Below are 72,089 nucleotides of genomic sequence, written 5' to 3'. Positions count from 1 at the left end.
GTGTCTGGCTATTGTCTTACTATGAACCTGCAATAGAGTACTTAGCTACTTCAAGGGCCCTCCCTCGATTGATAGATGTTGTTAAAGGTTCAACATAGGAGAAGGTGAGCTACTTCTGTTTCTTCATCCATAATAACAATTTCTACTCCCTACTTTATTTCTTAAATTTGATGTTTTGCTTTCTGCATTGGTTTTCCTTGGCTCATCTCTGTTCATGGCCTGCGGTGTTTCTATAACTATAGGTCGTACGGGTCGTCATCTTGACTCTACGGAATTTGCTCTCCAAAGGATCATTTAGTATTCTCATGGTGGACTTGGGAGTGCTGCAGATTGTTCAGAGCTTGAAAGCGCAGGCTTGGAGTGATGAGGTGATGAACCATGTTCTATGGTTTATAATCTGATAGTATATCTTAATTTATCTCTACATCATTTGCAAACAGAAAACAGTTCCATCAAAAAATGAATTGAGACAAATGAATGCCTCGCATTTGTTACATAGAGAAACAGTCTCTAAATATCATATTTCTGTTTCATTTATCTGCAAATTTATTGCTGTCTTCAATCATCATTACATGAAGAGAGTCGCTATGTTATAGCTACTTGCTCCATTCATCTCAGTGATTTGCTATATTTTGGCAGTTTAACATGTTACTGTGTCATTGAAGAATGAAATATTCTTCGACTTCAGACTCATAAAGTTAATTACCATATCTGTAGGATCTTTTGGACGCTCTGAATCAACTAGAACAAGGATTGAAGGATAACATCAAAAAGCTGAGTTCGTTTGATAAGTACAAGCAAGAAGTCCTTCTAGGCCATCTTGATTGGTCTCCGATGCACAAAGATCCTATATTCTGGTGCGAAAACATAAATAGTTTTGAGGAGAATGATTTCCAGGTAATACCTTGTGAATTGCAAAAATTCCCAAGCTTACATGTCTTTAGGCTTTAAAGCACATGTTCCATATCAGCGTGAAATACAACACTATCTTGGTGCAACATTAACAAATGCTTTTCATCTGAAGAACCAGACGTTTCTCCTGGGTTCTGTTGGTGTTCGATCATTTACTTGCCTTTACCAAGTTTTTGTGCCTACTCAAATCAAAAAGCTAGTTTTTGATTGTCATGTCTAAGTACTAACTTCCATCTGTAGAGGTAATCTGGTGGCCATAGAAGCGTTCAGTATCGTAACATAATACTGTTTTTAACTTTAGAGAGCGAATCTTTGAATATGTAGAACAAAGTTGTTTCTAATACTATATAAGGGGTCGTCTGGTTCAGTTCTGGGATATCCCATGGGATTATCTATCCCACCTCCCATATAGGATAAGCTAATACCACCATTTTGGTATAAAATGTATTACCTAATACCCACAACCAAACACGGGATAATTGTAATCTCAAATTTTATACTGAGATTAGTATCCCTGTCGTGGTAACCAAACATGGGATAAGAGTGTAACGCGTGATGTGTAGGTTAGATGCACGTCACAAGTTCGAACTCCATCATAAACAAGAGCCTGGTATTTAAGTGAAGGGTAGAGGGGCAAGTCCATTATCTACCAACTTTCGAATCGCACACCCGATTGGGTCTCGGGGATTTCTCGGCTATCACAAAAGGCGTCCTCCGGATGAGATTCTCATTCCAAATAATGTTTACGAGTTATTTTATTTCTCCCTCCAATAAAAGAAAGTTTGTATCGACTTGTTTATCGAACAAGGGAGTTGTTTTGTGATATATACTATCTGGAAATTGTTCATCAAACTACTTATTAATGTGAATTTTTTGCAGCTTGAGTCTGTATTACTTATCAAGGCTTATAATGTAGTGATATTATTAGGAGTCTTTTGCACAATATGTGGGGTCAAATGTCACTGTTACTGTTCTGTTTTTCCTTTCTTGATCCTCTATGTAATAAAAGGTCATGTATTCACGCACGATCGGGGAAGAATTAGGTGTAATGTAGGCAATCTACTTTAATGTAAATATTTAATGGCTACTTTCATGACTCTGGCTCGAACCTATGATCTTCTATGTAATAGAAGTAACAAAAAGTTGCTGTACTTCCATTAATATTTTTCATCTCATGGTGGAGGAAATGGAATAGAGAGAAGGAAAGAAATATATGGAAAGAAACTATTTGATTTATTCCATATTGTTTTATATTGTTGGCGTATAAAGTTAAACTATTTTTAAAAATATCTTTTTGAGCAAATGGGGTGACAATCCAACTGCATGAACACTTAAGTGAAGAATGTCATTTACTTTCTTTAACATATCTCTAGAACTACAAAAGATTGGTTTTAAAAGAGGAATTTTCATAAAGCACTATAGTTTAGAGACTAGTAATTATAGTTTGCCTAATTATCATTCGTAGTTATTGCTCAATTGTTATTAACTTGCATCACTTGTATTCAGACGCACAACGAATAAAGCTTGTGTCAACTGTATTCATTAGCACAACAATACATGTATCAATTGTATTCATTTGCGCAATTATATTGTATTCATTTGCGCAATGAATATAACATGTATCACTTGTAACCAAGGCCAAATACAAGGATGTATACAAATGATACAACTTATATCGTGTATAGTATTTACGAAGGATACAATATGTATCAACTATATTCTTTCGTGCAATGAATACAATTAAGGCGAAATACAGAAAAATAAGACTCTTGTTTCAGTTCAAAACAATAAATCTTGTGTTTCATGAGTTTGCTATAAAATTAAAATATAGCTACAAATAGTAAATTTGCTGAAATTAGCTAAGAATGATAAATATAGTATAAATGTTTGATGTGTCAGTAATTTTCCTTTTTAAAAATCATCCCACGAAAAATTGAACTTTCTAATTTCTGTGTCTTAAATCAAGTAGACAAACATTTTTTCCTACTTATTTTGATTTAACATTAAAAGAATTTATTTTCCTTGGAATATTCAAATATGATATGAGTGTTAAAGTTGGAATCTCATTGCCAGTCAAAAATATTGATTATGAAATTTGAATGACAAAGTTTACTTACAGAGAAAGGGGTGCAAATAATAAAAATAGAACACCAAAAATCAATATAAAAGTTACTATAGAGAGAAAAAAAAGAACAAGGATTAATACGTTCAAAAACTATAAATATAAATAAAAAGGATTTTCTTTCATAATAAGCAGAAGCAAACATTCCTAGAAACGAAAACTACTTTAAAATTCTTAGAAACTAAAATAACTACCAATCTAAGGCCTCATTTGTTTTTTTTTTTTAAAGATTAAGACATCTGAATACACATCTGAATATCAAGATGTGTATTAAGATTAACACATCTGAATCTAAATACACATCTGAATATATTAAGATGTGTATTAAGATCTGAATAGAAGTAATTAAGACTGTTTGATTTTTAACATCTGAATGTATAAAATTTATCTTTATTTGAAAATTAATAAACATAAAATTCAAATGAAATACTAACTAATCTAATATTCTATCAGTAAAATATAGTAGTTTTTTAAAATATGATAGTTGTTGGTGGTGATGGCTAACGTGTGAATTCGACTAGAGGCGGTGGTTGGTGGTAGTTTTGGTTGATGATGGTGGTTCATGCTAGTAGCTAGTAGTGATTGGTAATGATGTCAATTATGATTAAGGATGGTGGTGGTGGGTGGTGATAGCTAATAATTGTGGGTGGTGGTAATAGTTGTGACTGAGGAAGGTGGTGGGTGGGTGGTGGTAGGTTATAAGATGGGCAGTACCAGCTGTAGTTGTTGATGGTAAAGGGATGGTCAGTTGTGGTAGTTGAGGTAGATGAGTGTTGATTGTGGATGAGAGAGTGGCGAGAATAGTGGGTGGTGATGGTTGATAATAGTGGCGGCTATGATTGAAGATGATGGTGGCGTGGTGGTGGCATGGTGGTAGTTGATAATGGTAGGCGATGACAGCAGTTAATAATGAATATGTGATAACATTTTAATGAAATTAAGTCTCTGTTATAGATGTTCATCATACAAACCTATTTAGACCCATTAAGTGGTTGTGAAGTAAAAAACAAACACACTAATGATTACGATCTGAATAATTAAAATTCAGGCTTTAAAAACAAATGCATTTAATGTCTGAAATCTGAATGATTGAGATTCAGACCTCCATTAAGTGCAAACAAATAAGGCTAAGTTTGTATCTTGTGACGACGGTGAATCAGAATTTTGCGTAGTTTCTACTTTCTTGATTGCAATATATAGGTTGAGAAGTAGAAAAGTGCAAATGAGTAAAAGTGTGAAAACTTTTCTTAGCCATGTTTAATAATAACAAAGAAATTTAGGGTTTGTATTCTAAGATGAATTATGAAAGTAGCTATAGTGAGGGTTTATATAGGGTTGTAAAGGAAGAGATTCATATGTATTAGGAGAATTATTAACTAATTGGATAATTGATTCTGATTTATGTCAATCATTTCATAAGTGAAGTTTGTGTACTAAGTACTAACAGAGTTCTGGAAATACATGTAACTTTAAGATTTCTTTATATCTTCATCCAACTCTTTATAATGTGAAAAGAAAATAAATAAATTTAATAAAATGAGGATTTGTTTGGAATCAACTTTTATTATCTACATGTTTCTACTAATAATCGATTCTCCATTTATACGAATGTAAATATATAGTTTATTTTGATTCGATAGCTTATTTGGTTCGGATTTTTTTTGCTTAATTTAATCCTTTGCTAAGTTAAATAAATCATATACTTCAAGTCTTCAACTAATACACACATGCTTTTAACAAAAGATTTTAATCAGAAAACTGATAGTGTAATTATCACTTTGTTTAGAAAATTAGGAACAAATATATTATTTGATGTCATTATCCTAAAGTTTAGATTTCATAAAGTTTAAATCATGGACATCCATAAGGATATGGAACTTGGAACCTTTTAATTTTATCACAAATCTAAATTTTCTGATTTATGTGAATCGTAAGTGAAAGTTTAGTAATAACAGAATTCTTAAACCAAATAAAATTTTGTCAATCATAAATTACGTTTTGGATTTCCACATCACCGTGTCAAAATATTTATGTAACATTCCGAAATTAAGAGTTTTATATAAATTGAAACAGAGAAAAGTACCCAATTTTGCTCTTTACCAAGCTAAAAACCATTAAAAGAAAATGGATAATTCATGTTAAAAGGAAAATTAAAATAGTTAAGTTGAGTCACAAATATTTCTCTTAGAACTTCTGCAGAAACAACAATTGAATTCCATAATACGGAGACATTCTTTTAAATGTATTGTTTCTCCTTTCATTTTTTGCGAAATACCTTACCACCCCTAAACTAGACACGGATTATTAGTTACATCCTTAAACTATTTGTGGTCTTATTTACCCCCCCCCCCAACTTGTCATTTTAAGAGCCAGTACCCCTGTACGCTGATGTGGTAAAAACTGTGGGTGCACTCGCCTGCCACGTGAAGTTTTCTGCATATATGGCATTTTTTTTTTTGAAAAATAAAATATATTTTTACCTTTTTAAGTATGTTACTTTTTTAGATAATTTTTTTTTTCGAATATAATTTATAATAAAATTTGGATAGAACTACATTATTTATGCTAAATTTTTTTATTTGGCTAAAAATAATAATGTTTTTATTTGGCTCTAAGTTATTTCTTGCAATTACACGCTCTTTTTATTTGTCAAATTCAAAAAAGGATTAACTGCAACTTTATTATTTTTAGCCAGATAAAAAAATTTAGCCTAATAATGTAGTTCTATCCAAGTTTTATTATAAATTGTATTCGAATTTTTTTTTATTAAAAAGTAACATACTTAAAATGGTAAAAATATATTTTATTTTTCAAGAAAATACCACATATGCAGAAAAATCCACGTGGCAGGCGAGTGCACACACACTTTTTGCCACATTAATGTTCAGGGGGATAATGGCTCTCAAAATGCCAAGTTGAGGGAGGTAATTAAGACCCCGAATAGATTAAGACTGTAACTAATAATCTCTGTCAAGTTTAAGGGGGTGATAAGGTATTTTGCCTTCATTTTTTGTTTCTCTTCTCAAAGTTAAAGTAGGCTCATGAGACAAGTCAGGAATCCAAAATGACTTTATTGATTGATCACCGAACAAGAAAGACGTTTTATGCAGCATTTCAGATCGAAAAACTCAATAAATAACTCCCTTCTCAACGAGGAAAGATATAAATCGATCGTCCAATAAAAAGACAACTACAAAGAAGGTCTTTACTAATATATATATATATATATATATATATATATATATAGGTTTATCTTTCGCAATTAAGGAGAAAAAGTAAGTACAAAGAACGAAAGTTAATTATATCTTTTAATTAACATATTTAATATCCTTTGATGTGATCAAGATTATGTAACTTTATGATTATCAATCTACCCCTTTCGGATAGGGGTAAGGTTTGCGTACATTCTAGCCTACTCAAACCCTACTAGTGAGATTCTACTGGGTTATTATTATTGAAAGTGTTGGTTTATGTTTAGTCAATAATGGCATGCCAATTGGAAGAGTTGGTGGAAAAAGTTGGTGTGGATGCTAGGAGGAAGCTTCCTCCTTTGATGTCGCCCATGACATCAAGAGGAGTTAGTTTGATGTCACCAATGACATTAAGAGGAGGTCTTTACTTCTATAAATAGATGCACTCCTTCATTTGTAGAAACCATCCTAAATATTAATACAATACATTGTAGTGAGTAGAGAGTTAAAAGAGAAATTCTCTTAAGTATAATTGGGAACTCTCTCCTTCCTTTGTTAATAATAAAAATGCAACTGTTCTCTGGTGGACATAGAATTATTTTGATCTGAACCACGTTAAATCATGTGTTCTTTCTTTTATGTTTCAGCTAACAATTGGTATCAGAACGACATGATTCTTTAACGATCCAAGGAGGAAGAACAAGCAAAGATGAGTACCATGAAGTTTGAAATTGATAGATTCAGTGGACGCAACAACTTCAATATCTGGAAGATCCAGATGATGGCGTTACTGTGGAGGGAAGGTTCAATCCATGCTATTGACGGAAAGTATCCTAAGGATATATCAACTCCCGACAAGGAGAAGATTGAAGGGGATGCATTGATTGCAATCCAACTATCCCTTGCACCTAACGTACTTTGTGAAGTGAGTATGGGTACCGAAGAGACGACCAAACAGTTATGCGAAAAGCTAGAAGGGCTACACCAAGACCGATCAGTGACAACAAGGATGTTATTACAACGGCATCTTCACACATTTAAGATGGGGTCAGGTACTTCGTTACAAGATCATTTAGATGCGTTTAATAAACTTGTTATGGACTTACAGATTGCAGGAATTAAAAAGGAGGAGGAGACGCTTGCATGTGCTTTGCTATTTTCATTGACTTATGATATCGTGATATTGAGAATTCAATGATGTATAGCAAGGAACCTATTTAGCTTGAGCAAGTGCGGCATGCACTTAACTCTAGTGATGTGCAAAGGCATATGGAAGGAGGTAGAGATGACCATGCAAGTGGGCTCTTTGTGAGAGGCTGGACTAGCCAACAGGGAAAGATCAAATCAAAGCACAGATCAAAGTCTCGTGTGAACAAGAAGAATACAGAGTGTTGGGGTTGTGGAAAGAAGGGGCATTTTGAACGAGATTACCCAATGTCAAAGTCCAAGGAAAAGGCGAGTGCATCTACCGTTGAACAGGTACATGATTTTGATAATGATTATGTACTAACAACATCGCATAATAATAATAGTAGTTATGGAAACAAATGGGTGTTAGACTCTGCTTGTACTCTTCATATGACATTCCGAAAAGACTGGTTTAGTAGCTATGAGAAAAGTGGAGGAACCGTAGTAATGGGCAATAATGCAACTTGTGCAATAGTTGGCATTGGCTCAGTTCGGGTTCGCTGCCATGATGGAGTCGTGAGGACTATTACACAAGTCCGTCATGTTCCTGATCTGAAGAAGAATTTGATCTCCCTGAGTACTCTGGATGAACAAGGCTACAGGTACATGAGCGAAGCAGGAACTATAAAGGTGACTAAAGGTTCTTTAGTCATGCTGAAAGGCAAGCTGGAGAACGGCCTTTACACATTGGCCGGAAGCACCATTGTTGGCTCTGCAAATGCATCTACAGTGCAGTTATCTAATGATGACAAGGCAAGACTATGGCACATGAGACTGGGTCATATGAGCGCACGTGGACTGGAGATGTTGAGCAATCGTAAACTTTTGGAAGGTGAGAAGATCAGCACGCTTGACTTCTGTGAGCACTGCGTTCTAGGGAAGCAGAAGAAGGTCAGCTTCAGCACTGGCAAACACAAGACAAGAGGAGTGCTAGACTACATCCATTCAGATTTATGGGGTCCTTCTAAACTTCCATCGAAGGGCGGAAAGAGGTATCTTCTCATTTTTATTGATGATTTCTCACGAAAGGTTTGGGTGTATTTTTTGAAGGCAAAAAGTGATGCTTTTGAAGCATTTAAAGAGTGGAAGATTTTGGTTGAAAATCAAATGGAGCGGAAAATCAAGTATCTTCGCACAGACAATGGCTTGGAGTTTTGCAATGAAGAGTTTAATGAATTCTGCAAGGTTCATGGGATCTCAAGACATAGGACTGTCAGGCATACCCCACAGCAGAATGGAGTTGCCGAGAGAATGAACAGAACTCTTCTTGAAAAGGCTCGTTGTATGCTCCTACAAGCCAAAATGTCCAAAGTATTTTGGGCTGAAGCAGTTCACACTGCTGCTCATATTGTCAATCGATCTCCAGCATCGGCAATTGACTTTAAGACTCCGAATGAGGTATGGTCAGGTGAACCCTCTAACTATTCATACTTACGAGTATTTGGGTGTCCAGCTTATTATCACGTTAATGAAGGAAAGCTTGAACCAAGGGCTAAGAAGGCCATATTCGTAGGGTATGTGGATGGAGTAAAAGGGTACAAACTTTGGTGTTTGTCTTTACTCAAATTTATAGTTAGTAGAGATGTCACCTTCGATGAATCCTCTATACTTGATCCCCGTAAAGTTTCCGTGGAGTTTTCAGGAAACAAGAACAACGAGCAGGTGGAGCTTCCGGTGGAGCTTGCCAAGGAAAAGGATCAAGAGACTCAGGTTAAAGATGAGTCAGAAGATGTAGGCGTTGAAGAACTTGCTGTCAATGAACCATACACAATTGCGAAGGGGAGGGAGAAGAGGCAGACACGAGAACCGGAACGCCTTATAAATCAAGCAAACTTGATTGCATATGCGTTCGTAGCTGCACAAGAAGAGATTAAAGATCTGGAGCCCTCCTCGTATATTGAAGCAACTTCTTGCAAGGATGCCGCACAATGGCGGTTAGCCATGACTGAAGAGATGGAGTCTCTTCACAAGAATCAGACATGGGTCTTAGTGAAAAGACAAAAGGGGAAGAGGACAGTTGGATGCAAGTGGGTCTACCGAAAGAAAGAGGGAATTCCTGAAGTGGAAGATGCTAGGTTCAAGGCGAGATTGGTTGCAAAAGGATTCAGTCAGAAGGAGGGAATTGACTACAATGAGATTTTCTCTCCAGTCGTGAAGCATAGCTCAATTCGCGTGCTACTAGCATTGGTTGCCCAATTTGACTTGGAGCTTCAACAGCTTGATGTCAAAACTGCTTTCTTACACGGTGATCTAGAAGAGACAATCTATATGGATCAGCCTGAAGGTTTCCTAGCTGAGGGAAAAGAAGATCACGTATGCCAACTAAAGAAGTCTTTGTATGGTTTGAAGCAATCCCCTAGACAGTGGTACAAGAGGTTTGATGCATTCATGACTACACATGAATTCTCAAGGAGTGCATTTGATAGTTGTGTGTATCACAAGAAGATGTCTGGTAACTCAATGATTTATTTACTGTTGTATGTTGATGATATGCTTATTGCTGCTAACAACATTACAGAGATAAATGCTTTGAAGAAACTGTTGAGTAAGGAATTTGACATGAAGGATTTAGGAGCTGCAAAGAAAATCCTTGGTATGGAGATTTCAAGAGAAGACGGTGTTGTACATCTTTCTCAGAAGAGGTATATTGAAAGGGTTCTCAAGAGATTCAATATGCATACGTGCAAGCCTGTAAGTACACCATTAGCTCCTCATTTTAAACTTTCAGAGTTACAAATGCCTCAGTCCGAGGATGAGGTGGAGCATATGTCAAAGATTCCTTATGCTAGTGCAGTTGGTAGCATTATGTATGCTATGGTATGCACACGTCCAGATATTGCTCAATCTGTAAGTGTGGTAAGTAGATACATGTTCATCCCAGGAAAGAGGCATTGGGAAACTGTCAAGTGGATATTGAGATATCTCAAAAGAGCTTCTGGTATTGGTATAACCTTTCAAAAAAGTGGTGGAGGTATTTCAATTCTCGGTTATGTAGATTCTAACTATGTAGGAGATATTTACAGAAGAAGGTCCACAACTAGATACATCTTTACCCTCGTTGGAAGTGCCGTTAGTTGGAAGTCGACTCTGCAATCGATTGTCGCTTTGTCTACAACAGAAGCAAAATACATGGCAGCAGCGGAGGCGGTGAAGGAAGCTATCTGTTTGAAAGGTTTAGTAGCGGAATTGAGTTTGGTTCAGCTGGAATCAACTCTTAGATGTGATAGTCTGAGTGCTATTCATCTAATGAAAAATCAGAGATTTCATGAGCGCACTAAACACATTGATGTCAGATTTCATTTTATTCAAGATGTTGTTGAAGAGGGAACTATCAAGGTCGTGAAGGTTATCACAGACGATAATGCTGCAGACATGTTGACCAAGATAGTCCCGCTCGCTAAGTTTGCACACTGCAAGGACTTGGCGAGGCTATGCATCAACTGATGCAACTCCAAAGAGAACAGTTGTTAAGTGGAGGTGGTATGTTCAACAATGGTTTGATTCTTCTTGTTTCTTATAACGGGGTTGCCCAGTAAGCTTAGAAGTTTTGACCAGAGTTATTCACACGCACGCTCGAAATGCAAACCAAGGTGGAGATTGAAAGTGTTGGTTTATGTTTAGTCAACAATGGCATGCCAATTGAAAGAGTTGGTGGAAAAAGTTGGTGTGGATGCTAGGAGGAAGCTTCCTCCTTTAATGTCGCCCATGACATCAAGAGGAGTTAGTTTGATGTCACCAATGACATCAAGAGGAGGTCTTTACCTCTATAAATAGATGCACTCCTTCATTTGTAGAAACCATCCAAAAAATAATATAATACATTGTAGTGAGTAGAGAGTTAAGAGAGAAATTCTCTTAAGTGTAATTGGAAATTCTCCCCTTTCTTTGTTAATAATAAAAAGGCAATTGTTCTCTGGTGGACGTAGGATTATTTTGGTCCGAACCACGTTAAATTTTGTGTTCTTTCTTTTACGTTTCCGCTAACAATTATTATTGTTGTTGTTGTTGTTGTTGTTGTATGATTATCAATCAATCATTTGTGCCTCAGTCTTGAACAAGATAAATAATATTTTATTTTAATACTAATAATGCCTTTAATAGCAAATTAAGGGTTATCGGATTGACAAACAATAGAAAAGAAATATTATTATAAAATTGTATATAGCAGTATATCTCCTTTAGTTATAGAAAATTAGCAGAGGAAACATATTACAGAATACATATATCGCTCTTAGCTCTATAATTCAATTTGAAAAGCACAAAAGTATCTTTTTTCATGTATTAGATACAATAACAGTTCCCTAGTTTCTATAGGTCAAACATGTAAGAAAAATGAGTAGATAATATTGACTAAGAATAAGAAGGAAAGAAGAACAACTTATTAAAAATATTGTGTCGTGGCAAGTCACTGCCTTGAAAATGATTTCGGCCCGACTGGATGAAAATTGTTAAGACCGGTCACTCTCCAAGGTTCCACAGCACCTCCAAACACGTGTACTCGTGGCTGGAAGTTTAGAATTTGCATAAAACAGTTGCCCAAAAAAAAAAAAAGATGAAGGTATTTTCTGCAGTTGTTACAGAAATTAAAATGTTGTAGGAAGAAAATAATGATTAGTAAGATGAATTCTTGGTTAAGAATTAAGTGAATATGATGGCTAATGGCCATCCTATTTATAGGCAATTAGGGAGGTTACATGTATGACAAGTGTGGGGAGTCTTTTAACACTTGTCCAAATATATTAGTCCATTTGGTTTCAATATTAACAAGTGTACCTAGTCTTCCATGCATGAAAATACATGGTAGATTTGCATAACCACTTGTCAAAGCCATTCAACACTTGGCTTTAAATCAATGCCACATATCTAAGAGTATTTAGCCACAAGGCTTTATGCAATAAGCCACTTGAAAATAGATCGGACACTTAAAAAATAAAAAGACTCATGGCTATTGGTTGTAAATGAATTTTCAAAAAGAAATGTTTGACTTTGCATTATAAATAATACTCCCTCCGTTCCAATTTATGTGAATCTGTTTGACTGGGCACAAAGTTTAAGAAAAAATGAAGACTTTTGGAATTTATGGTCCTAAACAAGTCAAAAAAGGGCCTAGAGTATTTGTGTGGTTATAAAAGCTTCTCATTAAGGGTATAATTGTAAGTTTAAGCAAAAAAAATTCCAAAGTTAGAAAGTGGTCATTCTTTTTGGAACAGACCAAAAAGGAAATAGGTCACATAAACTGGAACGGAGGGAGTACCAACAATCCCCCACTAATGCAAAGTCAAAATAGAAGAATTTTGGGCAAAAGAAGAAACATGTACTTAAGTGTCAATATCTTTCGATTTGAATTGACACATAGTGAAATTAGGCAATAACTAACATCCACAAAGTGAAGTACTCTTGAACTGAATGGATATTAGTTGAGATCCCCGCAACACATACCATATCCTTAATGTTATGCAAACTCCGGGATACTAACAAAGTGCTTTTATGGTCATGCACATACATTGGGTCTCATGAGTGCTATAGAAAGACATCCCAAGTCTTTCATAAAAGGCGACCACACCTTTACACTCACGTAGGTGATTCCATCAAGTCTATCTACACATATACTATCTTAAGGCTATGGAATCATTAAGAGCAAAATAAGCTCAATCTTATAAAACACTACCACACGCTATATGAATAGGAAATGTAGTGCATATTGAGGTCTCATATGGCTTCGTTTGACCACAAATGGGTATCCACCATACTTCTTTAATCCATGGGCTTTAGCCCCATCCCCCTCGACGTTTCAAGGATAACTCTCCTTGCCAAACCCTTGGTTAAAGGATCCGCCAAATTTCTTTCGAATCTTACATATTCCAAGGAAATAACACCATGTTTCAACAACTGTTTTACCGCACTATGCCTAATACGGATATGTCTTCTTTCTCCATTGTACACATTATTTTGGGTAATTTCAATTTCCGCCTGTGAGTCACAATGTAGAGAACTAGTGAAGCTTGTCTTCCTCACAAAGGCATGTCTGCCAATAAGTTTCTTAACCACTCGGCTTCTTTCCTTGCCAACTCAAGAGCAATGAATTCAAACTCCATAGTAGATCGTAATATACAAGTCTGTTTTGAAGACTTCCATGAAATAACACCTGCACCCAAAGTAAAAACATAGCCACTAGTGTAGCTAACTTTATCGTTGTTAGTAACCTAATTTGCATCACAAAATCCTTCTAAAACAGTAGGAAATTTATTAAAATGCAAACACAAATCCATAGTACCTCTCAAATACTTTAGCAAATGATGAAGAGCATTCCAGTGTTCACTACTAGGGTTGTGAGTATATCAACTCAATCTACTAACAACATAAGCAATATCAGGTCATGTATATTTCATGAGAAATATTACACTACCAATTATCTTAGTATACTCAGTTTGAGAAATACTAGATTCCTTGTTCTTTTTCAAGTGTATGCTAGGATCATAAGGAGTTCTCACAGGTGCTACATCAAAATAATTAAACCTTTTCAATATTTTCACAATATAATGAGACTGAGACAATGAAAAACCATTAGTAGTTCTTTTGATTTTAACCTCTAAAATCATATCTGCTTATCCAAGATCTTTCATTTCAAATTTAGAAGAGAAAAAAAATTCTTAGTCTCATTGACGACATTCACATTAGTGCCAAAGATTAACATGCCATCAACATACAAACATATAATAACACAATATGATCCTATCATCTTGGAATAAACACAAGTATCAGATACATTAACAACAAAACCATTAACCACTAATGTGCTATTAAACTTTTCGTACCATTGCTTAGGTGCCTGCTTTAGACCATACAAAGATTTTCTCAATTTGCATACTTTATTCTCCTGTCCTTGGATCACAAATCCCTTAGGTTAAGACATATAGATCTCTTCCTTTAAATTACCATTTAGGAAAGTCGTTTTAACATCCATTTGATGTACCACTAAATTATGAATAGCGGCTAAAGTAACAAGAGTTCTAATAGTCGCTATCTTAGTCGCGGGAGAATAAGTGTCAAAGTAATCAATGTCTTTCTTTTGGTTAAAACTCCTAACAACAAGTCTAGCCTTATATTTCTCAATTGTATCATCAGATCACAATTTCTTCTTAAATATTCACTTGCTACTTATGAGTTTACAACCTTTAGGTAAATCAGACAAGTTCCAAGTGTGATTAGAAACTATAGATTCTAATTCACTTTTGATGATCTCTTTCCAAAAATTAGCATCTATTGACCTCATTGCTTTATTGTATGTCTTAGGGTCTTCTTCTATTAAATAGATTAACTCTAATTCATTACACAAAACATCAAGATGTATATTTTTAGTCAAGAAAGTAGTAATAATGTCAGCACCAAAGCTAGCTTCAATTCTATGCCTCTTACTTCTTCTAAATTTATTTTTATGCTCATTAGAAATAACACTAGAAGAAGGCACAATATGAGAATTAACAGACATAGATGTAGAAGCATTATTAGGTACATCACTAGGCACATTATTTTTTAATGGAAAAACATGCTAAAAAAAATTTGCATCTCTAGATTCACAAATAGGACTATCATTCAAAGACATAAATCATTATGCAACACTACTTTGAGCATAACCAATAAAAATAGCATCAAAAGTCTTGGATCCAACAATTACTTGTTTAAAATAAAGTAGACCAACCTTAGTCAAACACGCTCACACTTTCAGAATTTTCAAGTTAGGGGCAAACCCTTTCCATAACTCATACGGGATTTTATCTAACTTCTTATGAGAGACTTTATTAAGAACATAACATGCAGATAAGACAGCTTCCCCCATATATTATCAGATAAATCCGAACTCAAAAGCATAGAATTCATCATTTCCTTAAGGGTTCTATTTTTTCCTTCGGATACACCATTTTGTTGGGGAGTATAGGGAGCACTAACCTCGTTTATAATACCATTTTCACAAAAGGTTTCTAGAGTATTAGTACTATATTTACCACCTCTGTCACACCTAAGCCTCTTGATTTTTCTGTCTAATTGATTCTCTACTTCTACCTTGTATTTCAAAAATATGCTTTCAACCTCATCTTTTGACTTAAGAAGATATACCTTAGCGTATCCAGAAAAGTCACCTACAAAGGTGATGTAATATTTCTTTCTACCCTTACTAACAATGTTCTTGAAATTTGCTAAGTCTGAATGTACTAGTTCAAGCAAATCTGTTTTTCTACTAATTACATTCTTAAAAGGTTTTTTGGTATGTTTTGCTTCTACACAAACAGGACACTTAAAAAAATTATCAACATTAACTGCAGAAATTAATTCTATTTTTCTAAATCTTTTAATAGAAGCAATATTAATATGACCTAGTCTACCATACCACAAATCAGTAGACTCAGCAATATAAGCAGAATTAAAAGTACTAGCATTCTTAGTACTATCTTGAGCGATGTTCAGTATAAATAAACCCTCACTAAGGTAACCCTTCCCAACAAAGTCTCCCCCACGAGAAATAACAACTTTATCAGATTCAAAAATAAGTTTAATACCTGCTTTGTTGAGAAGCGGACTAAAAACTAAATTTCTACGAAGGGAAGGTACATACAGAACATTGTTCAAGGCTAAGGTTTTTCCAGAAGTTAATTTAAGGAGAATTTTTCCTTTACCCATAACTCCACCTGTAGTGGAGTTACCCATGTAGACACACTCGCCATTAGCAGATTCCTGAAAGTCGTGAAATAACTCCTTGTTGGCACAAATGAAGCGCTTGTGTCCAATATCCAGTCAGTCTTGTTAGCCACCATGTTCGCCTCACCAACTACAGCAGCAATGACATCACCACCCTCAGTAATGTTAGCTTGGACTGGAGCTTTTCCTCCATTCTTTGAGCTTTGTCCTTCTCTCTGGTTGCACGGAAAAGCCTTGTGACCAATTTTGCCTCAGACATAGCAAGGTCCTTTAGACTTTTGAATATGGCCCTCCGGTTTATTGAAGTAATTTTGTGTCTTCACTTGTCCTTTCTCCTGGCCTTTCTTCTGTTTTCCTTTAAACCTATCTTTCACAAAAGTACTAAAATATTCCACAAGGTTAGCCTTAAAAGAATTAAGAGAGAGAGAGATTTCATCTTTATTTTTAAGACGTTCAAACTCCTCATCTTTGAGACGGTTTGCTTTCTCAGTCCTCATGTGATTGATCAGTTCTTGAAGAGTTAAGTTTTTCTTCTTGTGTTTCAGTTGATTCATGTTACTCCAGGAAGGTGGAAACCTTTCAAGCAGAACATTAGCCTGAAGAATCTCACACATCTCCATGCCCTCGTTCAAAACATCAGTAGTCAAGTTCTCATACTCGTGAACATGTTCCATGATTGGATTATCATCAATCATTTGAAACATGATCCACTTTCCAATGACATACTTCCTTTTTTCCGGCGTCATCAGCACCATATTTCTTCTCCAAACTATCCCATATGACTTTAGCAGATTTATAATTTATAAACAAATCAAAGAGAGGGTTAGTCATATGGTTAAGCAGATGCCATCTCACTGTTTTATTATCCTTTTCAAATTTCTTCTTAGTAGCATCATCAACAACAACAATATTAGCAGCATTAGAACTATCAGCAACAATATCAGCAGGAGGATCATTAAACAAAACATAATCAACTTCTAATTGTTCAAAAAAATTAAAAGTTTCTGGGACCAACTCTTATAATTGTTTTCATCTAAAGGCTCAAGTTTTGAGAGATCGGAAAGTGTTTTGTTCAAAGTGGTGGACATTAGTCAATATTTATATGTGAAATCGCTTTCAAATTGTAAGAAAAATGACTAGATATTGACTAAGAACAAGAAGGAAAGAAGAACAACTTATTAAAAATATTGTGTCATGGCAAGCTATTGACTTGAAAGAAATTTCGGCCCGACTAGGTACAAATCGTTAAGGCCGGTCGCTTCCCAAAATACCACAGCACCTCCAAACACGTGCACTCGTGGCTGGAAGTTTAGAATTTGCACAAAATAGTTGTCCAGAAAGAAGAGAAGATGAAGGTATTTTCTGTAGCTGTTACAGAAATTAAAATATTGGAGGAAGAAAATAATGATTAGCAAGATGAATTCTTGGTTAAGAATTAAGTGAATATGACGGCTAATGACCATCCTATTTATAGGCAATTAGGGAGGTTGCATGTATGACAAGTGTGGAGAGTCTTTTAACACTTGTCAAAATATATTAGTCCACTTGGCTTCAATATTAACAAGTGTACATAGTCTTCCATGCATGAAGACACATGGTAGATTTGCATAGCCACTTGTCAAAGCCATTCAACACTTGGCTTTAAATCAATGTCACATGTAAAAACTCTTGTCATGTACCAATTATCTAAGAGTATTTGGCCACAAGGCTTTATGCAAAAAGCCACTTGAAAATAGATAGGATACTTGAAAAATAAAGACTCATGGCTATTGCTTGTAAATGAATTTTCAAAAAGAAATGTTTGACTTTGCATTAAAAATAATACCAACAAATAAAACTAGAAAAGTTACAATTCCCTCCAAAATCTGTATAACAACAACTATGCCTCAATTTAGACAAGTTGAGATAGACTATATAAATCCTCAGCGATCATGTTCCCCAAGATATAATGTGATTTAATTTCAGCTCCAAAAGCCGAGATGCATGCCACACGTTTCAGTACTTGCCCCTTTTACTTTCTGAGTACTGCACATAGCGTAGTCACGATTTTCATTATTTGAAGTTGAACTTGTGACTTGTCCAATAGGGGTGTACAGAGGAAACCGACAAATCGCATCAAACCGATAATCCGAGTTAAATCGAGAAACAAATCCGACTATAGTTTGGTTTGATTTGGTTTGTCGTTACAAAAAAAATCTGACCATAATTGGTTTGATTTGGTTTTAACTAAAAAAAATCAAACCAAAACCAAACCAACCCAACATTATATGTATACAAGTTTTAAAAATATTGTATATATAAAAATAATTATTATAATATTATTTATAAACATTTTTTAAACTTTTTCATAGTTTCCTCTTTTAATATATTATTTCAAGCTTGGATTTAGAACTTTTGAATGGTCAAATATGTTTTGTAACCCATAAAAGTTAGTAATTCAAATAATCCCCAAAGCAAAATCAAATCAATACTAATACTAACAAAAAATGTTTAATTTAATACTAGGAATGACAATAGTATTGGATATTTATTTTTTAGTTTTGCATTGGTTTAGATGGTAAAAATGCGTAAGTTACTTTTAATATTATTTAGTCATGTAATTAATACTTAGTACTTATTAGTCATACTTATTTTAACATGACTTAGTACTTTTAGATTATGTTTATTTTTATTATGACGTACTAATTAGCAATATCTATTTTATGTGATATGTTGAGTATTTTAGTACAATCATGACACATCTTACATTATTTTTTATTATTTTATCGGGTAACTTCTTATATAGTTTTATCCTACTAGGACCTAAGAAATATTAGAGCATAAATTATAAATTTAATGCTAAGAAGATTTTGTCGAAAAACCCCCGAAAACCCCGAGAAAATCGAGATTGAAAAACTAGACTTTTGTTGGCTTGGCTTGGTTTGGTTTATAGTTTAAGAATCTAAGATAATTGATTTGATTTGGTAATTGGAAAACCCGAACTAACCCGGCCTATGTACACCCCAACTCTATCTAATGTAATATGCAACAATGTTACTGCAAATTTCCTAACTACCGGGAAAAGGAGTGATTCATTCTTGAAATTTTAAGGCTTTTGGTCTTGAATTTGTTTGAGATTTTATCACATGTAGGCTATAGACATGTTTGATTTATAGGAAATTTAGTGTAAATGATGATAGAATATGTGATAAGATAAGGGAATAAGGGGTTTTCAAGGGTTTTAGGTTCTTTGTCTTGGAGGCAAAACTGGAGTTAGAACTGGGATATCTGATAATACACAAGTCGTATTAATCAGATGCGATTTACAGGGTAAATGCGCTTATAGCGTTAATACGACATATAAGTCACATAGTTTTAATTTATAAAATACTTTTAGACTTCCTAACTTTACTTGAAAAATCAAATTTTCCCTCTAACTTTGAACGATAGCCAATTTCTCTTTTATATCTAAATTGACCTTAAATGTCCATTTTACCCTCTAAATTATTACTTTTTGATCTTTTTTTCCTCTCTTTAATAATATGATTTTTATTAATCTATGTTATCAGACTTAAAGAAAGTATTATTTTACTCTGTAAATAGTTGTAATGCCTATAAACGAAGCAAATTACCAATATATGGAAATAAAAGTTTCCTCTTGCATTTATATTCTAGATTCTTTGTTCGATTCCATAAAGTTTAGGGACGAAAGAAATGTTGATTGTTGCCCTAAATTCCTTTCTTTTCTTCCTTTTATTTTTTGTTTTGTTTTTGTTGCTGGCAAAATTTATTTTAGTGAGAGTGGAGGTGAATAGTTAGAGATTATTTTGAATTTCTTACATTTTTGTTTATCTTTTATAGAGGAATTTCTTACATCTTTATTAGTTCACTAATTGATAATAACAACTACTCAAGGTGGTCAAAATTAAGGAAATGGTCCCGAGAGATCTTTATTTTATTTATTTTTGAAATACTAACATTTTGTTATAAATAGAATTTTATTTATGGTGAATGTCTATAATTAGAGAGATTTTAGGGTTCATACTTGGTGGCTAAGTCAGCCTCTCCCTATAAATAGAGGGTTCTATTCCATTGTAATTCATCCCAAAATCAATAAGAATTCTCTCTCCCTCTTTCTTTCTCTGCAATATTGTTCTTGTCCTTTTATTGTTTCATAACACGTTATCAGCACGAGACTCTAATCAATTGGGTAGAAGCTTTGAGATTGAGCATAATGATTGTCAATTGTTCCATGAACTTCCTTCATGATTAAATTCAGGATTTAAGGTAAGTATTTTACTTTTCTCTTTCAAATTCTTGACATTCTATAATTTGATTTTAAATACAAGCAAAGACGATAAATTGTGATTGTAACTCTAATGGAGTTTGAAAGAAATTATAACCATCCAAAGTGGTAAAATTTCTATGTCTTGCCATGATCAAATTCATGTATGATTGTGGGCAAAGAATTAAAAATCCGTCCCATTGAATTTGCTCTATTCTCATTCCTTTAAGAGAATGTGATAACAGTATGTAATAAGTCTGAAAGAAGACAAAATTATTACTATGAATGTATCAATGAATGTGGACGTGGCAATAGACGAAATTATAATCGTCATTATTGTGACAATGAGAACAATAAGGATTCTCAAAATAATCCTTCACTATGTGAAAGTAATATTTGTCATCGATTTGACATGAAATTTTGTAAAGCACATATAGATGATTATGGTCCATTCATCATGTGAATGTGACAATATGTGATTTATGAATACATATTCATTCTTGGAAGAATATGAGTGTGCTAGTGGTATATACCACACTCACCTCTAGAGAATATCTCTTTCTCTTTAAAAGAGATATTCACCATATGGATGTTGATGAATATGTGGTAGCACCAAATTAATTGAGAGCTTTGGAATAGCCAATTATTATTATTTTGAAGGAATACAATTGATTGTCATGTCAATTTATTGTGTTGTAGTAAGTCTCAAAGAAACTTATTCAGTTTCCAAAGTATACGCGAAAGCGATCGATTATATTGAGACTATAAATAAAGGAAAGATTTAATATCTTCTATTACTACAACTTGTAGCGGGGTAATATATATGTGAAGAGCTACCCGCTTTATTCTCCAATTTGTACTACATAAATAAAAGAATGCAACAATAAAGTAGAAGTTTATTGATATAAAAACTCATATCATAATAAACTTGAAGTTTATTGATAATTGCACGCATCATGGTGTAAACCTGAAGTTTATCAATATTGATAATTTATTCAGTTGGCATAATTGGTTTAGCCATATCAATTTAAGTATGATGTGCAAAATAAAAGAGAGTTCATATGGGTAAATATTAAAGAATTAGAAAGTTCTTTACAAATTCTCTTATATTGCATGTTCTCATTAATTAAATTGACCAACTAAAATTGTGATTGAATCCCATGAATGCTGGAAATATCAAAGGTGAACATGGGCTCATTCACCTGCCATGTATACCACGCAAGATGCATCTATGAGATGGTTACATGTGCGATTATTATTAACCTGCAACCTGGTGTTTTCGAGGTAACTGCTCAATAATTTAATTTAGAGCATATTTCAGATTTTTTTATTCAAGATAGTTCATCTTGATAAGTTGGTTTACATCACAGTTGGTTTAGCAAAATAATTTGAGTGTCTTCACTTAATAGCTAAACAATTGCTTATGAGAACAAAGTTGTCTATATCAGTTTGATATAGGTTATATACGAAAGTATATTACATTCTCCCCTCACAAGTGGTTCAGGGCCAGGAACCAAATAATTCCATCTTATTATTATTGATGTGCGGTGTATATTTTGATTAACACCATGACACACAAAGATGGGCTTTCAAAGTTGAGGAAGCAAGTTAGTTTTTCTAACATGAGGAGGAGACATGATAAACAGTTGAGAAAAAGTTACTTGGAATTGATTATCATTTGTATAGCTAGATCCTCAAATACGATAATATGAACTTGAAGTTCATAAAAAGATAATTCATTTGCAATATATTGCAAAGTATGCTAGACGCATTTGCTGACCCAAAGAAAGTAACTATATTCTCATTGCAAATGCTCATATTGAGTCCTAGAAGGACAAAGTCTATGGTACGCTTAAACCATATAGACAAATCGGTTTCAAATAAACTTCTTGATAAAGAAGATGAGCAAATGATCAAAATGATCATAATAAAGGAGGCAAGTGATCTAGAAGATCACATGACATAACACTTCATAAAATCTTATGAGAGATTCAGGTACCTGAATATATGAATAAAGAGATCTCTATGTTATGTCTTTATGAAAAAATATTGGAACCGATATAAAATGTTTGTCGATGACATCTATCATAGCGCTAAGTATAGATGAAGATCTTAAGTCTATCGAATATAGACACAAAAGTATTGGCCAAATGGAAGAGACACAATTCAAGTAAAATTGATTCCATGTGAAAGACACATAGTTTTGGACATGTAGTTCAAACACTTGAAAGTATAAACTATAAAGTCAATGATGTATGCAATTACTTTTATCAATCTTATATGTATGACATGAAAACTTGATATGCATCTAAAGTCTATTTATATGGCTTATATGACAATCCTTGAAGGATTTTAATCGCTTACAGCATATACAATTCTTAGTTCTGAAGTACCATATCCTAAGTGCAATTTGTGCACAAAAGTATCTTGCTATAACTATAAGCATGATAATATAATAGCAAGTGTCTTTACCCCTATGTGAAGATATTGAAATGACGATTCCAACAAGATCAGATGAAGACAATATATCTATCAGGGATGATGATTTCAAGGTGAAACAAATTCGTTGAAGTTAATATGGCTGATTTGTTTATCAAATCTCTACCAACGATATTTTGAAGATGGTGCACAAGATTGGGATGCGAAGGCTCAGAGATGTGAATTGATGCTCTCATCAGGGGAAGTTAATGCGCGTTATACTTTTTTTCCTTACAAGGTTTTGTCCCACTGGGTTTTCCTTGCAAGGTTTTTAACGAGGCAACCAAAAGGCGTATTATTAGATATGTGTACTCTTTTTCCTTCTCTAGAATTTTTTTCCCGCTGTGTTTTATTTAGTTAAGGTTTTAATGAGGCACATTATCTGTTGAATAGACATTCAAGGAGGAGTGTTATAAATAGAATTCTATTTATGGTGAATGTCTATATTTAGAGAGATTCTAGGGTTCATACTTGATGGTTAAGTTAGTCTTTCCCTATAAATAGAGAGTTCTATTCCATTGTAATTCATCCCAAAATCAATAAGAATTCTCTCTCCCTCTCTCTTTCTCTGCAATATTGTTCTTGTCCTTTTATTGTTTCATAACACATTTGTATATATTAATAAAACAGTATATAGGTCGTTCTGAAAACCATATTTAGAAGTGAAGTCTTTATTTTTACATGCTGAAAATAAAACACAAGATATTTTTTTGCAAGGTCATTTTCTTCTATTCAAATTGTAAAGGATTATCTCGAACGATTTCCTCCAAATGATATTAAGTATTCTCAACCGTCAAGAAACAGAAAATATGAGAAAATTACATAGCAGTTTCAGTCCTTAAGTTCCAGAAAATCAGTAGAGGAAACATGTTAAAAAGGCAGCCGGTGCATTAAGCTCCCGCTATACGCGGGTCCGAAGAAGGACCGGACCACAAGGACAAAAGCACAAAAGTATCTGTTTCCTGTAATAGATACAACAACAGTTCCCTAATTTCTATGCCTATACATATCAAGAGCACCATTAAAAAGGTTCACCCTAAACTACAAAAGTTACAATTCCCTCCAAGATATATGTACAACAACTACGCCTCAATTCGAAACAAGTTGGAGTCGGCTATATCATATCTGTACAGCATCTAAAGGAAACTGAACCAATGTACATAGCTGTGTTTTTTCAGCTATAAAGCAGAGATGGAGGCCACACCTTCTTCTACTTTTTGAGTATTGCATGTAGCGCTAGTCAGGATTTTCATTGTTTGAAGTTGAACTTGCATACTCTCCGATGCACTATGCAACAATGTTATTGCAAATGTCCGAGGCTTCTAACTTTTTCGTCCTATAGAACATATGTAGTAAACCGTGACGAACATGGACTATTTGAGTAGTGCAGTGCAAGAACAAAATAAAGCTCTCATGTATCATCGGAATACAAGTCCTAGCAATCATCCTCACATAAAAGCTTCATGCTTGTTCAGATAACAAAACATACCATTTCGTCCAAAGGGTTTCAGCGTCATCAGTTCCTCAGTTAAAGAAGTAGGGCGACTCGAGAACTTCCACTAAATCAAAATCACCTCTTTTTGGTAGAGGGGGAAATGTTAATGCTGGATATGAATTCTGGAAGCTTTCGAGCAACTGCAAACAAGATATCATGTATAACATAAGAGCAGTTTGAGAAAGAGAAGCGAATAAGTAATATCAGTTTAAAATACTTACATCTTCAAGAATAGGCATACTGTACAGCTCCACAAACTTTTCGCGGAGTATCCTGTTCATCTGGTCGACATCACATGCATGAGTCCAGAAGGAATCATGTACCCCTACAAGAGATAAGGAATTTGATAAATATTCTCAATTTAAAAAAAAAAAAATGTATCAAACAAGAACAATGCTTGAATGAATAGCAAGTAAATGAACTTTAACACAAGTTTTAGAAGTCCTAATAGTTAGTGAGTTTATATACGACAAATGACCATTCCAACATAAGTTCTGTTAAACTTACCCATATGAGCTTGTTTTGCCTGGAGTGAGAATCCTAGATCAAAATAATCTTTTCACGGAAGAGAGATTTACTGTATCATTTTTTACATACTGGTAGCATGCTATAGCCGTGATAGAAAGTGGACTTTTACGACTACCATGACACGTTCCTTCAGGCTAGATTATCAAACTCAGAAACTTGAGCGAGAAAGCATCCTATGTTAAAATTTACACAGTTCTCTTTCTCTTGGTAAAGCCAACTCAACATCAAGATACTTCTGAAAGAAGTCCCACCATAGGTCACGGGTTCGAACTTTGGAATAAGCCACTGATGCTTGCATCAGGGTAGGCTGCCTACATCAAATTCGCCTTGGGACGCGGCCCTTCCCCGGATCCTATGTGAACACGGGATGCTTCGTGCACCAGGCTAGCAAAAAACAATCCCACCATACTGAAGTTTACTGACAACAAAACCTTTCTTCATTCGAAGGACTTAAATTTAGGAAACCGTTGCACTAAACTTTTTCACAATTAAGTTCTAGAAACACAATTTCAACTTCTGTACGTTGTATGTAGGCATGCATAATGTGCATATAAGTGGTCAAAAGCTCAACTATATACTAATAGTTATTATTGGAAAGAAAAGGGCACGCAAACCTGCAAACTGTAGTCCAGCGTCCCTACAAGCAACAGCGGTCATCATCATATGTGAACCATCCAGTGAGTGCACAAAATTTGGAGGAAAAGCAGTTCTCTGTTTCCGGACCTCAACCTAGGGTTCAACATAGCAATAAAATAGGCATTGCATTTAACTATGAAATCTTAACAGAGAACAACAAAAGCATTCATTATAAGAATTACTTACTGTGTCACCCTCACGCTGCAAAGCCAAAACTTGAAGAGAAGTTCTTATCTGCACATATACGGAGTAAAGTATTAGCATGAATAGATGTTGAATGAGTGACTTGAAATTCATGGCCTATTTTTCTGAAGAGGACAGAAAGAGAAACTTCCAAATACTTCGCCTGTCAAACAGAAAAAAAGTTTTTTTATCTTCATTCAAGGCATATCATGCAGTTGAAAAAAGATCATCATGTAAGTTAATTTCTTATAAATGTCATATGAACTATTCATAATCACGCCTCCTGTGACGTATGCAAAATCCTATGAAGCAAACTCCTACTATGTTGACAGTTAAAATAGGCAACTTTGTTATTGGTGATAACATGTAAAATCAACTTGCAAAACAATATAAGAAACCCCCTCGAATTTTTCAAAAAAAAAAAACAAGGGAAAATCTTGGTACTTGATTAAAAAAGCACTTACAACATGCCGCTGAGTTTTAAAGTAAGGCTGCACAACAGGGAGCCCCAGTGGTGTCGTCCATCGCACTGGCTGATTTTCTGAAGCAATCACCTGTTAAATGTCACTAGTTAAACTTTTGAAGTTAAACCAGACAAGTTTTGAGATTACCCTATTAGTAGTATTAGTAGTATTATCCAATAATAACATTAAATAGCTAAATAAACTGGTGAAAACAAAGAAAGCTAGATAGTCAAAGAAAATTCCTATAGAAAAGAATTAAGGGAAGGGGGAGGGTCCATGGTAGTTGTATGGACCTTAGCACAGTCACCGAGCCAAGTCATTGTGCCACGTGCCGCTTGAAATAACTCCCCCAAAGCAGCTAATGTCACCTGAGGAGAAGCATGTGAACAAATATATGGTCAAAACATAAAGATGAATCAGTTAGTCTTTTTTACACTATCAATGGTTTGGTTAGTCCTGCAACAGCCTTGGCAAAAGCTTTTACGAAAATTTTCTTCCTTTTTTTGTTCTTTTGATAAAGTAAGCTCTTACGACAATTTTTTCTTGGTCAATGGTATGGGTGAAAAAGATTAGAACACCACAATATCCCATTAATGAAGGCAAGACACTTTGGAATAAATGTCTTATATCGTCGTACGGATTCAGTCATGTGAAAATTGGCTATGTCCATACAAGGTATGTATTGATTAAATCAGTAGCAACAATCATAAGCAGAACAAGTAGATTCAGTGACCTAAGTTAAGACTAAAGAATATATGACTAGGTAATAGAAACCTGCGAGTAGCTTCCTATAATATTAGACAATCAGTGCTTACTTTGGCAGCATAGCAAGATGCAGTAAACAGCAGCCTATCATCATCGATAAGACCCTTCTCCTCCAATCTTCTTTTGATTTGCTCACGTGCTCCGACATAGGTAACACCATACACTGAGGTCATTACTGTCTGCTTCACCAATTTCCTGTCAACCTGAAAGTCTCGACAGCACCAAATATTTTTAATTGGTAGAATTTAAAAAACTAGAGGCAACAAGCCTAGAAACCTGAAGTTAAAAAAGAGATGATAATGATAATAAGATAGAAAGACAGATAACCAAATGAAAACCTGGTCAATTAGGAGTTTGGCTAGTAAAGCATTAGGATCAGTTGCAGGGTCCTTGATACTATCTCCTCTGATAATATGATCAACCCTGTAATCAATAGTTGTTTCACAATCATTAAAGAAAAGAAAATACAAAAAAAATCACGAATATATTGGTGGTTTAATATGATCACGATTACTTTGTTTGTTATACTCTCTTTTCTTTCTGGGGTAGATAACTGTAGCACAGTTGATATAGGTTATGACAATAAAAATATAAATAATGAATGCTAAAAAGTTGTAGCCTTCCGAAAAATCATATGCTCCACATGCAGTCGATAGATCCATCGGTCAAAATATCAAAACAAAAACTCAACTTAAATTTCACAAGAGGGAACCTAGTTTTGACGTGTAACTTAAGAACAGATTTCAGACAGTCTAATATACCTCAGAGCGATTTCAGTATAAACATCAGCTGGTTTATCTCCAGCAACTAAGTTGACTGCTGCTGCCTCCATCTGTTAAAGTTGCACATCATTAGAAGATGGCATAAAAAGTAACTCTAGCATATAAGAAAAACCAGCACAGAAAATAAACATCATTGAACAAGCTAAAGTTCACGCAAACATACACTATCTCTTCCCAGAGCTGCATAGTGTTGAAGGCCATTGCATGAACCATCCTATATATAGAATGAAGAGAAAGTTGTTAACATGAACAGAATAGACAAGTTAAATCAGTTTAAAACAAACAAAAAGTCACACCAGAAACAAAAGAAGAACGTCAAATACAAATACTTTCAGCACAAAGACGATGGGAAAAATAAATCAACAATTATTGAATCCTTAAATCAGTGGAATGCAGAGGTAGAGCATGAACTTGAAAATAACTGATTGAGTGGGCATGCCACAGAATAAGGCACTGAAATTTGATGAAGCACATTATGAACAAGATGCATCTAGAAAATTGGAGGGGTTCAATGGCATTGACATCCAATTTCTCCTCCCAACTAAAACTACATAGCGGAAAGCGGCCAGTGACATGGGAAATGACTTAGGAATTATGAGTGCAAGGTATAGTATCTCACATTTTCAACATTAATTTACGTATCTTATTTTTATCTACAGATTAACTTTTTTTTACATCCTTTAACCATCAAACCAATCAGATAAAATGGATTTGAACAGAAGACAAAATGTAAGGATGTAAGTATTCTACCTGATGAATAGGCAGATGGGAAAAGACAGTATGTGGTGACGAGCTTTTTAAAGCTTCTGATAGGTTAATGCAAGCTGCTAAGCACTGAAAAGGATCCTCAGCATTTAACCACCATCGATTTCCATTTAGAGGATTGTTTGCTGAATCTAATATGTCATCAATGTGGTTTTCTACAAATGCAAGGCGTGCATCGTAGCAGAGCTTCTCTATTCCCCCTGCATAAAGACTTGCTAAATGTATTTTCAGCCAACGCAATCCTGACTTTCCTAGAGGTCGTCCTTCAGCAAATTCAAGGATTCCCCGACATAGATCCGAGCTCAAGTGATTCAAATGAGGATGCATAGGGTATGCACGTCCTCGAAAATCAAGATTGTGAGGATAATAAAATCCTTCCTCGTCTTTCAACTTCCGAGCAACCTAGACCAAAAAGAAAGCCAGCTCAAAATTTACTCCTAAAAAAGCAAGCATAAACAAAGGAAGAAGAGTTCCAAAAAAGAAGACTAACTGAAAGCTTGAGCTCTGTGTCACATCTTTGGGAATGCAACTCTTGGTTGATTTTTTTTGATTTTCGCACCCTCCATTTCCACTTTTTCACTTCCATTATATCATCAGAGTGCAACTCTGGTATCGGAACCTACAAATAAACAATTCCTTCAATGAAACACAACCTACAAAGGACACCAGGTATTCGAAATGGCATAACCACCAGAATTTCTTTACAGAAACCATCACCTCAACAGCTAAGAGAACTGAGCATATTAAGCAGAATAGATCACACACTAAGCATATGAAACTTATGAAGTATAGAACAACTTTTTGGATACTTATACGGGACAGAAATTTCCGGATAAGCTTTTAGAATCAGCCACATAAGATTAAATGGAATTTTAGCAGATTGGTATTGACAAATACTGTAATTCGGCTGTATCTCCTCATAAGACGGTAAAACAAAATTCAGATACTCATAACTAGAACCTAAAAAACAAACAAAAATAGTTTTTCTCATTTTTTGATAAAGTAGCATCGGAAGTGTTTCTTACATCTTTGCGATCCACTAGGCCAGCAATATTTCCGCCTCCAGCCCAAATACTCTCAACCACACTTAGTATCCTTTTATTCACTCTCCATTTAGTGCTTCCTAAGGTATCCAAGGCCTGCATATGAGTGTGGAACAAATTAATACACAGGTCAAAATCTTACAGTATCTGCAGCGCTGTCTATTAGAGCACAATCAAAAGCAGGTTAGTTATCAGCAGCCCCAAGATGGATTCAGTGAATCACTGTTGGAACTACGATGAACAAATTTTACAATTAAATAAGACAGAATGAAAAGAATCGATTCAGTTGAGCACAACTCGCAGCATTACTTTGCACAACTCGGTTGGCTTTATAATCTGGAAGCAATGAAGCACTAAGAATCAAACTGTCACCTCATAAACTTGCTGCATTTGTTTCGTGGGAACACTTCTTACAGCATCTTGTTGCCTCCTAGATCCATGTGTGCGCATCAAATAGGAGGGCAAGAATAAGTATCCGCCTTTGTCATACCTGAGATAAATATTGCCAGATAGTTAAGTCCCGATAAAATTCTCTTGAATGCAGACCTGATCATGTTCTAAGACAGATAAAACCTCTTAACTACAACTAAAACCTAAACAAAGGATCGCAGAGACATTATCGCTAAAAGCTGAAAAAGGATTATACCCTCTCCATTTTTTGGGTGGCACCAACATAGGCACATAAGGAATCATCATCTGTTTAACCTGCAATAAGTTAATATTAGAAACCTGAAGCACAATGTCACATCAATAACGGCATAATAGTTATTAAACTGTCAAGTAATCTCTGATTTTTCTTTATTCGGCAGACCTAAATAAGAAATTCTTTGTTCTTTCTCCCTGGCAGCTGCGCAGTAAACTTGTATTTTTGGCTTTTGAAACATTTTTAAGGTCCTAGGAAATGGATGTGAAGGTGGCGGTATACAGCTAATAAAATAAATCCAACAAGCCTGATGTGACACCAGCATTCTATTTTCATGCAACAGGGGCAATATCGTAGTTTCGATTCAAATTCATCTTTCCACACAGTTCAAAACCCTTTGACTGGCAAAGAGAACATGCTATCACTTTAACAAGTAAAAGAAACAGAATCCAGAAGACCTTCTAGCTTATGTACAACCAAAAGAGTTGCAGTACGACTCCTCTTTTGTAGGGCGGCTAAAGTTATACTATAAAATAAACTAACTGATTACTTATAATCACAGTGAAATATGGATATGATAAAAACAGAAGAAGCTTGAATAACTTACTGTTCTGTCAACTCCCGCAACAACCAATGGATCACATTCGATGACACCATACTTCTTGACAATGCTCTTCCTGCAAGCACAACAAACAATTTTGTGAAACGAAAAATAAGACACGCAAACAATTTTGTGAAACGAAAAATAAGACACCGAGTCTTCTATCTGGAAGCAACACCTAAGAGCATGCATTTTTATAATAAGAACTTCATCCTAGATAAATCAACTCGGGACAGCTGCTTTTGGCATGTTTGAGTATCAGAGTATACACACAGCTTATCACCAAAATAACTTCTTTAGTGAGATTTTGTTATGACATGATATAGCCATCACGAATAAGTAGTATGATATTATACTCCTTTACGATACAACCATTAAAAAGGAAGATGTTCTGACCCCGGATCTCTTGTAGCAATTCTGAATACGTGTCTGAACGCAGGCCTAATATCAGGAGGAGTATCAGCAGACTGATCCACTGGAGGTTGCACATAAGCTGTTTCTGTTAATAATTCTAAAAGCCGGCATCCTAACTGCATGAGATTAAGAGAAGCAGCCACTAAGATAAGATTCTTACCTAAAATGTCAGCCATTAGTAGCTCTCATAGAGAAGAAAGTTGCTAAATAACAAACCTTAGCCTGTGTGTCCCGACCCCAAGACTCGGGCTCTTCACTTTTCATCAGCTTTCTCACCTCAACTACTCGATTCCTTTTAATCAAGCTTTTGACCCGTTTCCTTAGAATCATTGTCTCCCTACTCATATCTTCTTGACTTTGAGCTCCAGTCATATGTTTCTGGAGTTTCTTTGTTTTCTCCAAGAAATTATGAATCCTAACCTGAGATAAAATAAATGCAACCAATTTGCAAATTACTGGCATACCATTGTTTTAAAGTGAAAATAAAATATTGTTTACCCCCCATAATAGCACTCACTACTCCAAATAACAGGACAATTCTTGGCTATGTAAATCCCCTAAACAGGCAAATACTATTTAAAGAGTTTTGCACAATGAGACACGGTTTAATTGTGCAAAACTAGCTAAATAAAGAAGCAAATCAAGGAGTTAGAGGGAAGCACATACGTTAAAATGAAATGGTTTTGGCAGGATTCCTAGCATTGAGCAGCACAACTTGAGCCACTCAACACCTTCATAATCAACTGAAAGGTGAACGGAGAGCCATTAAATTAACAGGCGATAAATTTTAGTCAGAAATTACAGATACTTCCAGCCCTTCTTATACATACAATTACTGGATGATGATGTATTCGAGTTCTTATTAAAGCATCTCTTTAGTTACTTTTGTAGCATACTTCCATTACAAAATATTTCGTAAAACACATCATTCAGATGCATAATATAACACAAAGTCAGATTCATAATATAACACAAAGTCAGATGCATAATATAACACGAAGTCACAAGAGGGCAACAAACAGGACCGACATTTTACAAAATGCAACACTCACTTCATTCTCAACTGCCATGCCAATTTGCACCGCAGCTTGGACGACCTGAACACACCTCTCTTCTTTACCACCCATCATCAGCAATCCCATCAACTTATGCATCACAATTACAGCCATTTTATCAGCAGGCAAAGAATCAATATGTGGCGCAAATGCTGCCCTATGTTTCACGGTCGTCTCAGCATTCTGCTCCTTCTCTATAGCTTGTCTGAGTGGCTCAAACCAACCCAATAACAGTTTTTTAACATAAGGCAAATTGGGTGCTAGTTTCTTCTCACACATTTCCCTCTCCAACTCCCTATATTCCTCCACCATTTGCTCCCAAGCCTCTGTTTCAGCCTTTATTTGCCTCCTCCTCAACATAGCATATCTTCTCCTTCTCTCAATTTCTCTAAATTCCCTTCTCACTCCTTGTACCTGATCGAAATCATTCACTATATAAGTAAAGGGACACACAAACAAATCAATGATCTATTTAATAAAAATCTTTATTAAATTGAATAAATAATTATTTTAGAATAAATGCTACTCTTTTGTCCCATGTTATTTACTAGGCATGAAGCTTAAGAAAGAAAGATTACTTTCAAAGTTTTGGTCTAAAACAACATATAAATATTTACTTGGCTAAATAAATCATCTCTCATTAAAGGTAAAATGAGAAGTTTATAGTTAAATTATTTCTAAATATATCAAGATATCATTCTTTTTTTGGACAAACTAAACGGTAAGTGCATCACATAAATTGGACAAAAGAAATACTCCATCTAAATGCATAGTTAGTACTTATTTGGCTCTAACAAACAAATTATTCATAAAAATAGCACGGCAGAGACATTTTTGTGGCCATAAATCATCTCATTAAGGATAAAATGAGAATTTTAAAGTTAAATTATTTCTAAATATAGAAAGGTGACATTTTTGGAACACACTAAAAAGGAAATTGTGACACTTAAATTGGTACAAAGGGAGCATATCTAAAAGCATGGTTAATAGTATATATCGGAACAGTACCTGTTTAGCTCTAACAAACAAACTATTCATAAAAAGTGAAGAAACCCAAGGTGGGTCTTGAATAAAAACTCTCTTATTTGATTCTTTAGTCAAAACACCATTTGCGATTTTCTGCAAATTCACCAATTCTTCAAGATTCTCATCAGTGGATACACACACTGTTGTTTGGGACTGAATATTATTATTAATTGGCATTTGAATTACAGGTAATTTAAGAGTTTTGGGAAATGAAGAAGTGGGAAGTGATGAACTTTGAGATAACTTTCCAAATTCTTGATTGTGAATGACATAAAAATTGAATCTTTTTGGGAGTTTTTGAGTTCTCCATTGAGATGTTGGACTTGGAGAGTAAGAAGCTGTGGAAGCCAGCTTTAATGGTGGTGGGTGGGTGGTTGGTGGTGGTTGGGGGGGGGGGGTTAAGGAGAAGAGAAAGAAGATAAGGTAAAATGGAAGGGAAATGGAAGAAGATGAAGTGAGTGAAATTTACAAAAACAAAAACCTCTGCTAAAACCCTGAGGTTCAATGGCTAGTTGGTGCTAGTAGGGATATGATATTTTTGCAACTTCTTGCAATTTGTATGCTCTCTGTCTTCGTCCTATATAGGTGGCCACAAAAAAAAAATATCTCAAATAATTTAATGAAAAAAACAAGAAAAAATAGAAAAGAGTAAATGAAGGTATAACTTAAATCTAGTTGATGATGTAAAAAGAAATTTACCCCGGGAATAAATTGACTATTCATTGCTTTTGGGAGATTTAACAAACCAGCGAACAAGATAAGAATTGGAAAAAAAAAAAATCATAAGTTAGCGCTTTTAGGAATAAAAAAAAGTCTTAACTTTTAAATTTATTGTTTCAGTTCCTTTTTATCTGAGTAATTACAAGATGACTTTTAAAATTTTGGGTATAATATTAAGTACATATTCAGCAAATTTTATTTTAATTTGTAAAAGTTTTAGGGTGTAAGCCTCACCATAAAAACGCACCTCAACGATTAGGTGTACGCCTCGAATTATTAGGTGTATGCCTCTTGAGACTCTCGCCCCTCCCCCCAATCGCCTCGGGGTATTTTTGGTGCGCCCCCCCCCCCTCTCGGACTAGCCTAAGGGCTCGCCCCCAAAACGCCTTTTAAAATGTTGTTTAGTATGACATAAGTGGAATAATACTATCCATTAATGCCTATACAATTTTCTAGTGTTCCAAATTTTATCACAAGCTTGAAGAGTTAACTTAAATAGTTGCTCATCCCATGTGTTGAACTAAAATTAATTGTCGGATATATAATATATGTATGATTTATATATAATATGTGTATAACCAATATATAATCTATGTATACTGATTAAAAATATAAACAACAAATTCTAGTGATTATTTATGTAAAGATCGCATTTTGGTATTATAATGCTACAAATAAAGGGTGGAGCTCATTCAAAAATCATACCGTTGTTTGTATTATTCTTTTATGTTGGTGTAATCATCAAATCCATTTGATTCAAATTAATTTGGATTCACTTCGTGTATAACTCATTAAAAGGTTAATTCTTTCTATTTAGAGTTTAGCCTTTCCTTTATTTAAAGTGGCCAAAAATTAAATACACCTTATATCTAATTGAAAGATAAGGGTGTTTGGAGTATTTTAACACTGTTGTAGACATATTGGATCTCAAGAATTTAGAGCAATCATTAGAGTAGCATTACCTTATCTCTAATTCTTGCTCCCATAACTGTTATTTTATGCATTGGATTTCTATAATTACACAAATAGCCGGCACATTTACTACTTATTTTTTGTAGTCGGTCATATTCACTGTTTAAGGGACCATTTTTCTCATTTTCTCCATGCTTCTTAAATGCAAAATAAATAAATAAAATTTTCATGTGACAAGCAGTTACAACAATTTAAATTTGTATTAACAACTTACATCAATCGAACAATTAGTTTTATTCCTGAAACAAAAATTAAACTATTAGTTTTATTGTGATAGTCGTAGAACTATTTCGTAACCACATCTCAAAGCTCTTCATTCTCTTTTCCGACTCAAGACAAAGCTAACAGTTTTGATTTAATTTAATTATATATGGAGTATGATTCAACAACAACAATAACAATATACTCAGTGAATTTTTACAAGTAGGGTCTAGGAAAGGTAGAGTGTACGCAGACCTTACCCCTGCCTTTAAAAGATAGAGAGGCTGTTTCCGGAAGACTCTCGGCTCAGGAAGGGGAGAGGGGAGGGGCAATAATAAGCAAACCGATTTGACAACCAAATCAAGAAATATAAACCTAGCAAAAGGTAATGCAATTAGAAAACCAAAACACAAGACATCAACAAGCAGTAACCGGAGACTATGGGTACAAATACAAATACAAAAAAAGAAAAGAACACAGAAGGGCACCAAGTGGTGTATCAAAGCTATTGCTACAAACAAGGATAACACTCGACCATCTAACCTTTTACCTTAATTCTCAACCTCCACACCTTCCTATTTATGGTCATGTCCTCAATTAGTGAGCTGAACAACAATCGAATCATACTTCGTATGATTCGAGTTCTTTAAATCTTACCATGGTTAGTAATTTGTATTATCTTTTCAACTATTGATATTAGAGCTTTTGCACTTTTAATAGCTCTAGTTTTAATCCACCATCAATTTGCCCCCCCCCCTATGGCAGGGGAATAATAAGCCCTGACTAATTCGGATTCACGCCGAGTAAGGCCTATTGATGATACGGAATAAAAAGAACAAGAATGGAACCACCATCACTTGTCTTATTCGAAACTTCTTTCGCCAGAGACAACTATTCGGGGCGAAGAGGTAGAGAAAATAGCTATACCTATCGGTAGGGGTGTACAAACCGAACCGGAAAATCGCACCAAACAGAAAAGTCTAACCCACCGATTAAAAAACCCGACTAGGTGTAACGATCCGACTTGTCATTTTAAGAATTAGTGTCCCATTCAACGGCTTAAGACCTGGAGCAGCTTTGTAATGCGTAATATGACTTGCGTGCGCGGTCGAGTTTGATTTTTGGATGATTCGAGGTTTAATTGAAAGAATAATATATTCTTGTTTTGGAAGCTTAAATGAAAAAAGTTGATTGGAGTTTGACTTTTGTGTAAACGACCCCGGAATGGAACTTTGATGGTTCCAACAACTTCATATGGTGATTTTGAACTTAGGAATATGTCCGAAATTGGAGTTGGAAGTCCGTAGAACAATTCGGAGCATTTTGGCAAAATTAGGAAGTTGATGTATGCTAATTATATTATTCTGTGTGCAGACGAGGAATATTAATATGATGAATATCAATTGGATATGATAATAATTGTACAAGGCATATTATAAGTGATGTGGGGTCTAAGGAGAGGCCTAAGTCAAGTTGGAAATTTCATGATAGACTAAAATTCTAAATGAGTACGCACAAGACCAAACTTTGGACGAGTATATCTACATATATATAAGATGTTATGTGATGCAAAACCTATCGAATGAAAGATCTTAGAGTCTAGTTTCTAACCCTTCAAATCGTGGTCATTTGGACACTCCTTCAAGAAGTTATGACTAAATTACTAAAAGCTGGCAGAATGTGATCCTGCGGCCAATTGTGCGACCGCATAATGATTCTGTGAACCCCAAAAGTAGTCTGCGAACCGCAAAATGGTCACAAACCTGACCAGTGCAGCCCAATTCTAGGCATTAGTTTTGCGGTCCATTGTGCAACCCGCATACCCGTTCTGCGGTCCATTCTACGACCTCAGACCTGAGTCTAGAGGGTTCATTTTTCTATTTTCATAACCTGACCACCCCATTTTGATAAATAGCTTTGTGGCTTATTTTGGGGCGATTGTTTGAGGATTTTAGAGAGAGGTAATATCATTTTAGAGAGAGAAGAAGGAAACCTAACATTCTAATCAACCAATCTTGCACTAATCTTCAAAAATCAAGGAAGCCAGTCACAAGATCTTCATCTAAGTGGTAAGATTCCATACCCTAGTCTTTAATTTTGAGTTTGGGGTAAATATCGGTGATGTGGAGTATGATTCTTGAGTGTAAAAGTATTATGTATACATGCTTGTACCAATAAGGTTGTGGGAAGATTGTTGAGCTCAAAAAGTAAAGATTGAGTTGTGGAATGAAAGAATCTACCATAGGAGAACTTTGAAATCAAGATGCACACCTAGTGTTTGATGAAATGCTTAAATGAGGTGAACCCACGAATATCTTCCTAATTATGGTTCACTTTTGTTATGTTTCTAAATAGATTAAAGTTGCTAGGATTTTCGGAACATTGTAGTAATGTAAGGAATGCTCAAGAAAGATTGGAGCCTTCCGGAGGTCAATTCATAAGAGAATGCTATTTTTGAATATCGGCCTAACTCTGTCAAGGTAAGTATCTTGTCTAACTTTGTGTGGAGGAAACCACCCCTTAAGACTTGAGATGATTGTGTCATTCATGTTATACGAAGGTCGTGTACGCGAAGTGACGAGTGGGTACACCACATATATGTGGTATTTGACCGGTTATAACCGTTAGGCTCCTTTTATACAATTGTTTGTAAATATCGTGTCATGATTATATTTTTTGTTGTTAGAATAGTTTGTACGTGCTTTACTTGAAATTGTTGGCACATGTTCCATCCTTGTTGTCAAGTTCACTCTTATATGCTAATTGTTGATTGTAGTCACTTGTTGAATTACTGTTTGTCTGCTACATTCCTTGATTGTTAATTGATGCTCATAAACTGTGCCTTGATTGTGGATTGTTATTACCTTGCTATTTGATTTAGTGAGCTATCGTGTATCCTTTTCATTAATTGTGACTTCTTTGTGTAGACTTGTTATTCCTTTTGATTTTGTGGTGCACCGTAGTTGGTTGTAAATTGGTTGTTAAATTATACTAATTGAGGAACGAGTTGCACGCTGCAACAAAAATGAAAATGAATATATTGGAGGAGCGGGTTGCACGCTGCAACAGAATTTAATATGAATATATTGGAGGATCAGGCTGCACGCCGTAACGGAAATTATTGTGATATTAAGGTTAATTCCGATTGTAATTCTCATGATGCATTCCATGTTGGGACGGTTATTGTGGCTTCTTAAATCACTTCATTATATTTTGAACATAATTAACTAATCGTCAATATATTAAAAATGGGACAATATGGACTTCTTGTGTGAGTCATACATCCTATGTGATATGATAAGTTGTTGAAACTTGGCAGACTTAAATGAAAGAATTTTTAAGCGGTTCTACTTGTGGGTCTTTCAAAAATAAAACTCATATTTTATTCGAAGATATACTAATTTAAATGGTAATTATATTTCTACCCTAATTGGTATCTCAAATTTGATCATTATCTTATTGTCGTGGTTAACTTTGACTTGAGGGATTAGGACTTGTTTGTCTATTTGCTACATGTTTAGATGTTGGGTACAACATATATGTCACGACCCAAACCAATTGGCCGCAACGGGCACCAGGTTCCTTACTCAACCGAGCACCAAAGTAACGTATCTTTTGTATCATACTATTATAGGTAAATGAACCAGAAAGATTGTCATGAGATAACTAGAATAAAGCTGAGGGAATACTCGACATAGGATGACACAACATGATGTACCGACTTATACATATGATGTAGGGGCCTATAAGGCCAGCATGATCCTTTATATACTTAAAACATAGGTCGACAAGGCCATACAAGTATCCATTTACATGACATCTCAGAGTATATAAATACCATAAAGTTTGGGACAGAGCCCCGCTGTACCAATCAATACATGTCCAAATCATACTGACCAAATAAGCAACTCCAGAGCAAATGGAGCGCACCAACACCTTGCGCTGAGCTGATAGCCTACTTGGAAGACTCTCAACCTGTCTATCAAGACCTGAGGTCATGAAACGCAGCATCCCTAGGCAAAAGGGACATCAGTACAAATAAAGTACCGAGTATGTATGGCAGGAAAAGTTGTATACAATAGACATGAAAGAAACATGGAGTAAATGACTCAACCTTTAAGTCTGAATAGCTCTATGAATCATAAAACATTTATAATATCATGTATATGTTTATAAATGTCATACCATTCATAGGTATATGCGTACATAGCATCATCAAGCCTTTGAGGGCATCCCATCATATCATCTCGGTCACTGTGAGCAAAATTATCAACGTTGTTACACCCTATATTTTCGTACGTGAAAGTATGTCGTAAGTCAATTGATGTAAGCTTGGAAATAAGATATTCTTTGAAAGTATATGAAGTTATTTAATGTTTTTACACCCCGTACTTCAGACGTCACTGTCATTATAGGATTATCTAATGTAAACTCAAAAAGGACGAAATCCTTCTACAAGGATAAGAAAGATTTACTAAAGTCTTAAGTAAGTTAAGATGAATATGATACTTGTTAATCATTATTTAAATGAGTTTAAAGTCATGATATGGCTATATATGATGTTTGGGTATGAAATATAAAGTTTGAAAAAGATCGGATTTAAGTTGCGGAAAACCGACTAAGGATTTACCTTGTAATGAAGTGTTTTGAGCAATACATTTTATGTGTTATATGAGGTCTTTTAGGACATATTATATACCAAAATGAAGGTCTTGGAACCTAGTTTATAATGGTACAAACCATTTATTCATACGACATGGGGGTAGAGAAATATGAATTTATAAAATAGGGTCACCAAGTCACATCGCCGCACTTTAGAGAAACTGATAGTTTTATAGGCTAGGCTGCGACACAGTTTTCTACCAATATATTAAAAGTTACATGGATATATTTATATGGACTTAAAGCCCTATGTGTCTAGTTTCCAATTATACAAACCGTTTATCGATACGATATTGGAGTAGAGAGATACAAGTATCCGAAGTGGCACCGCTTAAGCTGCCAGACAGCTTGCCCACCTGCTTGGAGAATTGAGGTGGTGTTCTTATCCCCTTATATCTCGTTAACAATACAGATTTTACACACACCAAAACACTCTCAACATCTCCAAAACCCTCCCTAACATATCTTAAGATCCCAACAACCAAACTCAAGGAAAATCAACTCAAATCATCATCAAAGGTGTTAAAGACTATAAGAGAATGCTTCTACGGTGTTATGTGTGATTGAGGGCAATTGTGGGCTAAGTTGAGATAGGGTTTCGAGTTTTAGCTACTGTCCAAGGTATGTATAACATCTTCTTGATTTTGCCAAAGGTTAATCTTGTATTGGTTATGTTGTTAGAGTAAAAACCCATAAGATGCACCTGAAGGAACACGGGATATGATTGTCTTTTTGAACTGTTTTGTGGCTAAATATATGGTTTGTGGTGGCTGGAAATTCTGAGAAATAATTTGATAATGTTATGGCTTCTGTTGTTAACATTTCATAGGTGCTAGTTAAGTTGATTGAAGAAGAAAAAATGAAAAACAAGTGACTGGCGATAAAAATTAACGTGCTAGACGTATGAGGCTGTTTTGGAAGGCATTTTGTGGATGTTTTAAACTAGAAATAATATGGTACATATAAGTATGATGTTCTGAAGGTTGTAAACTAATTTATGGAATAAGAGTTGGATTTAATTCATATCTTGTTATGAGTAAAAACGAGCTTGCCGCTCAATATGATTATTAAGATAATCGGAGAAACTCATATTGGATTATATTGTTGTTGTTGCTATTGTTTATTATAGTTGTTGTTGTTGGGCCGTTGATGACCCTTAGTGGTATTTGGGATGTATTAAAAATAGGGGAGTTGCTGCCCGATTTTCCTTAAGCCGTACGGCTAGCCAAATACGATGGTACTACATTATATGTTAACGACAATATCATTTTACTTGTTGTAGATGCAAGATGTTGTGTCGAGCTTCGTTGAGTAATAAGGAAGATATCATACAAGTATGTTAAGGCTATCCCTTCTTTCCTTTTGGCATGATCCATATGATACAATGAAACGAGCAAGCACATAAGCTTCACAAATGATTCTATTCTTAGAAGTACTAGGGTTGCCTATGTTCTTGATTTCTCATATGTCCTGCTACCATATCGCATGTTCATTGGCGTCATGAAATTTTGAGAGATTTTATTGACTTACTTCATTATGCATTGCATTCATTTATATATTATATTGACCCATGACCATATAGTATTATATACGCGTACAGTATATGTATATGGGGTATGTGAAAAGGTTATGGCGTTATATACGCACCGCCACCTGATCAGTTGATATACATTGATGATTTTACCCACAGAGGACGAGATGATATGATGGGATGCCCTCAGATGCTTGATGATGTTATGTACGCATATATTTATGCATGATATGGCATTTACATGCACATGCATGACATTATAAATGTTTTATGATTCACAGAGCTACTCAGACTTACAGGTTGAGTACTTACTCTATATTTCTTTCATGTCTTTTATATACTACTTTTCATTCCTTACACACTCAGTACATTATTTGTACTGATGTCCCTTTTGCTGGGGGCACTGCGTTTCATGCCCGCAGGTCCTGAAAGACAGGTTGACAGTCCTCCTAGTAGGCTCAGCTCAGCGAAAGGTGTTGGTGCACTCCACTTGCTCCGGAGTTGCCTATTTGATCAGTATGATTTGGACATGTATTGACTGGTATGGCGGGGCCCTGTCTTAACCTTTATGATGTTTATGTACTCTTAGAGGTTGTAGACAGATGTCAAATATATAAATACTTGTATGGCCTTGTCGGCCTATGTTTTGAGTTTATAAATGATTATGTCAACCTTATAGGTTCGTATGTCACATGTATAAATTTCTATATCATGTTGGGTCATCCTATGTCTAGTATTCCCTTATGTTTTATTCTGGTTATCTCATGACGACCCTTTTGGCCCATTTACTAATGATGGTACGATAAGAAAGATATGTTACGTTGGTACTCGGTTGAGTAAGGTACCGGATGCCCGTCATGGCCCTTCGGTTTGGGTCGTGACAAACGTATACTAGCTGATTAGGTGGTGGTGCATATATAACGCCATAGCCTTTTACCATATCCCATATACATATAATATACGCGTATATAATGCCATCTAGTCATGGGTCAATGTACATGTATAAATGAGTGAAATGCATAATGAAGTAAGTCGGTAAGATCTTTCGGTATGTCATAAGATCAATATGCCTTCGATTAATATCATGAAATAAACTTTATCAACTTACTTATTTTCTGAGACCTATGAACAGAAAATCTAATATTAAGACACATGGGGAATCATGAACATAGGCACCTCTAGTACTTCTTTGAATAGAATCATTTATGAAAATTGTGTATTTGTTCATTTTGTTTGTATCGTATGGATCATGCCAAAAGGAAAGAAGGAATAGACTTAACATACTTAAGCCAATTCTCTTGAAAATCCCTCTGACACACGTCAATTGCGACAAAATACGTAATGGCAAGATCAAAGTAGGGGAAAATCCGTATGATATTCTTGAGAAAGGTTATATCGTGCTCCCTTAGAATTTTCAATTCATGCTGCTATAGCATTATAAGGGTCTTCGTTACTAGCAAGCATTTATATTTCCTTTTAATGATGTAGGGAGGTGATTTTATCACAGTGAGTGAGCCCCATTTTAGGTGATGACTTAGCCAACAAATTCTCTAAATATTCCATCTAGCCCCTAGCCAAAGAGTCATTGTTACCTAAATCCCTTGATGTCACGTTGGGTCCATTAAGCTTATCCGTCATTTCCTAATTAGCTTGCTAATCTTCCCTTAAATCAATAATTAATTAATTTCTCACATAATTAATTAATATCCTAATTTACTTAAAATACTAATCACTTTTAACACATTTTATATACCTACTATCATGGTCATGTGGTACCTTATATGACACTAGTCTATAAATACGGGATATTATAGCTTGGACCGTATTTTATCCCAAATTGACAATCTTTAATGAAATTCATTTTCTTTGATTTGTTTACCCTCCAACCTTCATGGTACTTACTTATCACCTGTTATAAATAGCATAATTACTTGTAATCTCAAAACAATCTTGTCCTTGAACTGATGTCAATTATCTTACGGCAAATCCAACGTACAATACTATGAGGTGTAACATCATCATAATACTACGGAGTGTAACATCGACAAAATACTATGACGGGTCACATCATTCCCTCCTTTAGAACATTCGTCCTCGAATGTTGACTGATGCACTTATCTGTCTCATAATCGGATAGCTCTTACGACTGGTTTTAATACCGTCCTTGCCATTTAGGCAACTGTTTTGTAAATAAATCCAAAGTCTAGGGCATTCCTACCTTTACGCCTCTTTCTCACACAACGGTCTGTGGTCGGAATTCTTCCAATCTCGTAACTCTTGCTACCTTTTGTCATGCAACCTGTACGACGTTTTCCTTATATGTGCGCCTATGTGACTCTTCCCTATAGATTTTAGCCAATCTCTAGGCCTCACTTTGGGAACATATACAGACCTTGACAAGATTTTTCTTCTGGGCATCTATAGGTATACTGATGTTCTTCACTCGGTACTTTGTCAAACTTACAACTATTGCTACATCTTATTTCATAGCCTTGGTTATCTATCCTTATAGATTTACTATATCTAGGTAGTTCATACTATATCCTAACTCTTAATTCAATTTATTATTACCGAGGTCTGCTACCCAACTCCAGGTTACACTTTTGCTGCTTATCATATATGTATAAATCTATGTCCTTTAATGCTTCCTCATTACTGTTCATCTTAAGAATGACAGCCTGATCTCATCTTATACTGTTGAACTTTTATCGATCTATTGTTGATTCACCTTAATGTTGATCTACAATATACCACTCATAAGTTGACCTCTTATGTAAAACTGCCGCTAGGGCTCACGTCTCATCGGGGAACATCTGAAGTGATTAGACTGATCCACCTAGGGACGATACTATACTTTTATAACCATATTTCCTAGCATCTTAGTGTGATTCATCTTACGTGGGTATTTTAATCCTGTACAATTCATGAAATAGTTCTCTTTTTTTTCTTCAAATCATTACTCAATCAAAGGCCCAAAAACGTCATTCTTTATCTATCACAATTACATCCTAATTCTACTACCAGGGCAACATTTCGTCTCTTCTAAATACTACTAGGCTTAGACTCCTTTGAGTTTTTTCAGGCTATACTGAGCTATCTATAACTTAGAGAAACCATCAGCCCTCTGGTTTTCATGGGCTTAATCCCGAGGATTTATCCATTCTTCTCACCTTCTCACTCGCCTTTTCTTATCCTTATTCTTATCTTCCTAAAACCTTGTTGCTCTACCATACTTTAGCTTGTGACCTACACATATTTATTTATACTACTCACAACCTTCCTTCAACTTGCCTGAGCCATAGATTTTCATATGTTATTCTGGAACATCAAGCGAGACATTATATCGTCTTTAATTCTTCTTTACTCTCTTAATTAGACCTCTCGGTACCTAGAAACCATAGGCTGGAAGATATGCTACTAATAACACCACTATCATTCCTGGATACTGAATCCTAGTGTTTCTAGCCCTCTATCTTAAGTATGGATTATTCATAACCTTTTGCACTCGAGTATCTCGTACGTTGTTCACCTTTACCTTACTTACCTTAAAATTGCACATTGTATCTTCTATCTCTTTCATAACCCCCCTTCCAGATAGGTATAATTCCCATCCACAACTTGAATCTCTCTTATAATACTTATCCTCTAGTGCATACATAATCCGGTGGGAGCTCCATACTGACTTTTTATGAGGTTGGTACTCTTCTAATTGGCCTTATATTAGTTCCCTCGCATGCTGGAATTTTTGTGCAACTCATATGATCTCTAATATTACTTTTGGTTTCACCTCCCGCTTATTAGCCACGATAGGTGCTGCTTTCTTTTGGATTGTGTACAATGTTGTAGTGAGATTGCTATTACTAGACCATTTCTTATTCAAGTTACTATGCTTAAGTTGAAGCCTTCTTCCTTATTTCCTCAGCTAGACCTTTGTTGTAGTACCTAGGGATACCTTCCGTAATAGGTTACAAGTACCTTATTTTATATTTTGATTATCTAACAAATTTACTGTCAAGAACCAGATAAGGAACCAGTTACATATCCTCAAGACCTTAAGATCAAAAGGTTCCATCTTGGAGGTTCAACTCTTCAGAGTCAGAGGAACAACAGAGGGAACCGATAGCTATCGTTTCCCGAGAAATCTGCACAAGTCAACTGCCCTAGCTGTAAAGTTGCTACGTACACACGCTACAGTGCAGAAATACTGCAGTAATTAACTTTATGAGGAGTGTCTTTTACCTACCTTGATTAAATCATCCCAAGTGATGTCACAAATGTATTATTAATATCAAGGAAGGTAAAAATAAATCACTTGTTCACTTAGAGAATTCATTGAAGCACTCTCACGGTCATTGATCATTAGCAATCAATTCCCAAGTCCATCAAGAACAAAGAACAACACTACTACGGACCAATTCCCTACAATAAGTCATTATATGTCCTTAGTTGAGTTGTAACTTTTGTAATAGTTCTTCAATTGTAATTCCTACTTAGCTTGTTTAGAAGTATTCTTTTGGAAACTCTTTGTAAACCTTAAACCTTTGTGTTTGAGTCTTGGCTAGAGTTAGTTGAGTTGTAAAGTCTTTGCAATAGAATTATTACAAAGTGGCTTGTAATAGAGTATTACAAGTTAGTGAGGGATTAATAGGTTAATTCCTAGGTTGCATAGGTTGCAATCTAAAAGTTTCTCAGTAGTGAAGTTGAATTCCTACAAGGATAGGTCGTGGTTTTTAATCCCGTTGAGCTGAGAATTTTCCATGTAAAATTCCTTTTGTCATTTACTTACTATTGTGTGTGTGTGTTCTAGTGGAACCGGTAGAGAACCTGGTTCTCTATAGAGTTTGGTGGACCCTTACATTCTTTCAATTGTTATCAGAGCGGGTTCTTTCTATCAGGTTAACACCTAGGAAGGATCCTCATGGCTGCTCCTCCAAACTTCGAAGAAGGCCAGTCTAGTTATAGACCACCTAGGTTCAATGGACAGTATTTTGGATGGTGGAAAACTAGGATACATGACTTCATCATGGTTAAAGATTCTGAGCTATGGGAAGTCATATGTGACGGACCCTTTGTCCTTACCAAGAACTTTGGCGACCCAGCTGTAGCCATTCTTAAGACAAGGAAGGAATTCAATGATGCTGATCGAAAGGCGGTAGAGAAGAATTTTCGTGCAAAGAAAATTCTTGTTTGTGGCATTGGTCCTGACGAATAGAACAACATATCAACATGTCAGTCATCCAAGGAAATTTGGGAAGCCCTTCAGACAGCTTATGAAGGAACAACAAAGGTCCAAGATCGACATGCTCACAACTGAATACGAGCTCTTCAGGAGGAAAGATGATAAATCCATCTAAGATATGCATACTCGGTTCACCTATATCATCAATGAGTTTTACTCTCTTGGTGAAATCATTCCAAGAAACAAGCTTGTCAGAAAAATCCTTAGTGTTCTGCCCAGTTCTTGGAAAAGCAAAAGTGAATGCTATTACAGAGGTGAAGGACTTGTAGGAGCTAACCATTGATGAGCTTGTTGGCATTCTGAAAACATATGAAATGAAGAAGAAAAAGGACAATGAAAGAAGAATGTCCAAAAGAGAGACGAACCTGGTACTCAAGAAAGACAGCAATGATTCAAGTGGTGAGGATAGTGATATGGCTTACTTGACGAGAAGATTCCAGAAGATGGTTCGCAGGATCGAAGGCATTCCAAAAAGGGGAAGTTCTAGCAAGCCAAAAAATTATGACCTCAGTCATAAATGTGGCAAGCCAGGACACTTTATTAAGGATTTCCCTCTTCTAAAGCAATATCAGTACAAAAACAACTTTGACAAAGCAGCCAACAGGAACCTGGTTCCTAATAAATGCTTAACTAAAAAGAATGTCGCTGACAATGTTGTAAAACAAGCTCTTGCTGCGTAGGGAGACTCTTCCAGCGAATCTAAAAAAGAAAATGATCATGGTGTTAGTTCAATGATGGTAGTGGAAAGTGAAGCAACTGAGTATGATTCAATTTTTGCGTTGATGGCTTAGTTTGATGATGATAAAGATGACGACGATGATGAGGTAAATTTTTTGGATGCTCAAAGAAATCTGAAATCTTATTCTCCTAAAAAACTCATGTCATTGGAAAATGTATTAATTGACGCTTATCATAGTCTTATAAATGATAAAGATGCTTTAACTGTGGAGTTAGGAGAAGCAAAACAGACCAGAGATGACCTTGTAGTTGTTGTAGTTGATTTAAAGGAAACAATTGAGAAGAAGAAAGAGAAGGATGCCTTAGATAAAAAAATTGCAAATATAAAACATGAAAGAGATGATCTAATGGTGGTTGTGGTAAACCTAAAAGAGACCATTGAGTGTGTAAAACGGGAAAAAGAAGTCTTAGTTGAGAAAGTTACTAACCTTGAGTACAAAAGAGATGACCTGTCAGTGGTGGTAGTGGATTTGAAGGAAACAATTGGGGAACTTAAAATGGAGAGTAGGCCTGAAAATTCTCAATAGGGAAAGGAAGTTGCAAGCGAGGCACATTTAAGCTTGAAAGTCAGTTAAATTCAGTGAAGTCTAGTTTGTGTGCTGAGCTTGAGAAAAACAAACAACTTTAGGTAGAACTAGGAAAAGTGAAGAGTGATCTTGAAAAGTCACTCAAATGGACCTGGTCCTCTGATGCTATCATTGCCATGTACACCAACAATGGGGGAAATAGGTAGGGGATTGGGTTTCAAAGGGAAAAGATTCCCTACAACCCTCATAGCAAGTATGTTATTGTATATGACAATTGGCTTTGCACACACTGCGGTAACAATGGGAACTTTAAAGAAAACTGTAAGGACAGATTTCAGTCACAGTAGAAAAACGAATCTTTTGCTGAAAAAGTAACTACTGGTAGAGAACCTGGTCCCTCATATAAAAAATGCATGATACCTGTATGGACCTAAAAATCCCTCATTCACCCTTTTCCTTATTATAAAGGACCCAAACTAGTTTGAGTTCCTAAGTCTAACTCCTAATTTTCTTATGCAGGGAACGGTGGAAGAAAGCGGCCTACAATGGTACATGGATAGTGGCTGCTCAAAACATATGACTGGAAGTACAAACAATTTCCTTTCACTTAAGGCCCTGCAAGGAGGGAGTGTATCCTTTGGAAATGGAAAGAAAGGATACATTTTGGGAGTTGGAAGGATTGGGAAGTCTCTCTCACACTCAATCGAAAATGTGTAGTATGTGAACGGGTTGAAGTACAACTTGCTAAGTGTTTCCCAAATCTGTGACAAAGGAAACAAGGTGGAATTTGTGTAAAAAATCTGTATAGTCACAAATCTAGTGACTGGTGAGGTGGTCCAAGTTTCAAAAAGATACAAAATATCTATGTTGTTGATTTTGAGTCTCTGCAAAATGGTGATCTCAGCTGTTTAAGTGTTGTAGATGATGATACTGAACTATGGCATAGGAGGCTGGGTCATGCAAGCTTTACATTACTGAACAAATTGGTTAGAAAGGACCTAGTTCGTGGTCTTCCCAAGTCAAGCTTCAAGGATCACAAAGTGTGTGACGCATGTGTAAAAGGAAAGCAAGTCGGATCCTCATTCAAGCCCAAAAAGGAAGTCAGCACCTCAAGGCCACTTGATCTCCTTCACATGGATCTATGTGGACATATGAGGGTTCCAAGCAGAGAAGAAAATGAGTACTTCTTTATGATAGTTGATGACTTCTCCTTTACCTGGACTTTGTTTCTCAGGACCAAGGATGAAACCTTTGAAATGTTCGTTGCTTTTGTCAAGAAGATCTAAGTGAAGATGGGTAATAAGGTAGCCAACATCAGGTTTGATCATGGAACAGAGTTTGACAATGCCAAATTTGATGAGTTCTGTACCGAAAATGGCACCACTCACAATTTCTCAACAACAAGAACACCTTAACAAAATGGTGTTATGGAGAGGAAGAATAGAACTCTTGAAGACATGGCAAGAACAATGTTGGTTGACAGTGGGATTGCAAAGAATTTCTGGGAAGAAACTGTCAATACTGCCTACTATTTGGTGAACAGGTGCATGATCAGGTCCCTTCTAAACAGAACTCCATATGAACTACTGAATGTAAGGAAGCCCAAGCTGACACATCTAAGGACTTTTGGGTGTAAATTCTTTGTTCACAACCATGGAAAAGAAGCTCTTGGAAAATTCGATGCCAAAATTGATGAAGAAATTTTTCTGGGATACTTATCTCAAAGCAAAGCTTACAAAGTGTACAACAAAAGGACTTGATATGTTGAAGAAAGTATACATGTGATCTTTGATGAATCTCACCTCTCCTACAAGAAAGACAGACATGTTGATCAAGATGGAGAACTTTTATCCGTTCTAAGAGAAGTTATTGACATAGAAAATGGAAAAGCAAACATGATGAGTTGTTGAAGAGGAATCTGGTCCCATGATCACACCAACTGAAGCTGAAAATAGAGTTGTTGATGCAGTCCAAGGTACTCCACTTGCTGAAGTAAGAAGCGCCCAAGAACCTCAGTCAGACATACATGGGTATTCTCCTAATGAGATTCTGATACCAAATTAGAAGCACAAAATCTCGTATCCTCTTAACAGCATAATCACCCCTCTTGACTCAGAAGTTAAAACCAGATCAAAAGCAAGAAACTCACTTGCCTTTTCAGCGTTTATTTCTCAAATAGAGCCCAAAAACATCAAAGAAGCAGTGAAAGATGCAGACTGGATCACAGCCATGCAAGAGGAGCTGCATCAATTTGAAAGAAACAAATTATGGCACCTGGTTCCTCGACCTGTAGATTGAACTATCATAGGAACCAGGTGTGTATTCAGGAATAAACTTGATGAGTTTGGAAATACAAGAAGAAACAAGGTAACTTGTAGTTCAAGGCTACAATCAGGAATAAGCGATCGATTATGATGAAACATTTGCTCCAGTAGCTCGAATGAAAGATATTAGAATTCTTATTGCATTTTCATCTCATATGGAGTTCAAGCTGTTCCAAATGGATGTCAAAAGTGCATTTCTAAATGGCTATCTAAAAGAAGAAGTCTATGTCAAGCAACCTCCTGGTTTTGAGTGTCACGAGCATCCCGAGCATGTGTTCAAACTAGACAAGGCACTGTACTGGCTAAAGTAGGCTCCCCGAGCTTGGTATGAGAGGTTGTCAAAATTCCTTCTAGAAAATGGATTTACAAGATCGAAAATTAACAACACTCTTTTTTCTGAAGAAACGAGGGAGAAACCTGCTCATTGTTCAGGTATATGTTGATGATATCATCTTTGGAGCCACAACTGAATCTCTGTGTGAAGAATTTGCAAACCTCATAGGGAGTGAATTCGAGATGAGTATGATGGGAGAATTAAATTTCTTCCTAGGACTTCAAGTGAAGCAATCTTAGAAGGGAACACTGATGAGTCAGAAGAAGTACATCAAGGAGTTACTAAAAAGGTTTGAATTAGAAGCATGAAAAGTCATCGACACTCCTATTTCCATAGCTACCCGTCTAGACATGGATTAACCTAGTTCCCTTGTAAATCAGACCATGTATAGAGGTATCATAGGGTCACTCCTGTATCTCACTGCAAGCAGACCAAACATTATTTTAGCCGTGGGTCTTTGTGCAAGATTTCAATCAAATCCAAAGGAATCTTATCTGAAGGTTGCTAAGAGAATATTGAGATATCTCAAGGGAATGCAGGACCTGGTTCTCTACTATTCCTTAGGTGACAGATTTGATCTTATTAGGTATACTGATGCTGATTATGCAGGATATCTATTGGACATGAAAAGCACGTATAGAATGGCACATTTCCTGGGTTCTTGCTTAATCTCATAGGGTACAAGGAAGCAGATCTCAGTGGCACTCTCAACTGCAGAAGCAGAATATGTTGCAGTTGCCTTTTGTTCTGCTCAACTACCATGGGTCAAGCAGCAGTTGCAAGACTTTGGAGTGTTCTCAGATTATGTGCCTCTCTTATGTGATAACACAAGTGTACTCAATATGACAAAAAATCTAGTTCAACATAAGAGGACCAAACACATTGATGTACGTCATCATTTTCTCAGAGACAATGTTGAAAAAGGGCTTATTTGCATGAAATTCTGCAGCACTAAAGATCAAATTACAGATACATTCACCAAAGCCCTGAGTAGAGAACACTTTGAGAAAAATTGCCTGGCACTGGGGTTGATGAAACCCAACTAAGATCCTAATCCCTCAATGATTGGATATGAAAGAAATGTTCAGGTAAATTTAGTTAAAAGTGTTTTCTGGAAAAGTATAACTTACCTCTATACCGTTACAGGTAGACACACATGATGATTACAGAGAAAGTAGGCAGTTGATGCAGTACATACTGGTAAAAAAGGCAAAGCTTACAAATGCAAGATTAGTCCGGGAACCTGGTTCTCCTGACACAAGTTAGTAGTTTCTCTATTCTCTCATGCACAATTTTGAACTGTTAAAACAAGTGCCACATCATCAGTATGTCAGTTACTTTTTTCTTTGCATCCTTCGAACCCAAACGTCTCACCCATTGAGAACCAACCCAACTCCCAAAACTGCCACCCTTTCTTAGTCGGTACCTCATCCATCATACATACATCTATCATTATCACTACTCCTCCCATCAATTCAAAACCCCATTCTTCTACCTCTCTTCAAACTGCCAAATCCCTTATCTTCTTCTCACCATGGCTGAAAATCAAACAACCTCGAGTGTTCAAAGTGACATCCCTATTGAGTTCTTATATGTTGAAACACCTATATTAGACTTCTCACCCCAAACTACTGCTAGCCAAAACCCTAGGACAGAGTCACCCCCACATTTCATCTCATCTCCTACCCACTCGAGTTTTGGTTCTCATATGAGTCGCAAAATCTCGACTCCCAAAAGATTTGTAGCCCAGAGCCCTTCTCCTACTTCATCGAAAAAAGGGGATAAATAGAGTACTGATGACAAAGAAAAAAATCAGGAAACTTAAAGTTCGCCTATGAAAAAAGGGCCAAATGTAGATCAAATTGATGGTTCTAAGAAGATTGACTCAACAAAGACTGCTCCTGATCTTGTGTCCACAGGTAACACTCCTTTCTCTACTGAGTTTTCCATGGATGTACAAGAGAAAGAGGCAATAGAGAACATGTTGTCCATAGCTAATAAATGAGTTGTTATAGAAGGAGGTAATGATGGTTTTGGGACTCAGAGGGAAGAGTCTAAGACTATGAAAGAGGGTAGAGAGCTTGTTCCTGTTGAACAATCGACACAGGACAATACTACTGAGGTACCAAATGAGGGACCTAATCCCTCCTAGGAGGATCCAACTCAGGGGTCCTCTCAAGAGCCTCAGGTTAGGGACCCTGCTCCCTCTCCTCATTTTGATGTTGAGCCTTTATGTGTGGTGATGCCTGAGGAAGGATCTATGTCCAGAGAAGAAAAAGGTGCTAGTGAAGAGGATTTTGATGATTTTCCAATAGAAAGCCTGACTAAGCACATACCAATGGCTGCTCAAGAGTCTACTCCTAAGCGACCCACTACTAGGTTTTAGAGGAAGGAGGCTCCTGAGTCTGCTCTTAAAAACAACCAAGCTAAGTCAAGGAGAAGAAAGTTGGTAAAAGATGGGAAAGCAATGAATGGGAAATCAATGCTAGTAGTGAATGTGGATGAGGAAGAAGACTAGGAGCCTGGTTCTTTGACTAGAAAGCCCCATTAAAGCATGATCTCCCAAAGCAAAAAGGGGGATCTTCTTTGTCTGCTAAAAATCTAAACAAGTTTGATGACTTTGTGTCTAGTGATAAGTCAGTGGAAGATTCTGGTGATGCTGTGATGGAAGAGCTGGGTGAAAAGTCTGTGAAGTCTGCTAAGAGAAAAGCTGGCATGGATGAGGAACTTGGTTCCTCAAAGAAGGCCAGAGTGGGTGATCCAAGGAGTGCTGGGAAGGAGAGGTTAAAAAGTTAAAAGGTGCTATAGGGCTACACATTTGCCCCTGATATCTTGGAGGAGGCTGGTATGAGACAGATGGTTGAGATATGTGAGTTCCAAAAGTGGACACATTTGTTCACAAATGATGCTCCAATGGTGTATGAAGAGGAAGTTCAAAGTTTCTATACTGACCTTTTTAAAGTTGAGGATAATCACATCTGTGTGTTGGTAAATAGAGTTGATATGGTAATGGACTCTGCTTTGTTGGGGTCCATTCTTGGTATTCCTATTGAAGGGCCATCTAGTGTTCATGGATCATATTCTCAAAACTTCAGAAATTCCATATTAAAAGACAGAGCACTTCAGCAAGGGAAATGGGTTCAAAAGAAGGCCCTCCTTCCTGTATACCAACTGTTGTTTGAGATGGTGAACAAGGTACTGCTGCCTCAAGCTGAGAGAAGATATATCACCTCTAGTGCTGACTTGTTCCTCATGGAAGCACTGGATAACTTCACTACCATTAATCTGCCTGGGATTGTGATAGAGCACATGAACAAAGTGGCAGACTTTAAAGATGGTAATCATGGGCTGCCGTATAGGTTCCTTCTCACCAAGGTCTTTAAGCACTTCAAGGTTCCTTTGGGACAAGCTAAAGTAGGCACAAAGAAGCAAACTTTCTCCAAAGGTACTCATGAAAAATATGAGTGTATCGATAAAGTTGGAGGGGTTGGAAGTACTTCTACCATATCTCAGCTGATCAATGCTCAGAACAGTGCTACCTCGGAGATAAGGCAATTGAAAGCGAGGAATTCTATCCTTGAGACTCAGTTAAGTCAGCTGCAGGAGGCACCTAGTTCTAGTAGTTCTCAAGGAGAAGAGGTTGCTCGTCTGACAAAAGAGAATGCTAAGCTCAGGAAACAAGTGGAGGACCTGAAAGAGAGACTGCTCAACAAGCAAATTTCAGCAAATGCTCGAATGGATTTAGTCCTCCAAACCCTTGCCTATGCATCTAAGCCCTCTCCTTCCAGTGCTCCCTAAAAAGTGTCCCCTCAGTGTCCAGTCTTTAGTGATTAGTCAATTCCATTAGTATCAATTTTTATGATAATGTTTGTGGTATTTGTTTTTATTGTTCAAAATTGTGGATGGTGGTAGTAACATTGATTCTGCTTCTGTTGAAAAATCCAAATTATGCTAATGCAAGTGTTTCCCTTTTTGATATCTATGCCTTGTCTTTATGCTCTGTTTTAGTCATGTTGTGTGCACACAAGTGGCATGAGTTAACTCTAGCTAGACTTCTTTTTGCTATGTACTTGTTGCTAAAATGGGAAAGAATAATGTGCACTGATTAAGGGGGAATATATATTCAGGGAAAACTTAAGTTTTTTCTAGTTCATTGTCTGGTTCTGTGTGGCTTTTTCTGGGATTTTCAATTATAAGTTTGTCATCATCAAAAAGGGAAAAATTAATAGGTTACAAGTACCTTGTTTTATGTTTTGATGATCTAACAAACTTACTGTCAAGAACCAGATAAGGAACCAGTTACATATCCTCAAGACCTTAAGATTGAAAGGCTCCAGCTTGGGATATGCTTTAACTCTTCAGAGTCAGAGGAACAACAGAGGAAACAAACAGCTATCGTTTCCCGAGGAAACTGCACAATCAACTACCCCAGCTGTAAAGTTGCTGCCTGCACACGCTACAGTGCAGAAATACTGCAGTAATCAACTTTATGGGGAGTGTCTTTTACCTACCTTGATTAAATCATCCCAAGTGATATCACAAATGTATTATTAACATCAGGGAAGGTAAAATCAAATCACTTGTTCACTTAGAGAATACATTTAAGCACTCTCACGTTCATTGATTATAAGCAATCAATTCTCAAATGCATCAAGAACAAAGAACAACACTACTACGGACCAGTTCCCTACAACAAATCATTATATGTCCTAAGTTGAGTTGTAACTTTGTAATAGTTCTTCAATTGTAATTCCTACTTAGCTTGTTTAGAATTATTCTGTAGGAAACTCTTTGTAAACCTTAAACCTTTGTGTTTGAGTCTTGGCTAGAGTTAGTCGAGTTGTAAAGTCTTTGTAATAGAGTTATTATAAAGTGTCTTATAATAAAGTATTACAAGTTAGTGAGGGATTAAGAGGTTAATTCATAGGTTGCATAGGTTGTAATCTACAAGTTGCTCAGTAGTAAAGTTGAAATCCTACACGGGTAGGTCGTGATTTTTAATCCCGTTGGGCTGGGAATTTTTCACGTAAAATTCCTCTTTTCATTTACTTATTACTGTGTACTTTGTTCTAGTGGAACCGATAGAGAACCTGGTTCTCTATAGAGTTTAGTGGACCATTATATTCTATCATTTTGGCTCTTGTAAAGTTGCAAGTTAATTACATTGTATACTTGATCGATTTTTTTTATTTGATGTCCTTCCTCGCCTATAGTTATTCTTTGTTACTTACCTCCACGCCATGTGCTCGTAGGGTTACTCCTGAACTGAAATTTTGAATGTCTTCCCAGTGTGATTATTTTTTATTTCCATAACAATCATATGATACCTTTAACTACCCCAACTCCTATCTGAATATTTCTCAAGGTTCACGATGTCATATCGGTGAGACTGAATTCCCTATGTTAGGGTTCACTAAGTTTATCTTGCATGATCTGTTGATTTATCTGTAACCTCTTATCTAGCCATAACTACACTCTTCCTGAATCAACTGCTAACTGCTCGTTGGTCCATTTTCATATCTATATTCTGTGAAATCTCTCTTGGGTTATTTGTTTTTGTCAACTTACCTCTCGCACTAGATCCTTATGTATCAAGTGTTCATTCACACTTATTTATCAATAACATCCTAGGGGAAACACTTACTGCCTCTCCCTGGCATTGTACTTGCATAATGTTCTGGAGTCGTAACATATCTGTAGGATTTGAATAAGTGCAGTCTCATCCTTTTATCATTTTTATTGCATTATTCCTTTACCATTCCATAGTTACTAGAATCACTTAATTCCGACTTAATGCCCCATCACTCCATATTCCCCCTTTAGGGAAGTATTAAGATTTAGTGCTACGACGATCTACCTATAGATATTTTACTTCTTCATTTTTGGCGTCTTTTCACATCATCGATGACCATTACTCACCTTACGGTAATCCTTCCGTACCAAGGATAACAAAATTCCTTACTCACGAGGGTAACACCTAGTGTAACCGGCACACATAGTCCCTTAAGCTTAACTTTGCTCACATTGCTTGCTTTAGGGAAGCGTCTTCCTAAATGACCTTTATAGGTTATTCTTCTATCGTCCATTCTATTATCGTCGAAACACAATCTCTAAAATTCTCATGATGCAGACTATTATCCAATCACTCGGTCCCTAATTCATGTTTAGGTTATCTTTTTCACCAGCCCATACTGATTTCTATTACTCTAGGGTCTAACTTTCCCTTCTGCGCGTTGGAGTCAGGAACTTATTTCTTGAAATGAGGATATGACTTTATGGCTTATACTCTTTTGTTGTCTCAAGGACTGTCACCTCTCGCCTTTTCATTCACTTGACTATAGACTCTGTATACTGTCATTTCATTTTTTTGATCTACCGTTGTCATCCATGTATCACATCTTACTCATAATGCTTCATTATCTCTCTTCTTATTTCCCTGCTAATATTTCTGTCTATCACTTTATTCTCAAAACTTCAACAAGACATCCTTTTGCTTTTAGCTCCCCTTTCTCCATCCCCTAGCTCTTTGGGTTGCCTAACATTCTCGCTCCTCTAGGGACGAGAGCCATACTAAGGTAATATTTATCAATTCCAGGCTTCCAGTGCCTATTTTTGTAATTTTTTCTTGAACATTCTAGTATTCATATCTAGCTATACTATTTAAGAGTGCACCATATGGATGTCTCACGAGGAGATCTATTAGCATATTTGCAATATCCTTCAGAAATGTTAACTAACGGAAACAATCAATCCACCATTTTGGGTTACTCTAATCCAGCTGGATCCTATCCTTCTCTTAAACCATATATGTTAGCTCTCATAGGGCATAACTGAGATGGGTGTGGCCGAATGTACATACATATGTTATTGTTGAGGTAACTCAAAATGCTTATATTTATCTGCCTCAATTATAAATACTGATAATCTTCATTAATTGGGCACCTCGTACCTTTCTTCACGTTGCTTCTTTTACTTGTCGAAACTTGTAACTACCTTCTGAATCTCTCATTGCTTTTCACCATATGGGTGGATAGATATTTTTTCCTTAAGGCTCCTTATGAAGAAGCTTACACATTTTAGTACACACATGTTCTGCTGAAGACCTCAAATTTATCCATCATAAGAATGATGAAAAATCTAGTTCCTCTAACTCAACTCTTCCACAACCGCATGCAATATCTTACCAACTATCTTTTGAATGTATGTATCGTCTTATTACGAATAAAATAGAATTTAGGAGTTTGAATTCTTACAAGTGAACTCTACCATGCGATCTAGAGTAAGAAGAGAGAGTGACAATCCTGAATACCATGTAGCCTCCTGCTCATAAGTGTGGTGCACAACACACCCATAAACAAGACTCTACTAGACACGACTTGTAGACTCCCAGGATAGAACTGCTCTGATACCACTTTTGTCACGACCCAAACCAGTTGGCCGCCACGGGCACCCGGTTCCTTACTCAACTGAGTACTAAAGTAATGTATCTTTTGTATCATACTATCATAGGTAAATGAACCAGAAAGGCTGGCATGAGATAACTAGAATAAATCATGAGGGAATAGTCGACATAGGATGACCCAACATGATATATTGACTTATACATATGATGTACGGGCCTATAAGGCCGGCATGATCCTTTATATACTCAAAACATAGTCCAACAAGGCCATACAAATATCCATATACATGACATCTGTCTAAATCATCTAAGAGTAGATATATATCATAAAGGTCGAGACAGGGTCGCGCCATACCAATCAATATATGTCCAAATCATACTGACCAAATAAGCAACTCCGGAGCAAATAGAGCGCACCAACACCTTGCGCTAAGCTGATAGCCTACATGGAGGACACTTAAACTGTCAATCGGGACCTATAAGCATGAAATGCAGTGTCCCCAGGAAAAAAGGACGTCCGTACAAATAAAGTACCGAGTATGTAATGCAGAAAAAGTCGTATACAATAGACATGAAAGAAACATGGAGTAGAGGACTCAACCTATAAGTCTGAATAGCTCTGCGAATCATAAAACATTAATAATGCCATGCATATGTGTATAAATGTCATACCATGCATATGCGTACAAAACATCATCAAGCCTTTGAGGGCATCCCATCATACCATTTCGGCCACTATGGGCAAAATCATCAACGTATACCAGCTTATCAGGCGGTGATGAGTATATAACGCCATTGCCTTTTGCCATATCCCATATACATATAATATACTTATATATAATGCCATCTAGTTATGGGTCAATGTACATGTATAAATGAATGCAATGCATTATAGGGGTTCATATGAATTCCTTTTGAGAATTCCCATCCGTTACTAGCAAGCATTTATATTTCTCTTTAATGATGGAGGGAGGTGATTTTATCATAGTGAGTGGGTCCCACTTTAGGCGATTACTTAGCCAAAAAATTCCCTAAATATGCCACGTAGCCCTATCCAAAGAGTCATTGTTACCTAAATCCCTTGATGCCACGTTGGGTCTCCATTAAGCTTATCCATCATTTCCTAATTAGCTTGTTAATCTCCCATTAAACCAATAAATAATCCATTTCCCACATAATTAAATAATATCCTAATTTACTTAAAATACTAATCACTTTTACACTTTATATACCTTACTATCATGGTCATGTGGTATCCTGTATGACACTAGTCCATAAATATGGGGTATTATATATTGGATTGTATTTTATCCCAAATTAACAATCTTCAACGAAACTCATTTTCTATGATTTGTTTACTCTCTAACCTTCATGGTACTATCTTATCACCTATTATAAATAGCATAAATACTTATAAACTCAAAATAATTTTGTCCTTGAACTGGTATCAATTATCTTACAGCAAATCCAACATATAATACTACGTGGTGTAACATCAACATAATACTACAGAGTGTGACATCGACGTAATACTGTGAGGTGTAGCATCACTCCCCCCTTTGGAACATTCGTCCTCGAATATTGACTGATGCACGTATCTGTCTCATAACCGGATAGCTCTTACAAATGGTTTTACTACCGTCATTTCCATTTAGGTAACTTTCTGTGAATAAATCCAAAGTAAAGGAAATTTCCATATTTAGGCCTCTTTCTCACACCACATCCCCTGGTCGGAATTCTTCCATTCTCATAACTCTTGCTTCATTCTGTCATGCAGCCTGTACGACTTTTTCCTTGTATGTGCACCTATGCGACTATTCCTTCCAGCTTTTGGCCAATTTCTAGGCTTTACTTTGGGAACATATACAAAACTTGACAAGATGTCCCTCTGGGCATCTATAGGTATACTGAAGTTCTTCACTCAGTACTTTGTTGAACTTACGACTATTGCTATATCTTCTTTCATAGCCTTTGTTATCTATCCTTATAGCTTTACTACATCTAGGTAGTTCATACTATATCCTAACTCTTACTTCAATTTATTATTACCGAGGTCTGCTACCCAACTCCAGGTTACTCTCTTGATGCTTATCATATATGTATAAATCTAAGTCCTTTAATGTTTCCTCATTACTATTCATCTTAAGAATGACATCGTGATCTCATCTCACGTTGTTGAACATTTATCCATCTATTGTTGATTCACCTTAATATTGATCTATAATCTACCACTGATAACATGACCCCTTATGTAACACTGTTGCTAGGGATCACGTCTCATCGAGGAACATCTAAAGTGATTAGACTGATCCACCTAGGGGGGATACTATACTTCCATAACCATATTTCCTAGCTTCCCGATGTGATTCATATTACGCGGGTATTTTAATCCTGTACAATTCATGAAATCCTTCTCCCTTTTTTTCTACAAATGATTACTCAATCGAAGGCTCAAACGTCATCCTTTATCTATCACAATTACATCCTCATTCTACCACCAGGGCAGCATTCCGTCTCTTCTAAATACTACTAGTCTTAGACTTCTTTGAGTTCATTCCGGATATACTGAGCTATCTATAACTTAGAGAAACCGTCAGCTCTCTGGTTTTTATGGGCTTAATCCCGAGGACTTATCCATTCTCATCACCTTCTCACTCGCCTTTTCTTATCCTTACTTTTGTCTTCCTAAAACCTTGTCGCTCTACCATACTTGAGCTTGAGACCTATACATATCTATTTATACTACTCGCAACCTTCCTTCAACTTGCCTGCACCATAGATTTTCTTATGTTATTCTGGAACATCAAGTATGACATTACATCATCTCTAACTCTTCTTTACTCTCTTAACTAGACCTCTCGGTACCTAGAAACTATAGGCTGGAAGATATGACACTAATGACACCGCTATTATTCCTAGATACTGAATCCTAGTGGTTTTAGCCCTCTATCTGAAATATGGACTATTCACAACCTTCTGCACCTGAGTATCTCGTACGTTGTTCACCTTTACCTTACTTACCTTAAAATCTCACATCGTATCTTCTATCTCTTTCATAACCCCCTTCCACATAGGTATAATTCTCATCCACAACTTGAAGCTCTCTTATAATACTTGCACCTCTGGTGCACACACAATCTGGTGGGAGCTCCATACTGACTTTTTATGAGGCTGGTACTCTTCTAACTGGTTTTATCGTAGTTTCCACGCATGCCGAAATTTTTGTGCAACTCATATGATCTCGAATATTACTTTTGGTTTCACTTCCCACTTATTAGCCACGATAGGTGCCACTTTCTTATGGAGTGCGTACAATGTTGTAGTGAGATTGCAATTACAAGACCATTTCTTCTTCAAGTTATTATGCTTAAGTTGAAGCCTTCTTCCTTATTTCCTCAGCTAGTCTTGTGTTGTATTACCTAGGGATTCCTTCTGGCTCTTGTAAAGTTGCAAGCTAATTTTTTTTTGGACAACTATACTACTACGCTTGCCTAGTAGCTATTTTAATAATAATAAAAGAAAAGGAAACCACGACGGAAAAGTACAAATAAGGGGGCTAGCTACGGTAGTGTTGCCTCTATGCCTTGACCATAATCACTCCTCTGCGCCTCCATTGCCTTAAGATGGCAGCCTCATGTAGAGGAGCATGGTGTAGCTATCAGCAAAAGTCTCACGGGGGCATATAATCTCATAGCCATTTGTATCTTCCCAAAGGCATAGGAATATAGCACACACTTACTGTGCTACGCCATACTTACAAATCCTATTGAGGCATGAACAACCTCATCTACTAGCAAGCATATAAAAAATAAGAACTAGCACGAACTAGATAATCTATGATCATCACAAAGTTTATAACATACTCTGTGATGATATTACAAATGATGATACTTAAAAATTGATAAAATAAGAAAAGGTAAAAAAATTGAGTCTTGCCCCTCATTCTTCAACCTTGTGTACTCTTCATTTTGTAGATACTTGGCTTCTTCTTCAAACCTCTTCAATATGTATTCAAAATTCATGATTAATTTTTGGAACGGTTGGACCTCGTAGACGTTGTTGCCTTTTGCTTTGCAACTCGCATTGGGAGTTGCCTCATGACAACTCCTTTCATATTATGTTTAGCAATTGAGGCTTGAGATTTACCATCATCATCCTCTTCATCGTCACCTTGATCAGCCCACAATTTTCTTTGTAACTTCCCTGTAGACAGTATTAGATGCCCAGATTCGATACCATGCTCACCAAATGACTCCAAGGATTGAGAAGGAATGTCAACTGCCGACGTATTCAAAGTGACTAAAGGTTGCTTGGTCATAGGATTGGCATTCAACATCATGGCAAACTGAGTATCCTTGAGGATTTTTTCCACTTGTAGACTGAATTTTTTTATGTAGCATTAGTATTCCGCATAGGAGTAGACACTGCATACTTCAACTCCATAACATCTATACTATCAGCATCTCTTCCATACGCAAACAAAGGCGTATTTCCTGGCTGCACAGCAGAAAAATGAAATGGCATGGCTGATGGAGTCTGTGCAGTTGCATAAAATTGTGCAGTCGGCTTTTCCCCCTCAGAAACCAGAGAATTCTGTTTCATTGATGTTGATTTAGGACTTGCATTTTTAGTGGACTGCTGTTGCTGTCCAATGCCCGTGTTACTTGGTTGCTGCTGTTGTTTTCCACTACTTGGAGATTGGCTATTTGTTGTGATTGCCTCACGATCCACCTGCTGCCCTTTCTTCCCAATATCGTCAAGATCTTGTTCTTTCATCAAAGTATCAAACGAGTTAGATACAGTAACTGTTGCACTGATCTTGGCTTTGTGAACTGGACCTTTCTTGCTATCCACATCTGGAACAATTTTCTGGTTTTTTGTACTGTCTGGAGACATCTTCTGCCTATTTTTTGGACTTGCACTTATCTCCTTATGCTGCATAATCCCCACAGCATCCTTTTGGTCATTATTTGTATGAGTTGCATTGAGATCTTGAACGTTATATGGATCATTCACAGGACCAATATCCTGTGAACCAACTAAGCGAGCACTAGCATATTTTGGAAGTTGCTGCACTTTTACACTGTCAGAACAACTTGTATGAGCAGTTTTTGAGACTGTTTCGCCAGTACTCTTTCCAGTTGTTGATCTTGTCTCCTCCACATCTGTTGCACATTCTTGTCACTAACGTGCTCCTCAACCATTACATGAAAAGAGTTAGAAATATTGGTGTGATTTGAAGCTATAATCTGGTTTTTAACATCTGGAGAATTCCTTTTGTTAGGTGAGTGATTTACAACTATCCAAACTCTATCTTTTGCCTGATCAGTTGTAAGTTTTTGTTGGTGTTTAGCAAGTTCAACCACTGCCCTATCTTATGTAGCAGCTGCTTTCTCCAATTGCACAACATTAGCAATTAAATATGCTGGTTTTTCAGCCAGAACACCCTGTGCACCTTTAGCTTTGACAGTCACAGCAGAAGGTTGATTACCAGATTCATTCCAGTTACATGACTGCCCAGTTTCACCGTCTCCTTTTTTAAGTTTATTTGGTCGATCAACACACTCCTCCAAAGCATCATTAGTGTCGAGCATCTGCTCATCTGTTGCACCAATGTTAGCTGCTCCAATTCCCTCTGAAGCTCGATCAAACACTGAACCTGTATCATGGATCACTGATGCAGTACGATCAATCTCCTTACAAGCCTTCCCAACTACAGTAGTAATAACTTGGACATTAGCTTTCCCAAAAACATTAGCTGCAAAACAGCAGAATTTTGATCCTCTGTAGCATTCAATGGAACAGTAGCTTCCAAATTTGAAGTTACTTAGAGTATGGTTATCCTCTATATTTACTGCTTTAGAACCTGTAGTATCTGCACACTCCAAAGCCACAATACCAGTTTGAATCACAGATGGCCCAGCGACATGTTTAACCACATCAAGCTTGTTTGAATTAACAGCTCGATCAGCATCAGTCTTTAAAGAAGCAGCAGTAACTGTATACATCCTTGCAAAAACTGTGGAAGCAGGGATATCACTCAATTTTGTATCAAGAATAGTTGGATTTTTGCTGACCTGCTCCAGCTGCAACACCTCATCAGCACCTCCATGACCTGCTGCCACACTTGTTGTAGTCATAATTTGCTCAGCACCAACAGCTGCTACTGGAGCTGTAACAACACCAGGAGCTCCACCAGCTGTGCTTGACAAATGCATCACCTGCCCAGCCTGTGCATTAGCTGTTTGAATCCCACCTTTATCAAGTTGTTGTTCTAGACCTGGCCCCTTATCAACCCCAGCCAAAACATTATCAAGTGCAGCATCAGTTGCATTATCCAACACCTTACCACCATCAACACCTTGTACCTGGACATGCACGGTAGTAGCATTCAACCCAACTTGTTTTTCATTTTCAAGTGCACCAGCAGTTGGAAAAAGATTTGCCTGTGGATCTTTACCAGTCAGCACATCAGTTGGCACATCCTCTGAAACCCTGCATAAGGCTGCTTCAGCTGGGACTGCATCAATCCCAATAACAACATCTATACTTTGCACCCCTGATGCCACAGTCAAAACTGGCATACGCCTTTTTCTTTATGCAATTGCCTCAAATCCCCTTGAAACTTCTCAACCAGCTTACCTTCATTATACAGTATTTCTTCTTTGCTTTGCACGACAGCTTCTGCCTCACCTGGCCTGCTCGCTACTGCCTTTTCATTCAAACATCGACATGTATTTTTATCATGTCCTTGGTTTTACAATGGTTGCAATATAATGGTAGATTATCATACACAAAATCTTGAAAAACTTCAACCATTCTGCCCGGTTGTTTGTCCAGAAATTGCTGGCTCAATTTGTCTGGTAATTTGTCCATTAAGTCAAGGATAACCTTCACTCTTGCAGTACTAGGACGCAACTTTGTTAGGGTAGCTTTGTCTATGGCTATAATTGTAGTTACAAGCTAATTACATCGTATACTTGACGGATTTTGTTTTTCGATTTGATGTCCTTCCTCACCTATAGTTATTCTTAGTTACTTACCTCTACGCTCATGTGCTCGTAGGGTTGCTCCTCAACTGAAATTTTGACTGTCTTCCCAGTGGGACTCTCTTTTATTTCTGTAACACTCATATGGTACCTTTAATTACCCCAACTCCTATCTGAATATTTCTCAAGGGTCACGAGGTCATATCTGCGAGACTGAATTTCCTATGTTGGGGTTCACTACGTTTATCTTGCATGATCTGTTGATTTATCTATAACCTCTTATCTAGCCATAACTTGACTCTTCCTAAATCAACTACTAACTACTCATTGGTCCATTTTCATATTTATATTCCATGTAATATCTCTTGGGTTATTTTCTTTGTCTTAACTTACCCCTCGTACTAGCTCCTTATGTATCAAGTGTTCATTCACACTTATTTATCAATAACATCCTGGGGGAAACCCTTACTAACTCTCCCCGGTGTTGTACTTGCATAATGTTCTGGAGTCGTAACATATCTGTAGGATTTTAATAAGTGTAGTCTCATCCCTTTCTTATTTTTATCGCATTCTTCCTTTACCATTCCATAGTTACTAGAACCACTTAATTCTGACTTAATGCCTCATCACTCCAGATTCCCTCCTTTAGGGGAGTACTAAGATTTAGTGCTACAACGATCTACCTATAGATGTTTTACCTCTTCATATTTGACATCTTTTCACATCATCGATGACCCTTACTCGCCTTGCGATAATCTTTTTGTACCAAGGATAACAAAATGTACCCAAGATAACAAAATTCCTTACTCACGAGGGTAACACCATTTTGGGTTACTCTAACCCTAGTCGGATCCTAATATCCCATCCTTCTCTTAAACCATATATGTTAGCTCTTATAGGACATAACTGAGATGAGTATGGCCTATTGTACATACATCTATTATTGTTGAAGGTAACTCAAAATGCTTATATTTCTCTGCATCAATTGTAAATGCTGATAATCTTCATTAATTGGGCGCTTCGTACCCTTCTTCACCTTGCTTCTTTTACTTGTGGAAACTTGTAACTACCTTCTGAACTCTCATTGCTTTTCACCATATGGGTGGAGATATTCTTGCCTTAAGGCTCAATATCAAGAAGCTTACACATCTTAGTGCACACATATTCTGCTGAAGACCTCACATTTATCCATCATAAGAATAATGCAAAATCGAGTCCCTCTAACTCAAATCTTCCACAACCACATGCAATCTCTTACCAACTTTCTTTTGGATGTAGGTATCGTCTTATTATGAATAAAAAAGAATTTAGGAGTTTGAATTCTTACAAGTGAGCTCTACCACACGATCTAGAGTAAGAAGAAAGAGTGACAGTCCAAAATCCCCTGTAGCCTCCTTCTTATAAGTGTGGTGCACAACACACCCATAAACAAGACTCTACTAGACACTTGTAGACTCCCTAGGACATAACTGCTCTGATACCACTTTTGTCACGACCCAAACTAATGGTCCGCAACAGGCACCCGACGCCTTACTCAACTGAGTACCAAAGGAACGTATCTTTTGTATCATACTATCATATGTAAATGAACAAGAAAGGCTAGCATGAGATAACTAGAATAAAGCATGAGGGAATACTCGACATAGGATGGCCCAACATGATATACTGACTTATACATATGACGTACGGGCCTATAAGGCCGTCATGATCCTTTATATACAAAACATAGGCCAACAAGGCCATAAAAGTATCCATATACATGACATCTATCTACAAGTCTCTAAGAGTATATAAATACCATAAAGTTTGGCACAGGGCCCTGCCATACCAATCAATACATGTCCTAATCATACTGACCAAATAAGCAACTACGTAGCAAATGGAGCGCACCAATACCTTGCGCTGAGTTGATAGCCTACTTGGAGGACTCTTAACCTGTCTATCGGGACTTGCGGGCATAAAACGCAGAGTCCCCAGGAAAAAGTGACGTCAGTACAAATAAAGTACCGAGTATGTAAGGCAGGAAAAGCCGTATCCAATAGATATGAAAGAAACATAGAGTAAAAGATTTAACCTGTAAGTCTGAATAGCTCTTTGAATCATGAGACATTTATAATGTCATGAATATGTATACATTTGTCATACTATGCATAGGTATATGCGTACAAAACATCATCAAGCCTCTGAGGGCATCCCATCATTACATCTCGGCCATTGTGGGTAAGATCATCAACGTATACCAGTTGATCAGTTGGTGGTATGTATATAACGCCATAGCCTTTTACCATATCCCATATACATATAATATACATGTATATAACGTCATCTGGTCATGGATCAATGTACATGTATAAATGAATGCAATGCATAATGAAGTAAGTCAGTAAGGTCTTTCGGTATGTCATAAGATCAATACGCCTTCGATTAATATCATGAAATAAACTTTATCAACTTATTTATTTTCTGAGACCCATGAATAGAACATATAATATTAAGACACATGGAGAATCATGAACATAGACACCTCTAGTACTTCTATGAATAGAGTCATTTATAAAATTGTGCATTTGCTTAGTTTGTTTGTATCGTATGGATCATGCAAGGAAAGAAGGAATAGCCTTAACATACCTGAGTCAATTCTCTTGACAATCCCTCTAACACAAGTCAATCACGACAAGACACGTAACAGCGAGATCGAAGTAGGAGAAAATCCGTATGATATTCTTGAGAAAGGTTGTACCGTGCTCCCTCAGAATTTGCAATTCATGCTGCTATAGCATTATAGGGTTCATATCAATTCCTTTAGAGAATTCCCATCCGTTACTAGCAGTATTTACATTTCCCTTTAATGATGTAGGGAGGTGATTCCACTTTAGGTGATTACCTAGCCAACAAATTCCCTTGATGCCAAGTTATATCTCCATTAAGCTTATCCATCATTTCCTAATTAGTTTTTTAATCTCCCATTAAACCAATAATTAACTAATTTCCCGCACAATTAAGTACTATCCTAATTTACTTAAAATACTAATCACTTTAACACAATTTATATACCTTACTATAATGGTCATGTGGTACCTTGTATGACACTAGTCCATAAATATGGGGTATTATATCTTGGACCGTATTTTATCCCAAATTGACAAACTTTAACGAAACTCATTTTCTTTTATTTGTTTGCCCTAACCTTCACGGTACTTACTTATCACCTGTTATAAATAGCATAAATACTTATAACCTCAAAATAATCTTGTCCTTGAACTGATATCAATTATCTTATGGAAAATCAAACGTACAATACTATGGGGAGTAACATCGTCAAAATACTGCTGGGTGTAACATCGACGTAATACTGTGAGGTGTAAAATCATTCCCCCTTTGGAACATTCGTCCTCGAATCTTGACTGATGCACATATCTATCTCATAACCGGATAACTGTTACGAATGGTTTTAATACCGTCCTTACCATTTAGGCAACTATTCTTTGAATAAATCCAAAGACTAGGGCATTCCCATCTTTAGGCCTCTTTCTCACATTACGACATGTGGTCGGAATTCTTCCAATCTCGTAACTCTTGCTACCTTCTGTCAAGCAGCCGGTACGACTTTTTCCTTGTATGTGCGCATATGCTACTCTTCCCTCCAGCTTTTATCCATTTTCTAGGCTTCACTTTGGGAATATATACAAAAATTGACAAGATGTCCCTCTGGGTATCTATAGTTATACTGAAGTTTTTCACTCGGTACTTTGTCGAACTTATGACCGTTGCTCTATCTTATTTCATAGCCTTTGTTATCTATCCTTATAGATTTACTACATCTAGGTAGTTCATACTATATCTTAACTCTTACTTCGATTTATTATTATCGAGGTCTGCTACCCAACTCCAGGTTACTCTCTCGCTGCTTATCATATATGTATAAATCTAAGTCTTTTAATGCTTCCTCATTACTGTTTATCTTAGGAATGACAGCCTGATCTCATCTCATGTTGTTGAACTTTTATCCATATATTATTGATTCACATTAATGTTGATCTATAATGTACCACTGATAACTTGACCCCTTATGTAACACTATCGCTAGGGCTCATGTCTCATTGGGGAACATCTCAAGTGATAGACTGATCCACCTAGGGGCGATACTATACTTCCATAACCATAGTTCCTAGCATCCTGATGTGATTCACCTTATGTGGGTATTTTAATGTACAATTCATGAAATCCTTCTCTTTTTTTCTTCAAATCATTACTCAATCAAAGGCCCAAATGATATCCTTTATCTATCACAATTACACCCTCATTCTACTACCATAGCAGCATTATATCTCTTCTAAATGCTACTAGTCTTAGACTTCTTTGAGATCATTTAGGCGATATTGAGCTATCTATAACTTAGAGAAACCATCAGCTCCATGATTTTCATAGGCTTAATCCCGAGGACTTATCTATTCTCGTCACCTTCTCACTCGCCTTTTTTTTTTACTTACTCTTGTCTTCCTAAAACCTTGTCTCTCTACCATACTTTAGCTTGCGACCTACACATATCTATTTATACTACTCGCAACCTTCCTTCAACTTGCCTGCACCATAGATTTCCTTATGTTATTTTGGAACATCAAATGAGACATTACATCGTCTCTAACTCTTCTTTACTATTTTAACTAGACCTCTTGGTACCTAGAAACCATAGGCTGGAAGATATGCCACTAATGACACCGCTGTCATTCCTTGATACTGAATCTCAGTGCTTCTAGCCCTTTATCTGAAGTATAGACTATTCATAACCTTCTTCAAATCCAGCGTACAATACTACGGGGTGTAACATCATTGTAATACTGCAGAGTGTAACATTGGCATAATACTGTGGGGTGTAACAATATATGTGAGGTGACGAGTACTTATGCATTATTGTTGGGTTAAAGCATGTTGGTGGGACTTGTTTCTTGTAATTTATTGGTTACTTTGATCATGTTATCCATGCTTAGACTAATCACTTATTAAATTGATCTTTCTTACCGCATTTATTGGTTTTTGTGATAATTGAGTATTGTCTCTAAAGTTGATATTGGTATTGTGGAACCATTGTTGACGTAAGGCTTGTTCTTGTTGATTCTACCTCCCTATTGTTACTTGTTCATTATTATATGGTAAGGGAGAATGTTAATGTACGAAGGGTGATGCCGTGCCATATGTGAGTGTTAATTCACAAAGGGTGATGTCGTGCTATATTGAGAGAGATAATACGCGAAGGGTGATGTCGTGCCATATTGACAGAGTTAATGCACTAAGGGTGATGTCGTGCAATATTTTGAGAGCTAAAAGCACGAAGGGTAATGCCGTGCCACTTATATCATTTATTTATCATTTCATAGTAAGGACGAGAGTAAAAGCACTAAGGGTGATATCGTGCCATTTTTATATTATAATTGTACTCTGACTGTGTTATTGTTTAATTGCTTGATTGTTTTCTCGAAGCCATACCTGTTATTATTGTTTTCATTTTTGAATTGAATTGAAAATTCTTCTATTGGCCTTATATTTATATTCTTTCCTTGTTAGCTTTATGTAACATATTGTACGTAATCCCTTATGTATTTATTGGAAGATCTCTGTTACCAGGGAAATATATATATATTACAATTTGAATTTGGGTTGTTTAAGAGAGTAGGCTTGACTGCTATGAGAGTGAATGCGAGATTTGTAGAAGATTTAAAGTACCACATGGTCTATGTTTCATGAGCTTATGAAGGATTGAGTTTAATCTCACTATGGTATTATAGCAACAATAGAGTATATGCGTTATGCATTATTATGTGTGTTTTGATCTATGGCTTCGAGCCAAGTGGAGGAGTATGATTCACGGTTATGTGCTATGTTGGTTCCAGCTTGGGGCGTACAGGTGGATCAGTTATGGCTTATAGAGGTTGAGACCGAGGATGGCTCGAGTAAAGGAAATTTCAATAAAGGTTATGCTATGCTTAAGGGTGTATGAGAATCACGGAATGACTTGAGTTATTATTGGTGAATGATGTAATGTACATGGAGCAGGAATCTACCCGGATACATTAAAGTGTGGTTACTTTCTGCGGTATTAGAGTGCTAATGGAACATAGGTCGTTGGGTCTGTTTGATCAGTCTAATGGAGGTTTGAGCAGAGTGGATGACTCTCGATAATGGGTCTAATGGCTTCAAGACTTTTACATGTAATAATTGGAGATTTTTAGGTTGTATATTTGGCTAAAAACTGAGGTTTGCATTGGAGGGTGTCAAGACTCGTGGTATTTCTATATTATTATGGATTCTACACATCAGTATCAAGAAGGTGAAGGTAATGACTTTAGATTCACAAAAGATCTTCTCAAAGTGGGTATCTCGGTTGTGGTACTTTTGGGGGTGCTTCAGAAGAATGCGAGGGTTTATGAACCTTAAGGCGATGTGATTTTTAGCTAAAGTTCGTGGGGCAAGTTTTAGTTAAGGATAGTGGTGTACTAGCAAGAAAACGTATCAATTTGAAGGTAATTCGGAAGGAACTCAGAGAATTTGGACAGCTTGGTAGTGGGTTGGATCGGCAGGGTAACGGATATGATCGGTTCTTGGGTGCTTATGAAACACTGGGTTTCTACAAGTGTTTCGTGGCAATGCTCTTAGGTTTTGATGGCTTGTGTAGCTGGGTTGAGTTAGAGGAATTTAGTTCTGATGGTTTGGTCTTGTGCAAATGAAATTCGGAGAGTTCTTGATGGTTTCTACCACGGTTAGAGATGTATATTTTCTACTGGCATGAGGAGCATAGGATGTATAATGATTTTCTCCTCGATGGGATCAAATGGAAAAGTTCTTGGCTGGCTTAGTACGTAGTTGTTTGTAGCTCAGAGTGGGTTATGAAGTTCTCATATTTATCATAGGATGGTATGGTATATGCGGTATGTTGTGTGGGGTCGAGATTTGCATGTGTAAGGTCACGGTTCAGTTTTGAAAGGAAGGTCATAAATTCTTAGGCAACATGGATAGCTTCAGATGACTTGATAAATGAGATCACTAATTGATGTGGCTTGATGAGGGTATACATTTCAGAAAGGGCGATGTGCTTGAGTTATGGATGCTTTATTGGTATTGCGGCACTATCTTGTCTGATCGACTACTCATATTCAAGGTTTGCTTGGTAGCACAGAAGAATATTTATAAGTACCCCCCGTGGGAT

At 36.3% G+C, this 72,089-nt stretch overlaps 1 protein-coding gene across 1 annotated transcript; it reads right to left on the bottom strand.

The window, feature by feature from the left end:
- Nucleotides 1–23,719: 23,719 nt before the first annotated feature.
- LOC104216269 (DNA-directed RNA polymerase 3, chloroplastic) lies at nt 23,720–33,799 on the bottom strand. Its single transcript, NM_001302604.2, is given in 21 exon segments — nt 23,720–24,185; nt 24,339–24,484; nt 24,566–24,669; nt 25,487–25,601; nt 25,695–25,742; nt 26,156–26,245; nt 26,449–26,523; nt 26,971–27,123; nt 27,259–27,343; nt 27,682–27,752; nt 27,866–27,916; nt 28,453–28,869; nt 28,958–29,086; nt 29,493–29,606; nt 29,883–30,000; nt 30,157–30,215; nt 30,761–30,830; nt 31,151–31,284; nt 31,385–31,588; nt 32,221–32,637; nt 33,232–33,799. Coding segments are annotated over 20 exon segments (2,934 nt in total). The 5' UTR covers nt 33,601–33,799; the 3' UTR covers nt 23,720–24,185; nt 24,339–24,373.
- Nucleotides 33,800–72,089: the final 38,290 nt, after the last annotated feature.

The sequence above is a fragment of the Nicotiana sylvestris genome, chromosome 11 (assembly GCF_000393655.2).
Source record: "Nicotiana sylvestris chromosome 11, ASM39365v2, whole genome shotgun sequence".
In the NCBI taxonomy this organism is placed as follows: Eukaryota; Viridiplantae; Streptophyta; class Magnoliopsida; order Solanales; family Solanaceae; genus Nicotiana; species Nicotiana sylvestris.
This window is presented reverse-complemented; position numbering and strand designations above follow the sequence as displayed.